Source organism: Thunnus albacares, chromosome 2, assembly GCF_914725855.1.
Source record: "Thunnus albacares chromosome 2, fThuAlb1.1, whole genome shotgun sequence".
Lineage (NCBI taxonomy): Eukaryota > Metazoa > Chordata > Actinopteri > Scombriformes > Scombridae > Thunnus > Thunnus albacares.
This window is the reverse complement of record NC_058107.1, coordinates 2536652-2597599: the sequence shown is the minus strand read 5'-3', so window position 1 is coordinate 2597599 and position 60948 is coordinate 2536652. Positions and strand designations below refer to the sequence as shown.

Genomic DNA, 60948 nt, shown 5'->3' with positions numbered 1-60948 from the left:
AAGATCCCAAGTTTGCTCACAGGTAAAGAACAGATAAATAATGGGTCCTTCACATTTTTCACAAAAAGCACAAGAGCTGAATAAATGTAAAGTTAGCTAGAAACGAGTTAGTGGGATAGAGTTTCTGTAAAGGTTTAAATTATGTTTCCTTTACTTTGTTGGAGATGCAATATTTGTAAGGTAAAAGCCAAAGTGTCCTCCAGATAATATTGTCAATGCATGGCCTCTAAAATAATTCACCATTAGGTGCAATTCTTTCTTTCTTTGAAAAGTCAAATGTGTGTTATTACACTTTTTATGTGTAAGGTAACATCATCCTGTTGTCCCCATATACCAAATGAATTTAATTAACTGTTTAACCCCGAGGAAGAGTTTGAATAACAGTGAAATTCTCTGAATAGCACAGAAAAATCATAACTAGCCATGAATAGTTCATATGACAAAATGCAACCAATATCATGAAAAAGCTCAAGAACATGGTTAATATTCCTACTGTGCCAATTACAGTGAAGAACAACAACAGTGTTGTTCTTGTGTGGAGAAAAGGACAAAGGCTAGTTTCCATGCAAGAAGGGCTGGTTGGTGAAAATTGGATTATTTAATTGGTAACTTTCACTGTGTATAGGTATTGTGTATAGGTACATTTTTACACTTGGTCATATTTATATTTAAGCCAGGCATTTGAAAATAATCCAGTTGCCAATTAGCTCATCTGACTCTAGCTGCTGGCACAGTGACTCCACCAACAAACAATTCAATTATTTTATATTGTTGAACAGCAGCTCCAGAGCCATCTCAACTCTGAATGGACAAACAATGCCTCAGTCAATTTAGTCAACACCATATAATTACCACTGAAATATTTAAGACTTAACAAAATGGGAGATTTTGCTCTAAGAGGTCATAAAGCAGCTGTATAGCGCCCCTTTTTACAAGAGCTGACTGACTGAAATGCAGTTATGCCTTTTATACCATAACTGCATGGGGGACATTTTCTGGTGCTGCACTTATATTCATTATGTTTTATGAACACTTCATTTAAACTAAATACCAAAAATTAACTCAACATCCATAAGTAGTAAGTAAACATGAATTACAGAGTGGTATCTGGTCAAAATTATAATATTTGTAGTCAAGTACAAGAGGCCTAACATTTGCAAAAATAACTGACTAATAACTAATAAATATTTTCTAATATACAGGAATATCAGTATTGGTGGAGGCTTCTAATTTTGTAAGAGGTTTCTAATTTTTGATTTCTTGTGGTCTTAACCCTTTAGAACCACTAGAGCATGCTATACTCTTATTTCTGAGCGGCTGTTTCACCAGGATACAGAATTGTCTGATTTTTCTATGCCTGTAGGCATTTAAATAATATATATAATATCGTTTGCTGGAAGCAATTTTAGTGGATTTTTACTGAGACATTGACAGTATACCCTTTCATAGATGAACAGTGTAAAACAACGAGAACTATAAAAAAAATGCAATGTTAGACATTCTGTATTATCGAATTGTATGTGTGCACTAATATAATGGTGCATAAAAGGCTTGATAAACTCTGACCTCTATTTCATGATCATTAAGGTTATTTTAAGTAAATAAAATGAATACATAACACGATTCAGTGCAATACAATATAAAATGAAAAAAGTCTCTGCTTCAAACAGCTAAAGATCAGCAGGCTGAAATCCAACTGAATCAAAGTTTGAATGTCTGTGTGACTCGTGTTTCTTTTTGACCAAGTGTGCATGTGTGTGTGTGTGTGTGTATGAGGAGAGAATGGAGTGTGTACCGAACTGTAGATGACACTGCAGCTTGTAGTGGGGGGTATTCTCTGTGGTTGGTATGGTTTGGGGGGTGGGGGTGATTGCCTGAACAGAACTTAAGGGGTGACACAAATGGTGGTGAGGTGAAGAGGTCAACAACATAATTCTGAAATGCACAGATAAATCAGAAGTGTCCAGGCCCAGCGGTCCAACCAGCCACCTGATGTTTCCTCTCCAAACACTCACTCCTCCACCCAAAGAGCTGCTACACTGTAAAAAAAAAAAAGTCCACCTCAAAACATAATTTATGCCTATATCCAGCTATCGTAGGTCACAAAATTAGAATTTATCAGAAATAAAGCACACTCTTGCTCATTTCAACACTGGGCTGTTGCTGCAACACTCTTACTTTGTCTGCTATGACCAGTAGCTTATTTGCTAATGTTAGCTAACATTAGATAGATGTGTAACTGATATTGCTGATTTGTCCAAAACATGTATACTACTTTAAGCTGACAACCCCATAAAGCACCACATTTTATAGATGTAAAAATGACTCTGCAGCTGTCTGTGATGATGCAAAATGATGATGACTCATTACAGGGAATAGTGAGTGATTTCGGCCTTTGAAACTAAGGGAAACCAGACCAAACCCTTAATACCTAGCCTTAGCCAAAATGTTGTGCAACAGAAATAAAGGAGTTGCCTTTAGGGCCTTTGCCTTTTGGGGGTTATACTTGAAAAAAGTAATTTTAGCCAACTAGCCAATTATGATAGCATCCAGCCAGTGGACTACAGTAGCAACATTTTCAAACCAAAATTAATTAGTTGTTTTTTGTAGCTGTAATCAACTTCACATTCGTTAGCTCATATTACTGTTGACATAAAAACCAAATCAGAAGGAAAACGCTGAAACTGACTTAACATCTGATGAAACAAAATGCTAATAGTACAACTTTCCTCAGAGGACGAGTATCGGCAGAGTTTCTCCAGTCGCTGTTCCCTGTGAAATAACAATAGACTTCAGGTCAATTGTTTATTGTGTCAATCAAGGTGTGAATTGATGATTAGATCTGATCAATTAACATCCATTTAGCATTTAATCTGATCAGTTAACATCCACTTAGCCAAGCTTTCACGACTTTCATCAGATTATACATCAGGTAGATCAAAAGCTTGGCTTAATAGTTGTAAATGTCCTGAATCCAAATGTGAATTAGACGCCCTCTCTGGCATCTCCGTCTCAGTCAGGTGAACACAACCTCTGTGCATTACTGATTTGTATTGTCAAAAGTAGTTCATCCTGACTGAAAATAAAGATATGTGCCTTGTCAGAATCAACATTTTTTGCAGTGTACCACCCTCCCTAAGATCTCCTGCATACTGGAGACCCAGGGCACACAGAGGGCATTCACACCTTGTTAAGTTTTACAACTGGTGCATTTGTCGGTCCCAGGCTTCTATTGCCCCTGTGACTGAGTCCCTGCTTTGAAGTGACCTTCTCCGTCAACTGAGGTGATGGAGAAATTTAGGGTTTTCTCTGATGAATGCGAATGCAGCACACCTTGGGGTGCATACGGCCTGCTGGAAAACACAGAGTGTAAACCTAGATGAGATTATCTTCAGAGACAATTGAGGCTTAATGCGACATTACTTTAATTACAAAGTGACATGATTAGTGTTTAGTGCTTGTAGTGGAACTGTAAGTTAAGGGATATTTCCAGTTTAGTACAACTTGTGTCATATTTTTGAAGATTTATCCATTATTTCAATAACGCTGTAGGTTACAGCCCACAACATACAGTATGATTCTTCCTAATTTACAGTATGTTTTTGCATGGTGTACCAGTACAGTATGTAATGATACATACATACATGTAGATTTATACAAGATATGAAGTTATGGAATAAGGGGGTTACAATCTGGGAATTTAAAAATAATTTACACTGTAGGTATTTTTTTTTTTTTACAGATACCTATTTTAATATTATGGATATAATATGACCTCCTGAGCAGCAACATGAGGTAATGAGTTCTGTAGCATAAGTACAGGATACATTTGTGTTTTTACTTTGGAGCAAACTGAGGTACAGGGTATTGTCAGGAACATGTTGTAGACCAATAGCCTATATGTTACTGTAGACCTACTTCATGGGTACAACATTGTACTTAAGGCTGTACTTGGCTGAGGCAGTTGTAGAAGATGATCAATTTTATGTCCTGTCACAGTCACCTTCATGAACAGTAAAGGACAAAAATACTATAATCATTGATTATTGAAAGCCGTTGCGCAACATCAAAATTAAAATACAATACAACAAGCTATCATTCATTTCATAACTCTCAATTTACAATAACTCAGATTTACCTGCCCTGCCCTCACAAAGATTATTTATAATCTCCTTCACTTTCTTGTTTCAGAATAAACAAATGAATGGGTACCTGGCAGTTAAAAATACTTACAGTATAGGTTCTCTTTAAGTTGCTCCTAAAGAGCATATTGTCACTTACTAGGTCATACCATGATACTAGAATAGATAGCCTATGCTAATACCTACCATATGAATGATTTTTAAGGTCCCAGATTGTTACCTTATTACTGTTGTCCTTATTCCCTAACTTCACATCTCGGTCCCTTGAACCTACATGTGTATTGGTGCATACTGCACTGGTATCACACAAATACACTGTAAAATGGGAAAAGAATTGTACCCACCAAACTAATTACTGAGATCTGGGAACACAGCAAGTGAAGTCTAATGGGGCAGGAAGCACGATCAGACAGTTGAACCTGATTATGTAAACCAGTGATTCCTTTCTGAAAGCTTGGCACACCTTCATAGTGACTTTTTTCCTGGCATGTTGACTTTTGGTAATTTTGTTTAATATTGTGTGGATGTGCAGAAAAGCATTGAACTTAAAATAAAAAACATAAAACAAAGTATGATAAATGGGTGCATTTTTCCATTTTATTTAAAAGTATAAATAGTTAACATTTTGGGTGTACAAGTATAAAACATTTAAATATTTTAAATCTCTTGATGCGGGAAGAGACTGAACAAAGTGCAACTCTTCTGACTCCACTGTCAGAAGAGTTGAAACATGCTTCTGTGTTATTAGAACATGCACAGGGGTTGTTGAATCAGGTGAATCAATCCATCACCTTGCTTAATGTGCAGGTCAAATCTGGGAAGAGTGTGTGTTGGCTCCTCCGTGACCTACTGTTGCCCATAACACCCGCCTCTGCATAGGTTCACAGAGACACATCTTCAGCATCTTTCAGTGTACAGTCTGATTTCAGTTCTTCTGGTCTGCTCAGGTTCAGCAGTGTGTAGCTGCAGTATCAGCTTATTTACATGATGCTCTGATGGTCACTATATCTGACTGCAATGCACCTGGAAAACCTACAAAACAGAAAGTGTGTTGAGTTACTATAACAACCATCAACCATGAGCTGTCATGTCATTTAGCTGTGATAGAACTGCATATCCAGCAAAGTTGTTATTATACACAGCATTTTGAACCACTTTATTTAGAAGTAAGACTGAAAGTGAGAGGACCTGAAATGTTGGTGATAATCCTCCATTGCACAAGAATGCTGTGTGTGCACAACTGTGGTAATAGTCACACTTGAAGCTGGAAGTGAGTCTGTAAACATGGTAAACTCTGATGGATGTTTACAGCAGATAATTAGTTTTTAATTATTTTCGTGTTTTCCCTTGTTTTTCTCTCTGAGAACAATGAGTTTGGCTAACCTGGAGGTTTGTTTACAACCTGTCTGATGGTCTGCTCATGTTCTCATCATCACAGCACATTACTTGATGAGTACAGTGTAAGTACTACTGAAATGAATGATGGCTAAAACTAGAACAACAACAAACAACAAAAAAAGAGACTTAAATTGTAGTAAACTGGAATTTCCCTTCAATCTGACAGATGAACAAAATGCAGAGGGTGGTGCAAATGCAGGTATTGTATTTATGTCAAACCCCCAGATCTGTGAATCATTTTATTTTCTATACTTCATGACTTTAGTCTGTTAATCCATCTATATCATGCATGTATTAAAGTAAAGCGTTCTTCTCGTCCTGTGTTCCTAAGACGTGGTTGAAGTTACAGCTTGCATGGATTGCTTCACCTTTGCTTTGAAAGAATTCTTTCCCTTTTACCTGTGCGCGACAGGCTGCTGTAAACTGCATGAAGGAATGCCTATTGAGGTGATTAAAGGAGCAGGTGATATTTAGGAGTGGGGGGTGGGGGGGGGATTTGGTATGTGAGGACGGACTTCTTGAAACAGAAAGAGGGGGGGAAGAGAGAGGGGTGAAATCCCAGCCGTGTTGGAAGGTGAAAGTATGAGGCTCAAACCACCATGGATGAGGCTCCTGTAATCCTGTAGCACAGTGCCATCCTTTTACATGCATGGCCTACTGTTATTTGTGTCAGCCACTCATCACTCACACATTCTGCAGTCAGGAATGGTATCCTGGTCAATTTGGCCTCTGTGAAAAAGCAAGCCCATTGAGAGGAGCGCCACTGAAGGATTCAGAGGTGATCCTGACAAGGATCAGGTTCCCCATCTACCTTGTTCGTCTGTAGAAGAAAAAACTACAATATACTGTAGTAGAGGTATTTTTTTTGTTTTTTTGGAGGAGGGTGGGGTAAGGGTAGGAGGTAGGTGGGAGGCACCTGAAACAGTGTTGTACCCACCTTTTCAATATGAATGACTTTTCTTGTCAGGTCTGAATGTGGGATTAAATCTTTTGAGCACACCCACTTTGTAGAAGCTGAATGTGAAATAAAGGCTGCTATTGTGTGACAGCAGCTCTCCCCCAGGGCCCTCACAGCTCCCCGGCCTTCCCAGCCACCTCACACACTCTCTCAACCCTGAACCGGCAATTAGGCGGTCAAATCAAAACCCTGGCACTCAGGACTAATTGTTTCTAACAGGCCTTTGTAAAGGGCCATGTTGTTTCCCATTCAGGGCAGCTTCCCTGGCTCCTTGTGTGTCAGATAGGGGAGGGCATCGTTCCAGTCGGGAGATAAGCCACAGGCTTTTTTTAATGCCCCAAAGTAGACTTAATTTTCACCTTCCTTTCACGGTTCAGGTGCACTTGTGTATTGAGGCGGTCAGAATTTGCAGTGGGTGGGTTGGCCTGACGGATACAGTACCTCACAGGATGTCATTCATCGGCGGCTTCCGGAATGTGTTAAAAGGGTGTGTATGTGTGGGGATTTCAGCACTGTCCTGCATTTTTCTCCCTTTTCTGCACTTTTTTCAGAGCTTAAAAAACTGTCAAGACATGAAATGCATGGCTTTTTCTGAAGACAGCATGGCTGTCAGATGTGTGTAATGATGGAGCGGCAACATTTCACTGAGTTTTTGTTGTTTCAGGTGTTATGGTCTTCTGGTCTGGAGCTAGATTGATACTGTGTGCTTGTATGGCGGGCAGCGTTAAATGTTTATTAAACACTGGATGTCAGCTTGTCAACGGCATCAACTGATAATATTATGAGGATGTATCCATGATATACAGTCAGATTTTATATAGTCATTTTAGATTGTTAGATCATTTTTTTAAGATTATTTTTGCGTATTTTTACCTTTATTGGAGAGTGAAGTGGCAGATGGGAAACAGGGGGAATGAGATGGGTATGACATGCATCAAAGGTCCCTGGCTGGAATCGAATCTGAAACCAAGGACGTTGCCGTTATGTGGCATGAGCAGTAACCATTTGGCTACCAAAGCGCTCCAATTGTTGGATCATTTTGTCAATATTTTTTTTAAAGCCCATGTAGAATCCAACTAAAAGTTATGTTTTTTTTGGTCAAATAACAAATTGCCCACATATCTTTGTTGTCAGGGTCTGTATATTAATGACCTCCCTCAACAGTGTCATGATGTAGAACTGCAAATGTATGCTGATGACATTGTTGTGTACACACATACAAAAACAGCTGAGTGAGCAGCTGCTAAGCTAACAACTGTAATGGAAAGGATCACACAGTGGCTTGATCAATTATGTCTCAGTCTGAATGAGACAAAAGGTATGTTTTTCACTACAAACATGGTGCAACCTCAGAATGCCTTTGTGGATTTTCATTCTGTGGACTCGATAAAATCCTCCAGAATATTGTCTATACGAGATTATACCAGACCATTTTGTCGCACTGCATTCGCACACTCAGCAACTAAAATCTACTCAGCTCTGTATACACTGATGTCACATTTTAGCCTGTTATGAACACAAATATTCTATATTTTAATTGGACAAGTATTCATTAGTCATTCTAATTGACATTGTGACTTTGTGTGATGTGCTATTGTGTGTAACCCTATGTTTTCTATCCTGTATTATTTTGTACCCTCTGTACTATGTTTATTCTGTATTATTCTTTATCCTTTGTATTATGTTTTTTGACTAGTACTGTGCTGTAATATGTTTGAATTGTGACAAGGGACTGCAGATGAAAACTAGATCTAAGCTCTGGTGCAGTGCATCAAATTGCAACATTTATGTTTGAAACTGTACATGGTCTCTTTCAAATTATTTTATTATTATTTAAACATCCAGCAGTTAAAGAGAAACATTATCCTTCATTTAGAGTAATGTTTGTGTCCACCTCATGAATGTAAGTCCAATATTCACTCTCCTTTTAGCTCTGTTTTGGTCTCCATCAATTCCTGAGAAAATATGTCTTTAGTTGCTAAATGCTCCACTATGTTCACCAGTTGGTCATTTGTTGTTTGGTGCTGGGCAAGTAGAGTACAGTGGGTTTATCACAGCTTTTTCACTGCTGCTGCTGGAAACCATGGTGAGGTTTGTAGAGCTGAGAGGAACTGCAGAGGTGGTGATAATTCTCTGTGGGTTTGTCACTACAGACAACTCCTTTCTCATTATACAAATTTGATATATTGTTGATGTAAAAATCATTATATTCAAATTAAATGTTTAACATATTTGTTTCGGGTTAGGTTGTGGTCATGGTCAGGGTTTGCATAGTCCCAGATTTTAATTTTATATAATGACAAAAAGATATGTTTTTGTACAAGGGCCAATAGTAGCAGGGTTAAAAATAGTAGCAGCATTGATGTGGGCTTATTGATAGTGTGTCCACATAAAGACACTAGATGGAAATCTTTATGTACCAATGCATAGAATGCTTATATGCACTCTATGCATTGCCTCTGTGCACTGTCTGTTGGCACCTACGTCCTATCGGACTCGAACTCGAGCTTTGTGGCACTTAGTCGCATTGTTCTCTCCTGACTAGATCCCTTGTGCTTGTGTTGTATAATCTCTCAGCTGTATGTCACTTTGGATAAAAGTGTCTGCTAAATGAAATTGTAAGATTGCAAGATTATCTGCTAACAGGTATTGGGAATGCAAATATTTGATACTGATGACTACTAGATGACATTACATTGCAATATACAGATTTGCTGTGTCACTCTATGTTTTTTGCTGGCATATCGGCACAAAACATGAGACCTCAGTTCAAGCCCTGCTCTGTGTCACTCAACCTATAACCTGAACTCCCAGCAGCGTCTGCTGCACTGCAGGCAAACAGATAAACACACTGACTTGTTGAGTTGTCTGAAGGTGACATGCTCACCACTCCTGTGTCGGAGTGGGAGGAACAATTGCTGCATTACGACCACATTACTCACTGTTCAGGATTGGCGTGTGTGTTTGTGTGTGTGTGTGTGTGTGTGTGTGTGTGTGTGTGCAACTCTCCTGAGATAAAGACCAACTCAGCTAACATCAGAAAAAATAATATTTTATGAAATAAAACATTATAGTCAAGGGGAAAAGAGCAGCAGTAAACTCTGTTTTCACAAACAAAAAGCAGGGAAAATATTTCATTTCTCTTAAAATGATCCGATTCTTTCCATAATAGAAGCTCTATTGTGAAACATCTCTTCCCCCAAACAGACATGATGGATTAGAGGTTCCCCACGTACATCTTTTTCTTCTTCTTTGGTGTAAAAGACAAACACTGTCAGGATGAGGTGCCCGACTCCTTCTATCTGTGACTGACCTGCTGTCCGCACCCAGCTAGCCCTGTGAGCAGGGAGCTGCTTCTGTTTTAATTGGAGTGTGACTAGGCTATACTGGGAGCTACAGGGAGGGGGGGGGGGGGGGTGCATGTCCATCACTGCCCCCACACATACACACACACACACACACACACACACACATAAACACACCCTGCTGTGGACCCCTGTGTCTGCTGCTCTGCCTGTCAACCTGAAGGAGAGAAGGAGGGAGAGGGGGCTGGAGTGCTGAAGTGAGGTATAGGCAGACATTTTCTCAGGAATGCTGGGAGCTATCACAAGTGACATGTAACTGTATCCGCTGTCAGATCTCAGGCTTTATCTTTGCTCTGCTGTTGACTGCTCCTTCAGTCTGCTGATGCCTCCCATCTGAACCTGAGCGCCTCACTGGGAGCTGATCCCCACGTCTGCAATCTTGCAGGAACATTTCGATCAGGACATTTGGATGAATAAACATTTGTAAGAACTCCTGTGGTTACATTACAATTGTACAATAGCACTGGTGGCTCTCAAGGGTCTGGAGATATTCAGGGGTACTTAGGAGGCTTCCAGGGGGTCTCGCCATAGACAGAAAAAATCTTTCTGAGTTATCAATTATTCGTTTGTTCTTTAAAATGTCAGAAATGATAAAAAAAGAAGCTGTTTCCCAGAGCCCACAGTCGTTTCTTCAGATTGATTGTTTTGTCCAACCAGAAGTTTAAAACACAAAAATACACAGTTTACAATGACATAAACAGAAAAAGGGAGAAAATCTGATGAATCGGGGAATGTTAAGTATTTTAACTTGAATGAATGAATTGAGTTTCAAAAATTCTTTCAATGGACTAATTGATTAATCGACTAGTTGTTTCAACACTAAAAATCTTCGTTCAGTGTTCATTAAACAAAGCTGCCCAACAAGGGACCAACCAGGGAAATGCTTTGTAACTGGTTCTTGGAAAATTTTCACCCAATTTTTCAGGTTTGTTGAGGTTTTGATCATGAAAACCAAACAATATTAGAACTGTAATTTCATGCCCTTAAACTACCTCTTTTCTCTTGCTAGAGACATGGTATGTATGTGGTACTTAACCACCCTAGATAGGTAAAAAAACGACAGTATAGGTTGAAAATTTTAGCCGGCAAAAACAAGTTACACTTATGTTTACACCATCTCATATCCAATTACGATCCGCAGAAGTTCACATGATGTCAATATAAGGTTGGGTGGATGGCTAGATTGATAGATGGCAAAAAGTGGACTTAGCTGCAGGAGACCTTAACCACAGCATTGTCACACCATAAAACATCATTATTTTTTACGTTTTCTACAGATAGAGGCAGCGTATTGGAAAACGCTCCTATGAGTGGTTCTAGAGTGCAGGTACAATCAACCTATGTGGTTGTTTCATTATGAAGATGTGTTGTGCATAATAGTATGGCGACGCCTTCTTGACGCTCCACTGCCATCACCCCATTAGTTCATGCACTTGTGACCCAACTGAGTGGGCTAATGGCATTACTGCAAACGTCTCCAGTGTTTGCCTTCCACTCAAGCAAACAAGATCAAATGCTGTTATCAGAGCACCCTCAGATAGAGGCCACTTGACCACCGTCAACTCAAGAAGTGAGATCCAACCTTCTGAGGGCTCTAATGCCGCCCTGTTAGGGCTTGATGGAGACAATTCAGGGATGATATGGGAGGGCAGCTCACACACTAAACATCAATGCTGGTGTGTTAAACTTCTGTGTAGCTCTTCTGGGCTTGCAGCCGCAGCCATGGGTCTTGTAGCGACTTGCTTTGGGGCTTGACGCCGGGGCTTCACAGGTGAGCAGAAACAAGAGATGCACTTGTGGTGTGTTTTTTAAGTGTTTAAGTGCTGTCATTGAAAGTGTCCTGTTACACTGCTCTTCTCCCTCCATGACCACCTGACCCCACTCCCTTCTTCTCCAAAGGACACCAATTCCCATTACTCCAGGAACAACTGTCTGCTTTGCTTTTCAATATTCCAGCAATAAAAGACATTTCATAGAGAAGATTTATTTTATGACTTTAACTTTAAATGATCAGAATTGAAGTTGGCTATCGTGTTTTAATTTGTTTCTCTGAATTCAGCTTTCTACATAGACAGTACACAGTACAGAATAATAATAGACATTTGCATGATCCCTGCATCACAACCACCAGCAAGTGATGGCAGTTTTCCCTCCTCTTAGTTGAAGTAACACCAGACCTTATTTGTTTCTGTCAGTATGTCATTTGAACATGTGACTGATGGCTTTCTGAGTGGCTATATGCATTTGTCCCCAGCACCAGAGTGAGAAGCAAGAGCGAGAGGCCGGTATGGGCGAGATGCGAGGACAGATTGACAGGGGTCGATGGCAGTCCTCCTGGAGGTCACAGCCAGGGCAGCACTGTGTTCATCCACAACACCTGCGAAACAACTGTCTGACCTTTTTACATTTGTAAACAAAACATGCCAAAAATGACACAGTATCTGTTTGTATTCCTCGTAGTTTTTGATCAGAAATTGCTTGCATGGCGTTAGACTTGTAGTCTTATTGAAAGTTATTTTGAGGGGTAGAACAAGATGTGGAGGATAAAATGATTGCCACTGTGATAACTTTCCAGAGTAGGGAAATCTATCCGTGTTGTATTATAAACAGCTGTGCTGTGTTTTGGAATCTGGTAATCAGATCAAATGATCGCTTCCCATTTCCACTGACAAAATTGGGTGTTTTTAGCAAGACGTCGCCACATTTGCAGCCATTTTTTTGAGGATAAAACAGGGTATTTTAACCCAAACCATGATCTTTTCCTAACCCTAACCAAGTGGTTTTGTGCCTAAACCTAACCAGACCTTAACCATAGCGCTGGCACAACATAAAACAGAATTACTGAACTGACAATGACCATTTCATGCGATTTTAAATGACATGAGAAAAGCAATTAAAACGTACAATGCCAACATTTTATTCTGGCGATTGGATTGGTTTTTCTGGTGAGGACAGTTTGAACAGTGTTTTATGGAAGGAATCATTATGGATTCAAAAAGCCTAATTCCTTTACGCTGAATTATGTTGCTCAGGGTTGATTTTAAAACCTTCACTTTGTTAAGGATGGTATGTGAACTGGTGTTTGTTTTGTAGAGTAAGCATGAGATACTGGACAAAGGCCAGAAGAGGATGAAAATCTTATCCATGGTGGACAAACTGTATTAGGGCAAATATTCTGTGTCATCTCTGTAGCTATTCTTCCTGCGCTCAACATAAAAAATTCTGTCACAGTGACAAAACAAATCTCACAATTGACAAATGACAATATCACACACAACAAGAAAAACTATAAAAATATACTTATGTCTCAAATTGAATATGTTCATTTATTGATGCTAAAAGACTAGTTAGTTAGTTAGATAGCACCTTTAATTTAGCTCCCCACTCTCCCCCCTCTCTGACGTTGCAGTTAGTATTTTCACTGTCTTTCATCACTCTTAACATGTGTGGCTCCAGTTAACAATAGAGGTCCAGTAACTCTCTGCTCCCTCCACAGCAACTGAATCATAGAAGCAGGCCTGAAATACCAGGCGTGCTGTTGTGTCACCGGCTGGTTTGGGTGTCGCTGTCGCCAGCCACCAAGTTGTAGGGCACCACTTGTCTTGCCGTTGGTCTGGGGGCCGGTGTGTGTGGTAGAGGCGGGGGTGGGCCAGTGGAGGGTGACAGAAAATAGAAAATGGAAAATTCCTGTGTGAAGTGCAGTCGTTGTTGATCAGGTGTGAACTGCAGAGCAGAGATCAGAGCAGGAAGGGGCGGAGGGAGCAGACAGCTGCTGCAGCCCCACATCAAGCCCCTCCAATACAGCACACCAGCTGGGACTGGGGCCCAGCGCTCGCTACCGGGGGCCCCGGCTCTCACTGAGGCAGCCATCCTGGTGGGGAGGGAGGGAGAGAGGGCTGTTGGGGGGGTGGGGGGGGGGATGTAAGACAGGGGAATCACAGAAATTCACCTCCACTTACACACATTTTAAACATTTCAATACTGTATTTCAATCAAAATACAGTACATAATGTAGTTAAAGTAGCCCAAATGTATGAATAAATGTGGACAAATGCACATTTCTATGTAGGCAAACACTAAGATACATGAACGGAACAGGGAGGAATATTCATAAAGACCATCACAAGAATCATAGAACATGTGAGATATCTTTGCTTCAAAACCAATGATGGGGTCAACACAATACTAATTTAAAAGAAGGCTGCCTTCCTCAGAAAAGATGACTGACAGTGTGTAAATCTGCACCCAGCGGTGGAATATTTGGAACTTCACCTCATGCCGGGCTGACTGGAATAAATCAGCAAGCTCACAAGCAGGGAGAAAAAAAACAAGAGGAATACATTTTCTTTTTGATCAGATGCTTACATAACAACTATTTTAAAAGTTGGCTGCAGGTTGCTGCTTTTATTTCTCACTTATAAATATTTTTTTTAAGCATTTGCTTTTGAAAGCAGCTCCAAATCTCTACATTTTCTTTTATCTGCACATTCATAATGTTGTTTGGTGCCCTTTTATGTTTCACTCTAAATAAGATTATCATAATCATTGTATTGTTGACTACTACTACGGGGAAAAGAAAGCTTTCCATAGACACTTTTTTGTTTTGAAAGGATTCCTCTGAAGAATTCCTCGGAGGTCTGAGACGTGTTTTGACTGCAAGGCCCAGTGACATCAGCGATATATGTCTGTAGTCTTGCCGTCAACTGATGATAGAATAAATCTTGAAAATGGCTATCAACGAGTCCTTGAAATCCCAAACCAGTCAAATATAATGGCCTGATGTGTCCTCTGGGAGCAGGAGGTCACATGTTTTTCCATCCATAACTAATTTCTAATAAATGGCCATTTTTCCAATGCCAGTGTCCAGAGGTCAAATTGTTTGCATGCTTTTTTCTCTTGCCACAGATTCTCAAGGGTGCTTCTTGGCTTCTGTGAGGACGTTGTTGGTTGCAACTAATATGTCATAATTAGCATAGTGAAAATTACTTTGTTGTTATATCTCACCTTCATACTGTCACATTGATTTAAAGCCTGCATGTGCTTTGCAGGAAATAATAAACATTACGTTAATGCCATTATGATTTTGGTCATCAATGTGATGACAGGAGAAGCATCACAAAGTAGCAAAGGACTTAAAGAATATTGCTCCTCAGTTATAACCTCATTTAATTTATTCAAAGCAAACTTTGAATTCATAAGCAAAGAAAAGGGTGTAAGTGCATACTAGAAATAGAGTGTTAAGGAATTTTAAGGATTGCACAGGCATTTTGGGAAATACTGTTCTGTTTCTTACCAGGAACTAGATATGAAGATTGATATGATGTGTATATTGTTAGCCTAGCCTAGCTTAGCACAAAGGCAAGAATAAGCTAGCCTCCAACAAAAGAGAGAAAAAAAATGTGTCGTGGCAGAAAAACTGGCTAAGAAAAACAATCATTTATATTTGTTACACTTACTTGATACCAAAAGGAACATATGAAAGTTAAATGATAGATCAGTCATTATTTTTATTATAAAAAGCTTTTATGTGGTTTTTGCTATATTTCCTTTGTCTCTGGGCCAGATTTTGGACATTCAGTCCTGCTTAATTTTTTATTTAATATTGATCCAATATTAACTTCAAATACAAATTACTTAATTTCATTAATTCCCATTATAATGAAATGTATTATGTGTTGCAAGGTATATTAGTATTTTATGTCTTCTTTCATAAAAAGAACACCTGTCCCTTGGGGTCACTGCCATTTCCACCACACTGTACAAAATGTAAATACAGGGAGTTTTTTTTAGGGTTTGTATACATGGTGACCACAGTAACAGTCATGTAACAGGAGCACATGGCTGGAGGAAAGAGTTCGATCCATGGAGGGAACTGAAATAAAAATAAATCAAGATAAATTTTAAATAGAAAATGTTTATTGACTTTCATTTCCAAACAGCTCATATTTTCTTTGAATGTACAAATAAGAAAAACAACATTTTATATTGTGTGTTTTGTGTATATTTAATGCTAACTCTAAAACGGGCATTAGTAAGTTAACATATGAGATTTATTTAAAAATTGTGACAAAATGTAATTTCCATAATAGTCATAATAGTCAACAAGCCATCACTTTGTTTATTGTGATGGAAAAGACATTTTGAAGTGGAAATGACAATGCCAGTGTTACAAATGCATTTCAGTTGGCTTATCTCACTGAAAATATTGTATATTAAATTAAACATACTTTATCAGCTAATTCATATTATACAGTAGCAAGGTTAAAAATGTCCAATAATGTTGGTCAACTAGAAGAGTAGAATAGATACTTAAATGTGACACCTCCTCTTGTGTCTGTTTGAACTATGAGCTCATCAATGCACCATGACTCATCAGCTATCTGGGCTCATCTCAACACAGAGAATTGAACCCAAGCAACCACAATGCATGTAATCAGTGATGGGCCAACCACACAGTACAGGTCCAAGAAAAACCCCCTTTCAGACGGGATTTCAGAGGATCTCATGGAATTTTCTGGAGGCAGGACATGGAAAAGGCCCAGCTGACGGAATTGGTGGCATTGATCATCCAAATGGAAAGGTGCTGTATGAGCAACTCTCAAAACACCTGTCTACAGTGGTGATGTATGTCACTGAGGAGAAGACTGAGGAAATGGACGTTCTCCTTACTGATGGCCTGCAGACTCTCTGAGGCACGATGCATATACATCAGGTAAATGCTGTTCACCACACCCACGTTAGCTTTGTTATGCAAAGGTGGTTTGATGAGTGAAAAACAGTGTTTTCATCTCTAGAGTGTATAATTTGAATACGTTATGCTCCTCTGGATTGTCTCTGTAAGACCAGGGGAGATTTCTTGGTGAATCCTAAGCTGCTAACCTGATCTTTGCAGATGTTTTGGTCTCCACACAGTAGACATGGAAAGAACAGGTGACAATGACACTCCTTGAAAAACTGCGTCCTCAGGTACACCTACCAACAGCTCCAGCTACCAACAGTCCATTGCAGAACTTCATGAAGGTCTGATTGGGAAATGGTGTGTGGTTAGATATGACTGGGATCCTTACCCAGACATCATACAGGTTGTTGACTCTGACAGCTGTGCTTTGGTTAAAACCATGAGTCATGTTGGATGATATGGTCTGATATCAGCTAGAAGATGTTATTAGACTGGTCCCAGAGCTTCAACCAGTTACAAAGAGGCACTGGATGTTGGATTCTGTAGTTTGGGTTGAAATATGCTCTAATCTTGACCATGAAGGATAAAGGCACACTTGGTCCATATGCAAGTTTGACAGATACATACTGTGAGAGTTAATTGGCTATGCTTAGATATACTAATATTAAAATGCAGGTAGTATCGCCACCAAGTTACCAAGCCACCAAATCCCTATTTGTAACATTTCAAAGTTAAACTGTAAAATTAGGTTGTTACATTTAAAAATTTAATTTAGCTTAGTTCAATATTCAGTAATTTAAAAAGCAAATTTCAAATTCATTTTACCATTAATTTGAACTCACTTTAATTTCAAACCTTAGAGGGCAGGAGTCTTTGTTTCATTTTGAACTTAAAAATTTCAAACTTTGCAAAAAAGTAGTTTCAATTTGATTTCATTTTGATGTTCAATTCACTAGTTTCAAATCTCATAAATGTTTCAATCTGCATTAATGGTTTAAGTTTAGTTAAAAAAGTTCTACTTCAAAATTGATGTTACCTGTGTCAGGGATAATAAAAGTGAACAATGCTGATGTCTCATGTTATTTCCAACATATACAGTCCTTTCTGCCACACAATGTCATTTCTATCTAGTTTTGTGAAACGTGGACTTGGGCAAGAACACTTTCACCTTTTGCCTCTTACAGCTTTCCAAAAACTTTAGGCTAATTAAACAGATATCCAATCAATCTACAGTTGATCTTCTATGCTATGTAGTTCACCACAACAGCTACAGGGATTTCTGGGGGACTACTTTCTCAGTTTGCAGTTGAATAATGTCTTCTGTGGCTCTGGAGGCACAGAGGCAGGGAGAATCTATCTAAAGACACTATTGCATTATGGGAAGTGTAGGATCCAGGGCTCTGGCTGTGTGCCTCATACTAAAGGTTAAAAGTCAGGATATCTCAGGCTCTGATGCTTCAATTTTGATCATTGTTTTTTAATCTGTCTCCTACAAGCCCCCAAACTTTATACAAGTGCCACAATAAATCACTGGAGTGACACTTTAAAATGAAGTTTTTTGAAAAGCGGCCTCTGTTCAGCTTTATTCTAGTTGGGTCTCCATGGGCATTGGCATAATACTAATGTGGTAAATAGTATGTTAATACCAACAGTCATAACAGACAAAAATATGAGAACAACACACCAGTTGACAAGGCATAGCTTTAGACACTGACTTTATGTGTGTAGTGTATACTTAGGAAGCATTCAGACTCCATAATTTTCTCTGCCTGTCTACACAGAAGTGGGGATGTGTTAAATTGTGTAAACTGACATCTGCTGCTTGTGATTATCTTGCACCTACACTTTAGGATATATCTAACTTACAGTATTCTTTTCTATAAAATAATATACAGTGACAAAGAATGACAGCGCTGAAAGAACACAAGAGAGCATTACATAGCACTGAGATCAGCTGGTCATGTTATTGTTACAGTAGTCATGGTGACTGCTCAGAATATGCTGGTATTTGTGTTTTATTGTGTGTTTATGATAACATATGGTAAGTTAATAAGTTAACTGAAACTGTAAGTTAACTGTGAATGTTAGTCATTTAAAATACATAGTGCAGAGTGGAGACTCATTAGATTAGTTACACTATTACACACAGTCCAGTTTCCCATTGGTTAAGACTTATTATTGTGTAACAAGCTATTCATTTAAAACTATTTTATCAATAAAATACGTTTTTATTACATTGTTTGGTGAAAAGATGTACTGTACGTAATTTATGTTGATAAATCAGATTCCATCTGGTTTAGTGATTGTTTGTAAAGAATGCAAATAATGGTAATAACTTGATTACCTGCATCATTGAACTTATCAGTTCAATGATGCAGGCTCTTGATCCAAGCTCTTGAAATTGCTGCTGCAGCAATACAAAGTAAGCTAATTGAGCTAGCCGTAAGCTAGTTTACTATGCACCGAAGATCATTTTTAAAATCTGATATCTGTGGTAGATGTGGTTGTGTCAGGCCATATGACCTCTTCAAATATGTGCACATGTGTTCTAAACTTTGAGAAATGTATCGCAGGCTGTGTGAAACAATCAGGACTGCAACGTTTTACTTGCGTTTACTATAACAAACAATAGCAACTCAATGTTAAGAGACAGGGCAGGAAAAGGAACAAATGGAAAAATTGCTGCTTTACATGTCTGTTGAGTATTCATGAATATATATGATTATAGAAATAGTTTATTGTTGTGGTGCATATACCAGTGCAATCAATGAAATGCTAACAATGAATTTCTCAGGAGCTTCAGTTTCGACTTCAAAGCGGTAGCATGTGTGTCACCACCATTTACAACAGTGTCTTCAGAAAGTGATCTGGCTTTGGCGTGACCTTGCATCTAACCCTGTTAGATATGCGCCTTGAGCATGTTCATTGCTCAGTGACATTTTGCTCCTTAAAAATAACACAGATGCTGGGCCTTGTCTGACTCTGAAGCCGTAGCGTAGCTGGACAGCGTCCGGCTATTTTCATTACCACCACCCCTAGCAACCCCAACCCCCCATTCCCCCAATTCTCTCTGTGCCGCAGTTGTGTGAGTCACTTTATTAGTTTTGAAGTCTGACATGTTCCCAGCTTCTTGGCCTGTAGATGAAGCAGTCAGAGCCTGTCTACAACTGGCGAGTGTTAACCACAGATCAGCAACTCGGGTTTCACCTGTTGGACATCCCAGCACTCAGGGACTCAGGGGGATTTACACAGTCTGGTCACCCTGACAATGTTGTCTGTTACCCCTACATATCCTCTTTAGTTATTCACACACACCAGTCTGACCTGCGATTCTACATTTTCAGACATCGTTACACATTCTCACACTTCTGCAGATTTATGATTTTGCAGATTGCTTGCATCTTTCATCATACAATACAACTTCATCCCATGATTATCACATTAGGATTGCTGGTATGTGTGCATGCGTGTTTGTGTGTGTGTGTGCTCCAAGGCTTTGCAGGGCAGCACTCATTATGGATAAAGGGGGTGGGGAAACTAGTTCAAATTTATTGCCTGCGTCAGCTGTGTCAAATTTGGCAAGCTCAAATGGTCAGCTTGCAAATGGCAGGGCGATACCTAAGGGTCAGCAGCCTTTGTAATAAGCACACAGTTGTACATTTTCACCACTCAGTGTATAACGCAAGTGTTCATTGACATCAAAAAGTGCCCAAAGTGCATTCACAGATGACTGTTATGTTCACATTTTCAGCGTAACATTCCCAGGGCGTGGAATCAGTCAAGTGAGAGCAGTGAAGACTGACCTGATTGTGGGTTCGGGTGGCGTGAAGGACAAGAAGAACCCCGCTGCTGCTGCTGATGAGGAGCAGGCTGCTCGTCCAAGTGAATCCTCCGGTCTTTTTTTTTTTTTTTCTTTCTATTTTACTTTTCTCTTCTTTTGATCATTCATAAAGGGGACCACCCACTTTCTGAACCCTTGCCTCTATTTTTGCAGGGTCAGAAAAGAGTGGCCAGTTGCTCTTTATGGCAGAGATTTTTACGATGTGGTCAGAGCTGTTTGGAGACCACCAGTTCCCCTTTCACTTGTCACTGAAGCTACAGTAGCCCCGAGGAGGGCCTGAGCTGTATGGGAAATGGACTTCACCGTTTTGAAGTCTTGGACAAATTGGCACCTGCTCAAAAGTCTGCAAAGCAGGGAGAAACGATTTTATTTTCCCCTGTAATAATAAGACACAATTTCTGTTATTCTGTGTGCTGTGTCATTTCATTTCATGAACTGACGTATGTATTGTTAACATTAGTTTGAAGTTATGGATAATTAACATCACAAGCCATGATACAGTGATAAATAATGTCAGTTCGTTTGTGATATTTAAATTAAACAAAATTTTGTAGAAAATCTATTATATGTAACCATAATATCAGCTTGAATGTTAAAGGGCCTGAAGATTGAGTACAAATGCAGGGGCCAGGGTATTTACTATTTCCACTTTATTGTGTTTTAAGGGGGCATATCAGCCAAAAAGCCTACTTTGGGCCTTTGGGTGCACTTTCCCACATTGCCCTCTTGGTAACTCAGCCTTTCATTTGTCCAAATCTTGTCATACAACATCTCAACATGAGCAATCATTTTATAGCCAGGGCGTTTTGTTTCTCACCTGCTCTGCTATGGCTGGAGTTATCTGCTTTTCTGTTATCATCCAGGTCTTCCTATCACAGCCTGCACAGTCTGCTGCAGAGACATATCAATAAGATGACGTTACATGGCCACAGATCTCATAGTCACTTTGTAAACTGAAGCGTTAGATGATTCTGTGTTGTGGCCTAAGCTGTCTCGGAGACATTTTACCGCAAGTCATGATCGGTTTCCTGAACTCAAGTACACTGTGATGCTGAACAGCGGGTACACTGGAAGATGAGTTAATATCATGGGATAGTCGACACATCCTCGTAATGAAACGACCACAGAAGTTGATTATACCTGCTCTCCAGAACGACCCATAGAAGCATAATACGTTGCTTTCCAAAAGTGTTACAAATCACTGTTAAAAAATAATATTATGTTTTATGATATGACAACACTGTGGTTAAGGTCTGGTTAGGTTTAGGGGAAAAAACCCACTTGGTTAAGGTTAGGGAAAGATCATGGCTTGGGTTAAAATGATCACTTTAAACATGGTTAGTACTTCCTTCCAAGTTAGGCAACCTTCGTCGTCATGGAAACATTAAACCCACCTCCTCCTAAGAAAGAAGTCATCTTATATTGACATCATCTGAACTGGGACATAATTACTACAGCTGCTAGATGTCTTCTGTCACTCAAACGTAACTGTAGCTCGTTTCTCGCCAGTCTGAATTTTAGACCTATACTGTTGTTTTTCTTATGAGGATTGGCTGGGGATAGTATATTGATGTGGTAAACGAAAAAATCATGTATGTTTTGTAATCTTCTTCACTGTATAAGGGCTGAGATTTATTTCTGGGTTGTCCTCACATTTTAGAATGTGTTTGTCTAAAATGTGTCCGCCTCAGTGGTGAAAGAAACAACTTTCATAGGTGTGGCCAAGCTGAGACTTCCAGGTCTCTTTGAAGCCAGTTCAGAGTTCAATAAAATTAACAGATTTTAGCTGCTTGGCAGCATGAATGTGGTCAGAAAATTTCACAGCAAATCACATCATGTTCAATACTGATATTTGTGTTTAAGTTGTGGGCCTGGTGTAATGGTGGTACCAGAAAAAAAAGGGGGATCAGGTCATCCCAAGAAGCATGAGGATTCATCTTCTCTGGATCATGAATATCTGCTGCTATAATTTTATGGAAATCTGAATGTTGTTATCACGATACTTGTGGTCAGTTGGTCAGAAATACATTTGACCTAATGTTGGCAGTTAAAGAGATATTACAAAAATGATGAGAGTCCTTGTCTGGGGACCGTTAATGTGTATACTGAATATCATGGCCAGTAGTTTGGGATGACTTGACTTGGATGAAAGTGCTGGATGTCCAGACAGACCGCCCTCCAGAAATCAACACATCTGGGAGTGAGTTGCTGCCCCAAATGGAGGAGTTATCTCTGGATCTCTTCCACGAGTGAGGATATGATGGAGCCTGGGAGTGAAAGGCAGATTGATTTGGGGTGTGCATTAATGTGGACATGATACCAGAATATCATGGTGAAGAGGATTTAGAGCTCTGGATAGTGACTATATGAGTGAGATCACAGATACAAGTGGCTGAAATGAGTTCTCTTCCATATGGAGATATTCCAGGCACGCCCGACTAGGAGGAGACTGTGGGGACTATGGGGATTATATATTTCATCTGGCCTGGCGAGGAACTTCTCGGGATTCTCCATAAGGAGCTGGAGGCCAGTGGAAAATGGATTGAAAGACGGATGGATGCAAAAGAGTTACAAAGGCGATTTAGAGTTTCTAATTCACCTGACCCTTTGGAGTGTTAGCTAAAAGCAGCCGCATTTTAACACTGGAAACAAGGAGAATTTTGCATGTTAGCATTTTGTATCTTTCATGTAATTACATATCAACAATCATGCAGTTGTTAAGTTATGAAAGGACTAGAGGAAAATATTCACACACAAAAAAATAAAGGATTTTGTTGGATGGCAGGATTTTGCTCTGCTACCTATGGGTGTCTGCTCATGTGTGTACTTAAAGTCAGGGGTAGGAGAGCTAGACGAGTGACATCTCATGAGGCCCTATCTCCTCTTTTTCTTCTTTCTATATCCCATTACCTAAACATCTTGCTGACAACACAGCATAGCCAGAGATCTGTGAATTCCACAGTGATGACAGCAGCTACTGCAAAAGTACTCTACACCCACAACCGGCCCTTCCACCACATAAAAATTATCCTAGTTAGCTCCTGCAACCAGAGGCAGAGGAGGTAATCTTGCATGTTTCTACATTTAACAGAATGTAACGTATTACCAGTGAGCCGCAGCTCGTCACTGGAGGAAACGCATTTAATATTGGTTAAACGACACCAATCAGATCATATTCACTTTGCATCAACTTATGTCAGGAGCTCGCCAACAGGTCCTCCAAAATAAACAACAATAGTATGTTGTTTGTTGATGCTCACCAGAACGACAGATAGAACAACAAGACTATCGACTGGACGTTTGGTTTTAGTGCTTTCAAACAAATCACTGTCGAAAAACAAAATGCATTTTATGACCTGACCATTCTATAGGTTTGGTTAGATTTAGACACAAAGGCTGCTTTAGGTTAGGGAAACATCATGGTTTTGGTTAAAAATTACTATTTAACATTAGTGGACCTTCACGGTTACCACAGTAACCTTGTGGTTAAGGTCAGAGAATGACCGCGTCATGGATTGTCAGTAGGAAACACTGAGCGAACAGCTCAAATGGTCTCCCATGTTAAAGTCTCGTGTTTTGTCATTCACTCCTGCCTCAGTGGACAATGTGGCTCTCTAATACAGTAATGTCCTGCCTTTACTTGAAGCGGACAAGAGACATTGGGCCTCATTCACAAACAGTGTTCACGCACAAATCTGTGCTTAAACTGTTTGTACAAATGTTTTAAGCACAAATCCGAGATTCATCGATATGTTCTTACCTGAATTTGTTCTTACTCTGCTTTAGATCATATGTACACACAAATCATAAACGCCCCACGGTCTTAAAAAATGATATAGTCAATATTCAATGTAAACAGTATATTAGAACCACAATTATTCTAAAAATAATTTAGCCTAAATATGCAACTTTTAAAAGTTTGAAATTGCTAATACAAATTTTATTTACTAATTATAAAATTAATAGCTAAGATGTTGTAATCCATAAATCATCGTCATAAATATAATGAAATTATCAATAAATTAAAATTGTCCTGTTCACACTTTTAGATGACAATAGCTGATATATCAGAGTTCCTTTCATATTGGAATGTGACAGCATCAGATGTGGTTGTGATATATGCAGCTGGTTCAGGGAGGGACGCTCTGCTTTCACTACATCACAGCCAGCAGTAGAGATTTATTTAGATCAATAACACGGATCTACACATTTACCAACTTTTTATATTGTTACAGACGTACTGCGTAGTGGTGCAACAGGTTTGCAGACTGTATACAGGATTCACAATCAGTTGTGACAACAGTTGTGCCAATGTTTACCAGCCAAATCTGCCTTTTCTGGCTTCTACTTCTGATCCAAAAAGTTTTTCTACATTTTTACCATCACGGCCCTCTTTACAGCTGAGTGACAGCTCTCTCCACTGCTGCAGCGCTCCAACAGAGCTTCCCTTATGTAGAGAAATGAGGGTGTGGTAGTACGCTAATTACTGATGCACCTGTCAATTTAGAATGATTCTGATACACTAACATACGCACAGTGGTAAGAACAAAATTGGTATCGATCCAGTAATTTTGCATGCGCAAAGAACATTTCTATGCACATAGTAGTGAATGATTCCCACGGACTTTGTCATTTGAATATAAACATACGTGGCTGTCGACTTGTCCTAATGACTAATGCTGTTGTTTTGCTTGGGAGTCACAGTCTCAAGCTTTATCGGTCAATGGCAAAGCCTACTTATGATTATATAATACACATATTCAATGTCAGTTTGTTTTGGACATTTGTAACAAAGACTTTTGCCATGAGAAATACTGGCTGGGAGCTAAATCAGCTGAGCATGCTTGGTCTGCTATGCCCAGTGGGCCCAAAGGAGACCGTGGCCTTGCCTGGAGTTGCACTGGAAAGGACAAGACGCGGAAGCAGGGCAAGCATGGAGGAGTGCGAGCTAGGCTTACTGTTAACCCATACAAATGTTCTCTGGACAGCAAAATGGATTATTTCACTCACCCATCAGTGCTGGTCACTCATCGACATAGAAGAGCTGTCTATATCCAACACGTACTTTCTTTATCCTTTCTGTTGTTGTTGCACTGCTGTGGGCTGGGAGGAACAGCATTTCGGTTATTTTGTGTATGCAAATACACAAGAAAATCACAATAAATGAATCTTGAATCTTGAATCTTGAATCTTGAATATGCATGCAACACTGGAAGTCAGCTGGAAGGTAGTAAACATTCCGTTAACATAACACCAAATCACTGCTTACCAGCTGAATAAGCATGAACAAGGTTGCTGAAATCAAGAATAAACTGACATTAAAATCCTTTGTTTCTAGAAGGAAGATTAAATTAGCTTTCCAACATGTATGAGCTGCAACGAAACCCAGTGACAGATGCGATAGAGTAGGCTGAGTAGATGATATTAAGAAGTCAAGTATTTCTAGAGCTAAATCAACAAAACTAACAGTCTACAGTTGCGTTCATTTGAGCTAAATGCTAATGTCATCATGCTAACATGCCCACAATAACAATGCTAACATGCTAGTATCAAGCAGGTATGATGTTTTTTTTAACCCATTCCACAGCAGACATTTTTGACACACCAAAGCAGGAAATAAATGTGAACTTTTTAGTTCTTGTTATTTTTATGGTCATAGAAAATTAAATCCATTGACCATTGTTCAAAAGTATTTGATTGAACAAACTGTAGCTACTAATAACAAATTTGTGATGATTTGTGATGGTGAAATGTATTAAACTCTGTTGACAAACCGTTGATTGTAGTATGATTGATTAAAATGTTATTTTAAAATCAAAATTGTCCTTTTTAATGGGGACAGTAAACATACTGTAGAAGGTGCTGTACATCGCTGTCCCACTTACATCTGTTATTATATTAGTGCCCCAGAGCTTTTGCAAAAAAGTGTCCCATTTTGGCTGAACCCATCCAGTGTAAGTGGGGCACATGTTATGTTTGTTTTGCCCAACCAGTGATCCCAAATCTACTTCAATATATTGTTTCCCAATATATTGAGACTTTTTACTGTAAAGAATTAGTATAATTGTACATGCAGGTTTCGACGGGATCAGATATGACATTCGTTGGGCAGCAGATAGGTTTTCCAGATGAAAGGCAGTCTCATGCTGAGATGAGGTGGTTGTGGGCCTGCGACATGCTCATCTCCCTTATAAGCACACACACATTCACACACACACTCACACTTGCTAGACCATGCATCATGCTGTTAATCATTTCTCGGCACAGATCACTCTTATTGTCTGTTTAGGTTTCTGACTAAAACAATATTGATTGTTGTGATACAAGAGGAGAACTGATTGATTGATGGCCCGGTGGTGCCTTACAGTAAGAAGTGACATCAACAAGTAGAATCAGTTGCTGCTGGCTCCTGTCAGCCAGTCACAAGCAGATTGACATGTCAGAGATGCCTAACTGCTGCATTTTACCACTTTATTGCCCTAAGCAGGGGTGATGGTGGCGGCGGGGTCAAGAGAACATGAGAAGGGTAAGATGTGAAGGCACTTGAAGCTTCATGTTACACTGTTGTGCATAGGCACAAACTATAAGCATCTACTGAAATATAGACAGATTTTTATATGAATATCAACAGTTTCTCTTCTCTTCTCTTCTCTTCTCTTCTCTTCTCTTCTCTTCTCTTCTCTTCTCTTCTCTTCTCTTCTCTTCTCTCTCAAACCTGAACATTAATTGATAACAAAAGAAGAGGAAAGACAGCATCCTGCTCATCTTGGGATGTTTATTCTGTTATTATGTCAAGATGAAACAGGCCTTTTGTCTACATGATTTGTTTTGGGCTCCTTTAACATGAGCTGGAAGTGTGACCAGTTAACATAAGATAAAAGGGAAGTGTGGTGTGGGGGAGTGGGGGTGGGGGGGTCAATGGTCTCTTTAACACTTCATTGCCACACCCTTAAGGTGCCATTAGACTACTCACTTTTAAATACAATGCTACAGTAATGATCTACATTAGGCAGACAGAGGGACTGTCTGATATCAGAGCAGTTTCGTTTTCCTCAGCAATTTAACTTCAGGATTTGTCTTTTTTCTTGTGTTTCTCATGTATCTTAAAGAATGTGAATGATTTTTTTTTTCCTGCACATCTGCGTCTGCCTATTAAATCATCGTTAGGGGTCCTGTTGCTGTGCCCACCCACAGCAGAAAGATTTCAGGGAGGGACTTTGCCTTTCAGCATATAACCAGTGAGCAGCCTGATCCCGGTGAGACAGAGGGCTTTTCAAAACCTGGAATTAACCCAAGCAGACCTGCACTGCCGCCGGGATCTCTCACATTTAACCCCGCTGATGTGATGAGAAATCAAACTATAATGGATGTAGGTGGATGTGCCTTTGATGACGGATCTTTTGAAGAGGGCTGCGACACTCAGTCAGCTGGATCAGGTTTTTGATAAATGTGAGGGGGAAATCACTCCGAGGTGTTTATATAGAGACTCTGCTGTTGTGGATGGACAGGTCAGGAGTGCATATGCAACAGTGTGGGAGCTCCGCTGGATTTATTTATCGCATCCTTCTGGATTTATCTGCCTCAAGAATCCGTTTCTTGGTCGGATGAAATAAAAAGGAGAATGTATGGAATAAACCAGCGCTGCATTTACATGTAAGAGCACTGATACGGCTGTAGACGAGTTTGCAAGACTGTGGTTAGGCCTGTATGATTGACAGAAATGACTTTGAATTCTTGATAATAACCGCTTTTCATTTATTGTCACATCTACAGATCGTTTCATTTTTTCGTGCTGTGGTGCCATGCTCAGGTAAGAACTAAACCTATCGTCATTGTTTCAGTTTTCCTGTATAGAAAGTGACACGTTTGAATAAGTTCTAAAAACTCACTTTAATATTTCAGACATACCACAAGTCTCTAAGGGGATAACTGGATATTAAAAAAAAAAAAAAGTTTATAGGACAAATTCGATTTGTACAACCTGTTTTTGGTGGTTATAAATTGGCTACACATTTCTTTATCCCAGATTAGAAAGAAAAAAATTATGTATTTTATTTTTCCCTTTGCATAAAAAAGGGGGAGAATCACCCGTCTCCTAATTTTAACCAGTATGTGAGGACGCAGGGCGCAGTGACGGACCAGCTCAGCCGCAGACAGGTCAGGGTTTACCAGCTCTACAGCCGCACCAGCGGGAAACACGTCCAGATTCAGGGCAAAAGGGTCACCGCCACAGCTGAGGATGGAAATATGTACGGTAAGAGATGACCGAGGCCTGTTGTTAACCTTGTAGGTCATTTCACTTTGGTTGAAGCTTTTTTTTTTCTATAGGGTTGTATTTCCCACCGTGAAGCTCCACGGGGATCCTTCAGCAATTTGTTATTATGTAGGAATCGCTTTATTCCATCATTGCAGGACTTTAATCAGTGTCCTCGTGCATCATTTAAAACCAAAGACAGACCAAAAGTTTAAGATTTAAAATAAATACCACTGACCTTTGGTTCTGAAAGACTCTTCTAACCATATGGATGAAAAATATTCTGTTCCTGGAAAAATGAAAAAAAAATATTTTAACCTGTAACCAAAAGTTACAAATTATATTTTTAAGCCAGGTGGCTGGAAACAAACAAACAAACAAACAAACAAACAAGCAAAAATATTTACATGTTACCAATATAACAGATAACAATATTTGAATTTTGCTTCATGTTGTACAGATTGAGTAAGGAAAAACATTTCTGACTACCATCTTTGTTTGGATTAGGAAAAAAAAAAGTACAACTTGGGGAATTTTATTTTATTCTATTGTGCAGCAGATTCTGGAAATACCCCGAGAACAGTAACGACTGAAAGCTCTGGGTTTTTCAAAGATCTCTAGATATTTATTTTTTTTGATATAATCAGATGCTTCGCTCTATGACTCATATGTAATGAGAGACACAGACTGGGGCCAGTTTGGACCCATATTTACATTATTTTATTTTAAAAGTGGTCTTTGGGGTTAGGGTAAAGGTGATTTTTGCACAAATGTTCGCTTTTGGGAAACAAAAGATAAAGTGCAAGTGGCTTTGGCACGTAAACAAGTTCTTTAGAAGAATAGGGAGAGAACTTTCTATCAAATTCAACTTTGGGTCCCTCACAGATAGTTTAGACCTCTGCTGGAGACCCTGTCCTCAGGCACAACCTGCAGTTTCACCTCCATCCAGCTCGTCCCTCCCTCTGTGAGCTGTTTTCAGGCAGTTATATGTTAATTCAGCCTCCCTGCTGTATCCATGATGCCATCGTCTGGCAAATTAGTGGCTGATTAGGCCAAGTGCTTTGTCTCTATGGCCCCAATACACAAGGCTGTTGTAATGCCTAGTGACCATAATTAACAGCAGGACAAATTCAATTGAGAATGTATATTCTGCTGCCAATAGAGCTCTTTAATGTGCAGTGATAACATTTATTTAATCAGCTGATGTTAAAGGTAACTTCAGGAGCCTAATGAGGCCAGTGTGAGTGCAATTATCACATACAGAATTATAACTTGTAGAAAAACAAAACAAGTTCTTATATCAACAGGTAACACAATGCCTCAACTGACAAAAATATAACATCTTTACACACTTCATTGTCTATATTTGAAATATATCAAATGCAGACCTTAAGTTAGTAACCCTTTCTGTGAAGTGTGTCTTTTGTCTCTTGTCTCATAAGCCTTAATGAATGAAAATCAGACTTTAAATGCTGTTTATGTCTTGTGCACTAAAGTAGAAAATGTAGTTCTTCATATTTGAGCCAGTGGAAAAATATAAGACATTTAAGGCAGGTCTGAAGAATATGTGCTATTCATTTAGGGAACTGCATGTGATGAAGATGAGTCTGTGTTTGGTCCTTACGTTACTTAACTTTCTTCTCTCTTCCTCTTGCAGCTCGTCTGTTTGTCGAGACAGATACCTTCGGCAGTCGAGTAAGGATAAGAGGTGCAGAAAGTGGACGCTACCTCTGCATGAACCGGAAGGGGAAACTTGTTGGAAAGGTATGATGCAACATTTATGTATCAAGAAGACTATTGGCAGCAGATATTAAAACCTCACACTGATTTTAGTTTGTATAGAGACGTTTTGAGTCGGTGCTGTGACAAACAAATTCAAATTTGTTGTATGGCAATATTACGAGCAGCTAAATTAGCAGCGGCTATTGTTGCAAGCAGAATTGTAACATATAATCTTTGTACATTAAGGCAAAATTTCAGGTTTTATTTTACACTCTTTGCCGATCATATAGATAAAATGTCATATCAGCTGTATGAGTGGACAAAAAGTCTCCAGTCACCGAAAACAACCTGCAGAATGGAAAAAAGTTCTAAATCCACACAATCTGTGCCTGGCTTCACCTTATCAGATCTCACATTCACTACAACATACACTGAGCTCATACAGTGAAGCTTCAGTCTAACTCTGTTATCATTGTAGTCTCATAACTTGTCAGTCATCCCAGGACATGATGTGCTGGAAAAAAGCAATCCTCAGAGGACTGAGTGATAGTTGCTCAGCCTTATTGGCCATGGCTGACAGTGATGGGGGGAAAGTACCCTCCCATCATGCACTGCCTGTCTGTTTGGTCACAAGTCAACTCTCCACTTCCTTTGTGGAAATGGAAAAGATGGATTCACATATCTGGCAGACATCATGACGGGTCATAAATCTATTTCTCATCATGTTTTAGAAGTGTTGAAACAGTGGCCATGATCATGTCTGCTGATAGATATAAAAGTAAATCCAGAAAGGACAGCTCATCAAGGACTGATCAGGCATTTAAGTTCACTTTAAAGTTCACAACTTCAAACTGGTGAAAGGTTTAGCTGTCATGATCTTTCAAGTTATTTTGTTTAGATTTACATGTTAATTACATACCAGAAAGCTAACAGGCTAATAATGATGACATAGTTATTTAACTTCTAAAATAATCCAGGCACAGGCAGGGAATGTCTACATGATATATGTGAAGCCATCGGATTGATATTTTCGTTGTTTAAAGGCAGGGCTGGTCCTAGCACATTTGGTGCCCTAGGTGAACTTCAGTCCAGCCCCCACAAACCAACCCCCCTTCCCCCAGAAAAAAAGAAAAATTACAATATATGATATCACATAGATGTGAAGGCCAGTCAGCAGGATCAGCTGAAAGTGGTTCATCTGTCTCAGCAGCAGCAGGTGCTTCTGCAGGGCAGATCATACATTTATTACACTTGTTCTTACCTCATGTCCACACAAGCTTCACACATGAACACAGGTCATAATGCGATCTTTTATAAGGAGACAATTATGGTTGTAGAAATGAGGTGGCTGTTAAACAAGATGTGTCATCATGAGAAGAAGAGGTAGCGAACTGTTGAGATGTTTCTTCAAGTTATTCTATGGATATACAGGGAAAACAGAAACAAGTTTATTGATTAGATTGTATATAGCAGCTAGCTATCCTAGCGGTCTAATGTTAGCTAGCACTTACTGATGTAGTTAAACTAGCGATAGCAGCCAATGTTAGATAGCCAGCTAACTACATTAGGAGTAAGCTAGCTACATAACAAAACTTAAGAAAATACACACCTTTATGATTGGCACACTTCTCCTCTTCTTTTTTGTTTTTCTGTCCTGCGCTCCTGATGGCTTTTTGCTTTTCATCTTGAAATGCGCACCTCTGGCTTTTCCAGTCCCCACACACTCCATTAGCTCAGCCCCGACCCTTTGTTTGAAGTGAGGAATTGTAAACAAGGCAACCCTGATATTATGTAATTATAGCCACAGGGGTATTTTTTGCCTTTATATCGCGAATGACTTCTGGAAAAAAATTGGCTGCACTGCTGAGTGGCAGAGACCTATCCACCTCTTAACAACACATCCATGATGGCGCCCTGAGTGCGGTTGCCTAGGTCGCCTGTGCCTAGCACCAGGCCTGCTTAGCCAGAAACAGGTTAACTTAGCTTAGCATGTTAATTAGTGAGCTTTAGAGATGCCGGAAGGCACATTTTGTTACCTTTGTTACCAGGCTAGCCATTTCTCACTGTTTCCAGTCTTTGTGCTAAGCTAAGCTAACCAACAGTCCCCAGGAACAGTGCCGGGATTTGAAGCTAATTTGACATGGCCAAACTGTGTAATTACAACTTCTGGGTCTGTGATGTGATGCACACCGGCCCAAAAAGCATTTTTCCCACACACAATCATGGGATCCATTTTTTTAGTATCACATCCCCCTCAAAATGACTCATTTCACTATCAGAATTTGGTACATTTGGTTTTATAACATTTAGGAAGTCTAGAAGAGCTGCATGATTTAATTATTTCATCCCATTCAAGTTAGCGGAAGGCTAAACCAGAAGTTAGCCGGCTGGGCTGGTGGAAGTCTCTGGTGTGCATGCGGCTGGCAGGCGGGGTTAAAGGAAATGCTAGTGCAATAATAATAATAATAATTATTATTATTATTATTATTATTATTGAACTATTAATTTAACCAATACAAGGAAGTTAACTGAAGGAACGCACATTTTTACAGTTGTTGAAAAAATGTGTGGCATTAAAAACATCCAGACTCACAAACTAGTTCAAAACCTAAAAAAGACCTTAAGAGTAGACTGTAACATTTGCTTAACAGCAGCTACTGTGGCTCAAGTGACAATTGTGGTTGATGCTAACTGACTCAGCAGTATCTATGTAACGTTTGCTAACATTAGCCGTTATAAGCTACTGGTCATACCAGCCCAAGTAAGACTGGAACAGCAAATTACTTGAGTGTACTGAATTGAGCAAGAGTGTATTTTATTACTAATGAATTCAACCTTTTATTCGTAAGAGGAATAATGTCTTATGTCTTCACTGAAAAGTTACATGTAAAATCTTGTGTGAATTGGCCATTGGCGTCTTAGCCTTCATATTCCTAGTATACAACTAGTTCATGATCCATGTATAAAACACCATCATGCTAGAAAAATTCCTATCAGAAATGTGATTGATGCAGCAGTTTGTCATTGAAACTCACTGATCATTGTGTTAGATATGTATGCGAATCTGAGTGCCAGCTGTAACATAGGAAACCTTTTCTGTGTCTTCACGCAGCCCAACGGCCGGAGCAGGGATTGTATCTTCACAGAGATAGTACTGGAGAACAATTACACGGCCTTCCAGAATGCCAAGTATGAGGGCTGGTATGTGGCTTTCACCAGGAAAGGGAGGCCCATCAAAGCCTCCAGGACAAGGGAGAACCAGAGAGAAGTCCATTTCATCAAGAGGCTACACACGGGCCCGCCACCCTTTCCCAACACTGACCAAAGCAAACACTTTGAGTTCATCCGATTTCCGGCCACACATCGAGCGAAACGGAACAGGAAATCACGTACCTCTTCCTAACACGCAGCAGGAAAAAATGGACTGATGACAGCCGTGATATAGGGAGAAACAGATTGTGATTTTATTTTTGTATATTTTTGATAGGTAAAAGATGGTTAAAATGCCATAAATCTAAAGTAATATTGCTGTAAAATGATCATGTGTAAATACTGAAAGAGAGTAAAGCAGATGGATTATATTTAATCTTCCTGTGTGTCTGTGTTGACTGGCGGAGAGCTGCGAGGGATGAAGTGACATCATAAATGCGGTCAGGTGGTTATCACAAAACTGCAGGATTACAAAGGCAACATTTATATTTATTCACCTTTAAACTAGATGGCTGCCTCCATATTACAGGCCAAAATACAAAAGGTTAAAAATTCACAAGATATAAGATGCTGCATGAAACCAAGATACATCGATAGAAAGATTAACATACAGATTCCTACTGAATATGTAAACATTTGAAAACTCACAAATATATAGTTTCATTTTCAGAAAGACTCAGTAATTTTCAAAAACAGCTGGTCACTGCAGTTTTTAGCAAATGTTAATCACACAGGAGGAAAAAGTACATTTGTTGGGGACTATTTTCAGTGGCGCATTAATCCACATTTAGTGCTCTAGAGAACATTTCTGGCAGCAGGATGGTGTGTGTGGGATTGAGTCAAAATAAACTACCGTGTGTGTGTTCATAGTAATGAAAGAACACGTCACTCAGTGCAACAGTGTGGCTCATTGATGTGTTTTTAATAGTTTTTGGACAACCATAGAGTTCTAAGGAAGTAGGAATGATACATTTTTGGTTTTGTCTTTAATTGGTTTTGTCAACAAGAGGAAAAAAGTAGAATTTCACCAGATTTATTTTTAACACGGGGCAGACAACATAATGTTAAAACCTCATGGAAAATCTGAGGTCTGAAATCGGACTCTTTGATGTCTGAGTTTTCAAAATCACTTGACAGAAAACCAGCAGAGCTCCAAAGAGGTCAAATCATCTGAGCTCAAATTGCGGGAATATTACTGAAAAGATGGATATTATTGAAAATGTCAAAGGTTTGAGATGTCATATTAACATATGCACACATTAACAGCTGTCATGAGATGAAACTAAGCAACAAGGATATTACATATACAACACACATATGGACATATATGATGGATAACTAGTGATCTGGATCTGAATCTTTCTCATTTACTATTTATGTTTTTTTCTCTATAGTGTCTACAGTATATAATGCACTGCTTACAACCACTTTAATGATCACTAATATGCTAATGATACCTTGTGGTCTCCATATATTTTATGACCGAAACTGAAAACAGAAAACAATATAATAAAAGCAAACATGTTAAAAGTGGGCCTTAAGGCAAAGGCAAGAATATATTTCAATCTGATGTGAAAGTTACTTTTTACTGCCTACATTTTTTCCCCAACTCATACTCTGTCGCCCCAAAGATGTACTCTTTGATATTGTTATAGGGATCAATAACAATAATACAATTTTTTAGCTTAGTATTTATGTTTTAAAACTCAGCACAGTTCACAGTTGGGTTTTTAAAATAACAACAGCTGCAATGATGCTGAATGTGCCACCACGCCAACTGATGCTCCGATCCAAGGATGAGAAAATATTAGAATAAAATGGATAACGGTGGAACACCAACCCATAATTTTACCTTCAGGTTGGGGCTGAGAAAAAGTGCAGGAACGGTGGATTGAAAAGCGTGAGGGGAGGGTTGAGATGGGTCCACCCAGTCATATATTAACATCTTGCACAGCCATTGTGGACTTCATCCAAATGCTCCTTTCACACATCTGATTATAGTTTTATTAGTTATGTGTGTTGCCAAGACTGATGCAATGTTATGACAGATCAAAATCCTATTTGGAGTTCAGCCAACCAATGTAGCTCTTTTAATGAACTTGGCAACGAAGGAAGGCATGAGATTAAAATGAATTAACATTAATTGTAGGAAATGTGGCTGTGTTTATGTAAATGTAATGAGATCTATTTTTGTTGTGATGATAGGAAAACATTTGATAACAGGTCTGTGTGATCACACCAACCCATTTTGTCCCAGATACAAAGTATTAAATGTCATCAACCCTCTGGAAACATTTACATTTGTGAAATGTGTTTCTTACATTTTGATATTCTAGAGACTTGTTACTCATTTGTCATAGTAACAAATAATGTAAGTGTAAAGTAGTGAGTAACATTAGTGGCATCAAAAACATGATCATTATTTTACACTGTAAGAATAAATGATGTTTTATCAGCATTTACACAAATTTAGCAGAAGTCTACCTTCACATATCTAGAGATCATACTGTAGATTTCACTGAGTTAATTATACAGTATGTGAGATTTTAAATTGAATGTCCTTGATGTGGATCTGCATCAGTTCCAATATAATTTACCTCTAGGACAACTTTGTTTTTTTTTGTTTTCACCCTACCCACTTACGCCTGCATAACCAGCCATTCATTATTGATTCTATATTAAGAATATAGTCTCTAAGTCCTCCTGCGAGGTCAAAGGTCAGGGTTGACTTAAGGGCAGCATCCCATGACAGCCAGTGTGCATACTTGATGACTGAGCAGCACTTTCAACTCATGATGACCTTGTTCTGCCTTCATCCTCAGGACACAGTCCTGTTATATGCTGAGAAAATTTCATATCCATAAATCCAAGTTCTCAAGGTCTCGCCCATCCTTTGAACTTTTCATGATTGAATTTAGAAAGTATTTTGAGTCTATCCAACTTACAAACAATAAGACATGTGCACATACAGTTAGTATACTCCAAGGATTCTTTTTAAGACATCTGATTGTATTGCCTACCTTTTCTGTTAAGTTTTTATATGATTCATTATTTTATTTATTTTTATTATTATTACTTTTACTCTTTGTCCTGTTACCATCTTGAATGTATCAACCAATTGAAAGGGAAGTCATGTCTGATCCTGTTAAAAGCAACTGTGTTTGGAGGGTCTTGAACATGGATGTGTTATATATATATATTAAATATGATATATACTGTATGTATCTTGAATACATGGCTCCATGCTTGAATATGAAACATTTTTGTAACAGTCTTTGGCGCCCTCTAGTGGTAGCAAGGACTAACTGATTTCCGATCAGGTGGAGAGTCAGCTGACTCCACCACAAACAGGAAGAGGAAGTCACAGTTCATCAAAGTAGTCATGTAAAAATAGCTAACTCATTTCAGTATATGTCTTATATTATAAAAAGAGGCTTCTAACTCAAAAGATGTTCGGCGGAGACGATGAAGACGGAGACTTCTTGTCTCCCACAGGAGGGTGAGTTTATTTCCCCTCACTAAGCTAATGCTGTTAGCCTGCGAGCTAACTAGCCTTTGGGCTATTCTTATCATGGATGAAATTACAACAAGACATGTATGATTCTGCAGTATGGACCAGATTTCATTGAAAATCTGTCTGTTTATTTCTGCCTTGTTTGTGGGAAATACCTTTTAGAAAACAACGTAAAGTCGAGGCGATTCTTTCTAAGCTGTTCTCTAATATTCACCAGCAAGCAGATATTTTCATTAAATATTTTTAAAATATTAGTGTTATTTCCATAATCCTTCTACCAATAAGACATGGGCAGCAAAGCTAACTAATAATACTCCATATAAATTCAATAAGCATGTTTATGTTGAATTAGAAAGTGACAGAGTGAACTAACATTACCTTACACTGCCAGATATCTGGAGACAGAGCGGAACGCTTTTAATTTAATTTATTTTTTATTTAATTTTTTACTTTAACTTTTAATTAATTGAATTTATTCGGTCCTTACTCTGTAACAGCGTTACAAAAGAACGCACATAGATAAATCCAAACAAATGATATCAATCAATCAAACAAAGAATCCTGTTTTCACAATGCGAGTTACCAACTATAAAGTTTCAAATTAAAATTGACATCCACAGATTTCATATCTCTGCTCTTATCACATGCCTTCATGTCTCCAGCGACCTCTGCTGTGTCTTTATGAAATCTGATCTCACATCCATATTCTGTCCACTGAACTGGCTGGTTCCTGTTTAGCAGACAGTAACTTAATGTTGTGAAATGACATTTTATAAACTCTGGTGTGCTATTTATCACCTATAATGAAATTGCATTGTTTTAGAGCAAGCGAGATGTGCTCAAAGATGGTCAGAAAGCATATCAAACAGTTCTAGTTATACAGTTTCTAGCTTTATTTGCATTTTGCTAGTGAGGGCCACTTAAAATGGAGATTGTTGTGATGTTGCAGGAATCCAAACTCAGACTCACTCACTATTAATAAACCCTGCCTCTCAATTATAAGGCATTCAGTCCCAGCTTTGCCACATTATCAGAGTGACAGTTGTGTTGTGCTCTCTGGCACTGTGAGAGCATTGTGTGATAGCAGCACTGTGTGTATGAGCTGGAGGGAATAGGCGGCCTGTGGAGCGCCTGTTCTAGAGGGAGGGAGTGTTCATGGTGGCTAATTCCTCTCACATGCTGCTTGTTAGAAGAGTAAGGTGAAAGGCTTCTGCCACAGCCCATCTCTGCTCAGTGGAGCCTCAGCACTGAACCGGAGCTCCGCAGTTTCTGCTGCTTTTTCTGCTATGCTGTTGAATCTACCACGGCGGTGTGACCGCACCCGGGGGACGAGAGATCGGGGTAGCCGAGGACAGAAAAGTTGGAACGTACACCGCTAGAAGGATTTTTAGCTCACACATGCAAACAGGCTGCCCCTCCTCATCCCAGTTCCTTACCATCGGAGATGAGGGCCTCAAGGCTTTCAACATGTCTGTTCTAGGAGATACCAATGACTACCTGTGGAAGGAGTTCCAGGGGTCAGTAAGGGTCTGCTGTGCCTTCTTCTGGGGCGTCAACTGGATGGAAATTGTCATGAAACTGTCTGTTTTTGTTGCTTTCAGCTGCATCTCATGATCCTCCTCCTCAGCAGTTCAAGTTTGAGAGCTTGTCATGGTGTGTGGCATGTAGCCTAACTCCGTTGTTGTCGTGGATGTTGTCATGTAGCTGCATGACAACAGAGCAAACTTTATTCAGTGAGGAAGATCATGAGATGTGGAATCGTATATAAAAAAAAGTTAGTAAGTGGACCTTGAGTTAAGTTTGTTAAACTGCTGATTCCAGGTGTCATAGAAGTTGTTATATAGCTCCGTGACGACAAATGAGCAAATGTAATCCTTTCAGGAAGACCATGAGATATGGTTGAAAGTTCAAGAACAAGCTAGAAAGTGAACTGTAAGTTATTTTTTTTGTCTAATGATGATCTTTCACTCTTTGGGTTTTGGACTTTTGGTTGGACAAAAAAACACTTTTAAGACGTTGCTTTGGGAAATCATGATGTGTTTTTATTTTTTAAGCACTTTCTGACATTTTAAGACTAAATCGTTCAGCGATTAATAAGAAAAATTGCCAGATTAATCGATAATGACGACAATTGTCAGATGCTGCTCTAGAATTGTTGCTTTTGACTTTTTTAGCAAGTTTTTGGAGCTAGAACACACATAATGTAGCCCATTGTGCAGCTACTTGACTTGTAAACCTTCATGTGGGTTAAGCTGCAGCTACAGTAACTCCTGAAATCCCCCAAATGAAGATGAAAGACTGGTATGAGCAGCTTTGCCCTTGTGAGTAGGAACGGGCTTGACTGCACAGTCAGACGCCGACATATTTCATCCTATGAGTGTAACCGCAGAGTGGAACAAACCTCAGTAGATTATACAGTTGACTGTACATTTCATGGCAAACATGAGTCTATCTCCATGATCTTTACACTTGCTCTCTTTGCAGGGCCAAGTTGGCTTCCCTGTTCGGACTAGACCAAGAAGCCAGTCAGGGGAACGAGTCGTTCCAGTACACGGCGCCCAAACAGCCCAGAAAGAGCTCAAATCCAGGTAAGAGCATCAGAACAGGATCAGGAAGTTAAAGTTGTGCCACGACGTGGATGCTGAATTGTCTCTCGTCTGTTTACAGCACCAGCTACCCAGAAACCCGCTGCACCACCTGGAGCTCCTGCAGTGTTAATGGCCACAGCGGTCCAAGCCTTCAGATAGTGAATACTCTGCTTTTAATGTTTGAAAAGCATTTCAGTGTTGCTTTGAATTGCATCTGAGAATTTACAGCTTTTGATTTGCAGCCTATAAACTTTGATTGCAAGTTTCAATTCATTTCTAAGCAAAGTCTGTCAGCTGCAACTATTTACTAGCAAGAAACATTTTTAGAAATCTTCAGAACAAAAGTGCATGACCATTCAAACCTAATGATCAAGTCAATGAAACACTTTCCTGCCGTTGTGTCTCACAGTATTAACGGACAGTATGTGAAGCAGGGAAAGCTGGGAGCAGCCGTTCTGGGCAACCACACAACAAAAGAGGTTGGAGCTTTAGTAATTGGTCACTCATTTGAGATTATTGGTCTGACTTTAGATTTTTATGAATAATGCACCTCTTTTTTTTTCCTGCAGTACAAGCTGCTTCTATACTTGAGCCAGCAGAAACAAGTGACCGCTGCCAAGATTCACATCGGCTTCATTTTCACGGTGAGCAGAGACATAAAGGATGTAACATGCATACATACTGAGAGACAGATATTCTGATGCATTAAAGGAACATCTCACTTCATACTGACATATGTTTGAGAAATCAGTCAGTGTGTGGAAACACAGTTAGATTTTTAGGGCTTAAAAAGTTTCTTTTGTTACAAATAATCACCACAATAATGCTGCTTGTTAATAGACGGTACATACTTCTGTAAAAACAAATGACAAAAGTCAATAAATGTTTTTTTTGTAAATATGTAGGAACCTTTCACAAGCACATTTTAAAAATTTCAAATTTCAAATTCTGTTTTCAAGTTTTTAGGTGCGTTACTCTTTGTTTTTCTGTATATTTATGTCTCTCCACCATCATACATTGTCTGTGGCACCAGAATAATTATGGACTGTGTTAATTCTTATCATTTATTAAGCTGATGTGTGTTAGAAAGCTGTTATAAATTGGTTGAACTCTGATTGGACAACTATGACATCACCCCACAAATACACTACAGTTGGCGAATCAGAACTCCTGTTTCCATGGTGAGGGTTGGACCTCATTTAAACACACATCTTTAAAATAAAGCAAAAATATGAAATATGAAACTCTATGGCAAGACACAAATGAATACTGCAGCTCTTCATATCATCAGACACATTAGTAAATAGCCTTTACAAAAATAATTGTGAGGATTCATTTTTATCTTATCAACTAATCATTCATTCTCAAAATAAGGAACTTTGATTATTGGCAAATCTAATCTGTTGAATTAGTTTTTTATATTGAGTTTTTTAAAGCAGTATTCATTGTTTTTTAGCCACTTTGAGGCAGCTGAACAAGCTGAAAAGACCTCATCAATTAGCAAACAGTTGTGTCTTAACACATCCAGCAGACACAGAGCAAAGCTAGCTTTCATTTAGAGTCATGTCTGTGTATACCTGCTTAATGTAAGTCCAATATTCACTCGATAAATGATAAGATACATGAGTAAATGTAAAGAGAAAAACCCTTTTTAACTTAGTTTTGTGAATTCATTTTAAAATGTGATTATTAGTTCATTAAAAACAGTATGAGGAACTTGAAATACAGGCAGATTAGACAATCTTATCTTTATTTTTTGATTGCATTATCTAAATTTAAATTGAATGAATCAATTTCTAATAGTGTTATGGATTTTTTTAAAAAACTGATTACATTAAAAAGTCTGTGCATATCAGTCTATGCAAACACAAAAACAAGAGCAGTGTATCAAAGTTCACAACTTGCTGCTGACGTTTTGTAGATTCTGTGTTCCTGACGGGTTCTTTCTTTCCTGCAGGTACAACCAAACAATTACTGCACTTTTTATGATGACCAGAGGCAGAACTGGTCCCTGATGTTTGAATCAGAGAAAGCTTCATCAGACTTCTGCAAAGAGGTAAATGACACAGGAGGAGAGCCACGACTAAAGATGTCGGTGATTGTTTGAGCAACAGTGTGAGCGACTGAGCAAACAGACTGTTTGTACTGACAACACAAAGGTCCACAAGTATCAGGATTGATCTGCAGGAACTCTTTATCAGTCTGGACTGCACTGCTTTTAAGCTTTCACCAGATTGATTATGTTTATTAGATAATGACCTCTTTCCCTTTATTTGCATCAGGTATGTTTGGGGAAAGTGAACAGCGCCACCTCCTTGGATACGGTGGTGGTTCAGGAGCTGAGTCTCGGGGAGGGCCAGGCTGTGGAGAACGGAGACTCTCTGGAGGTGGTGTACACAGGCTGGCTCCTGCAGAACCACACCATCGGACAGGTGACGAACCTCCACCGTCTCCAGTTCTTGTGGGTCTTCTAGATGAAGACGGTGCTCGACTCATTCAATCTTAAATTTCTTTTCAGATCTTTGACTCCAACCAGAACAAAGACAAGCTGCTACGACTGAAAATTGGAGCTGGAAAAGTGATTAAGGTAACACAGACTGTACAAAAAACTCCTTTTAACACAATCACTATATTTTTTATGTTTATTCCTTTTTATAGCTAATTGATTTTTTTTTTAAAATTTGTTTGGTGTTTGTATGTTCTGTATCCAGACATGCTGCTACATGTTTTATTAGGGTGGTGCTGAAATCAAATATCTCAATATTTCTTTAAAAAATACTGTGATATCAATAACGTCAAGACATTTTGGCGATAACATTTTGGTGCATTCAGCTGATATTTAACAGCAAAAGAACCCCAAATGTGAGTTATCATTCATTTGTAAATATGATGATCAAACAGGTTGAGGCATTTAAAAAGTCTGTGTTACCTGCAGATCAACAGTGAACACATTTCACTACATTCTCTGTGTGAGTAGGGATGGGAGGAAGGGATGCTGGGGATGAAGAAGGCTGGCCGTCGTCTCGTTATTATCCCACCCAACCTTGCCTATGGATCCAAGGGAATCCCCGACCGCGTCCCGGCTAACAGCACTCTTATTTTTGAAGCAGAGCTTCGACGGGTAAAATCCTCTGGACGTTTTCTACCTCCTTCCCTCATTTATACTTGTATCTTTACATTTTCTGACATGCATGATCATCCTAAAGTCACAGGATTACAAGAGCGTATTCTCTTGGATATGAAGGGTTTTTGCAGATCGGGTTCCCTCCTCTCATCTGTTTGTTTTGTGCTTTTAGGTGAAGTTTTCCAAGGACAGTGGGTCTGATCGGGCCAGTGCCAGCTCCAGAGACTCAGCTGCTCCCTCCCCAGCTCCGTCCCCAGCCCCCAGCATGGAGAATCTGGCTCCAGAGCCCCCAGTACAGATGACTGTCTCGGGCCCAGGCAGACCAGGGTGAGACCTCAACCTCAGGAAAAGGGTTAACAGCATTATAACTCTTTGTCACCTAAGCTGATTTGTCTTCTTCTTTCTCTTCTGTTTTTTTTTCCCCCAGGGACCCACCGCTTCGTGCAAAGTCGAACTCTCTCAGTGAACAGCTGGCAGTAAGTTCCCGCGCTCCTGATCAATGAAGCGCTTCTTAATATAAACATATCTGTTGTATTCTGTTGTTGGGAAGCTGTATTGATGGAAAGTGTTCAAACCTTTTTTAAACTTCAGAATCCAGACGCCACAAAGGCCAAGCTCATCTCTCGCATGGCGAAGATGGGTCAGCCCATGTTGCCCTTCCTGACGGGAGTGGCGAGCCAGCCGGAATCCAGTGACTCTGAGCTGGAGGTGGGTCCACACAATCCTACGATGAAGCTTTTTTTAACCCATAGATGTTAAAGAATAGGACTAACAATATCCTACATTTTTCTTAATGTCAGTAAATCTAATGTGCAGACCCAAACCAACGATGAATTGAACCTTTTTAATAGGAAGCTTGCGTTACAAAGCGTTTATTAGAAGTTAGAGAGATGTGGGCATTTACCAGACAGGGGCGGTCCAATGAAAGATGCTGCTGAGTTGCATCATGGGAAGTGTAGGATCTACTGTTTTTGGAGCTTGACCCATATTTTACTGGCTTAAAGTTAGGATATCTCAGCCTCTGCTGCACTGATCTGACCATCATTTGTCTCTTGACAATCCCTGAACTTTATGGAAGTGCAGTACCGAGCTGCTGCTGAGTTTCTGCCACTGTGTGATTTCTCTGCAGGACACCAGTGGTGGCAGAGCGAAGGATCAGCCTGCTGCTCCGTCTCCAGTGCAGATCTCTGCTGCTGCTCCAGGTTCAGCACATGGTAATGTAATGTTTGTCCACTTGTATGCATTGTCCCTGCAGCTAAGGATGACAAAGAACACAAATTCTTATCATGATATACTGATCTGTTACATTCTGTAGTTTCTCCTGCAGTACATCCCCATCCTCAAGCTGCTCCACCTTCTGCCTTACTTCCTGTCATGACCGCTGTTGCCCCACAGCCTGGGTTGCCAGGCAACACCCACGCCTTTCAGGTTAGATCTCACTGCATGTTGTACCAATTTACCATTAATAGGTCATTATAAGAAAAGAGGAAAAATGTGGTATTATATCAGTGTATTATGTTGTTTCATAGCCTTACTCCTACACACAGACCTCTGTGGCTCCAACTCAGCTGCAGCCTGTTGGCCAGGTGTACCCTGCACAAACTGTCCCCTACATGGGTAAGACTGCTCAGTTCAATAATAACAAAGCCATTATGATCAAATCAGAAGAGAGTGAGGTTTATGTAATGTTTTAAAGAATGGGAAGTAGTTTGTTTTGCAATTAAGTGGTAAAACTGTTGGCTTTCTTCAGGCTCCAGCGATGTGACTTCCTTCTTGATGACCGAGGCCCGGCAGCACAATACAGAGATCCGGTTATCTGTGGGAAAAGTAGCAGATAAAGTGGATCAGCTGGCCTCAAAGGTATAAACTCAGCATCCAAGACGGTTCATGAAGTGGCTTAAATTGAAAGGAGATACAGTCATGTTTGTTTTCTGCTCTAACAGATAGACGACCTTCAAAGGCAGGGAAGTCTCTCCATGAGTGTTCCTAGTATGTCGATGGAAACCTCCATGATCATGCACAACATCCAAAGAATCATCCAGGTACATTGTTGCCTTGTGTTTTGTCCTCAACTCTTTTAGGTTTTCTAATCACGTCTTTGGATGTGCTGCTGTTTCATCACGTTGAATCAAACTGTTCTGACTGCTGTGTGTGTTTTCAGGAGAATGAATGTTTAAAGAAGGAAGTCTTTGAGAAAAGCTCTCGTATTGAGGAGCAAAACCGCAAGATCGGCGAACTCATTAACCAGAACCAGAGGTGAGCCAACAAATGTCACATTATCTATCAATCAGTCCATTTTATTTAAAGTGCAGAATCACCATGTAGCATGGTCCCTATACACTTTACAATTAAAGATAATACACAGGAAAAACCATACAGCAAGCAAAATAAAACAACTACATTAAAAACATCAGTGTTAAAAAGGTGAACTAAGTTCTAATGAAGTGAATAAAGGTATCTTTTCAGTCTTGATTTAATGGTTTCAACTGAATTTGTTTTTTTAACATGTAATGAAAGGCCCTTCCAGAGATAAACCAGCTGTTTGTTTGTTAACTGAAGGAATGACCAGGAGACCAGAGTATTTCCATCCTTCACATGTTGGTTAAAGTCAAGACTAGAAACAAGATCCATAAATTCCACTGCTCTACAATCTGAACAGTCATTTATATGCAAGTTCAAATCATCATATCTGACAAGAGCAACTGACAATAATTCAGAAAACCTAGATAGAAAATTAGAATTGTATATAAATGGTTAATGCAATAATAACCATAGCTAAATATTCAAAGGTTGAGAAATGTTTATTTAATCTTTATTTAATCAGGAAGTCTTATTGAGATTAAGATCTATATTCCAGGAGAGACCTGAGAACAAGAACACAATCAGCAGACAGAAGCGAGACAACTACACAATAAACAAGGAATTCATAAAAACAGTTACAAGAATCATAAAAACGTCAGATAATAAAGCTTTAAAATGTCCGAGGGGAGTGTAAGTTTGAGGGCAGTTTGCAGTTCATTCCATTTAAAAGGTGAAACTAGTTCTGCCAACATTAGTGAAAACACGAGGGATATCTAAGGTTAAGTAGTTACTGGATCGTGTGCTGTAATCACTAGATTTAAATGAGAGAAGAGATGTGAGGTAGTTTGGAAGCTTCAACAGTAAAACTTTTATAGATGACAATAACATGAGATGGTTATTTCTTCTTGACTGTAAGGAAAAGTCCAAAAGTGCATTCAGTGCAGGTGAATGAGTTAGAAAAGATGGTCGCTATTCTGAAAATAAGAAGCTCTAGTCTGGGGGAGAAGTGTCACCGAGGCAGTGGATAAGAGCCGACATTCAGTAAGAAACAGAAGATGATCGTATTGAGAAATAAAATCACTAATATAAAATCTCTTACTAGAGAGCTATTTAATATACAATAATGCAAATCATCTGAGGAGAACATGGAAGGTGCAGAATCAAGCTTCTTCAAGCTGATTTGGACTTCTTTGATGTACAGTGTAGGAACCAGCTTGAGTTCTGTTACAGAGGACAGGTGTGCTGTGATGGAGATCACTGTGTGTAAACTGGGAGGAGCCATGTGGAGCTGATATGACACAATTAACCAGAGATGCGGTTAACTGAGTAGAACACTTCCCTACCACAGTGGAGCATCAGGGGCCAAAACCAGTGGAGATACTATCTAGCAGGAAGTGAGAACCTGTTTTACTGGTGTCGACACTGTCATGTGCAAAAAGGAATCAAGTTATACACTAGTAGTATACTACATTATCAATTATACTATATGATCTGGAGGGGCTAACAGTGACAACATTTCAAAATGTACTCGAGTAGCTAAAAGAAAGTCTGAGGAAAGTTTTAAAGTGAAATGTGTTTGAGGTGGACCTAACGTGGTGGTGTTGTGGTGGTCCAGGTACATGGAGCAGAGCAACCTGCTTCTGGAGCAGAGGAACGACTCCCTCAAATCCTCCAGTGAACAGAATCAGGCCAGACTGCTGCAGGCCGAGCAGGACAAGGTGAGTGTTTCTCCCTGCTGATAAAACGGCGGGCAGCCGGTACTGTGGATCGATCTCTGTTCCCTTTGTGTCTTTTTCTCAGATCCTCACTATGACACTATAACAGGCATGTTATTACTCTTTGGTAAAACTTACAGAACGCACTGCAAAAGATAGTCGTTTGTGATCATTTTTGCATTGTTTTGCTTTTCTACTTGTCATAAAGTGCCAAAGTTGTGATTACTTTGCTTTCTGTGGCGACCATAGAGACAACCTCACTGCCTTTTAATTAAATGCCTTGTAATAAGTTGGTGACATCCTGCCTTCCATGGAAGATGCATAGACAGCATATCCTCCCATCACCATCTGCGGGAAACTCCTGTACTGAACTCAAATGATGTAACAGTTAGTCAGAAGCTGTTTTCTCAGTGAGGAATGTTCAAGGAGTTCCAGCTCAGGGATGAAAGCAGGACCAGGATTTGCATCTGTGTGCAGTTAGGACGACTTTCCTCTGTTCCAGACGCTCCATGAGATATGGAGACTGTTCATAGTTGGGTGTCGGTGTGTGAGGATGGTCAGCTGGCTGACAAACTCATGGAGCATCCCTTGTTACCCAGCTCTGTAAGGAATGAAAAGAGATCGACAGCTTTCTTTCTCTGCTGATGTGATGTGTTTTATGAACAGTATCTTATTTGAATTTTATCATAATGAACCCATTCTTCAAAATTTACTATATACGAATTACTCACAGTTGAAAAGTTGAGTATCCATTTTTCAATTAAAGCAAACACATTCTGTATTCTTTCAGCCTCTTTATTCAAGCTAATCTTTGAAAACAGTGCACTCAAGTCACTTCCATTATCTGACATTTATGAATAACTAATTTCATAATAATCCATCTGCAGTTGATTTTTCTTTTTATTTGAGAACAAATATAATCCAGTAAACATGGCTTCGAGTCTAATTCCCAATTTAGAGATCCTGAACACCTCCCCCTCATCCTCCCCCTCCCCTCCCTCTCTCTGTGACAAACATAGCTTCTCATGTCTGTATATTTAAAGGAAGATGTGATTTGTGATGATTTATTTCCATGAAATGTGCCGCAACTGCTTGGATGCATTTATTTCCATGTGGTCCTTTTTTATGTTTCGCTATTCTTTGTTTAAGTTTTTCTCTTGACATTTTCCCCACCGCCTATCCATCCTTCTCCACAAGGTTAATAAATACAAAAAAATGTGCAAAATGTAGCTGCAGGCTGCTACTAACACAACACAGCTGGCTTGAGTTTCAATTCAAAATACTTAATTTGACCCTCAAGGGGGCAATTTGAGGGAAGCAAGTTTGCAAACAGTAGAAGAGAAGTCATTTACATGCATAAAAAGCAAAAGTTCTAAAAGAACAAATAGAAAGAATTGAAATACACAAAGAAGAACGGCCCACAAAGTCCAACACCACAGAGGCACTTATTATGTCAAAAAAAGTGCAGATTCATTTATCAGTCTATACATAACTTACATGTCTTGTACTGTGGTTGTTCACAAGTCTGCTGAGTCTTTGTCACACTGACAGACTTCTCTCCCCGACAGTATTTGTAGGTTTGGATGATTCCAACATTTCCATCATGAGTGACTGGAGGGAAATGTGTTTTAGTGAAATGATCATTTCTTTAATGTTGGATACATTTCAGTCAAAATCAAATTCTTGCATTACGGCTCCATATGATTGACCTCCAGACAGTGCATTTGGTTTTGACTAAAGATGGGAGACTGATACATTCCAGCTTTCAAATTTGAATAGTTATAACATTAACATAACCGTTGTACCGGTCTGTCTGAGAGATAAGTGGTAAATTTGATTAAAAAAACTAAAGAGCATCATTATCTCCTGTTTGAATCCATCTTTCACAGTGAGATTTTCACTTCAGTATTACACTTGAAAACACATACATCCTCTACTTGGTTTGGTATTTATTTCTAATCATTTACTGTTTTCTGTGACATTTCCAATGCTGATGATAACTGCTCCACTCTTTGCCAACTGCTCTCTGTGGAAAATCTAGCATTTACTGCTCTCTCTTCTCAGCATGCACTGCCTCAGGACCTGAGCTCCGGCCAGGTGAGCCTGTTTTTTCTGTGTACTGCTATCAGTCTGTGGTCAAAGAGTATCTGCAAAAAAAAGAAAGGAATGACAAAATGAAAGCGTCTGAGCACTCTCAAAGTCAGCAGTTTTTTTTTTTGTTTTTTTTTTTTTCCAAATCAGCAGCTTCACTGCATCACAAATCTTGTTTTAGTCTTGAGCAAACATTTGTTGTTCTCACTTTCAACTCACGAGGGATAAACCTGCTTTCTCTGCTTTAAAGCATTATGTAATTATTTCCTAGGAGCACAACAGATAAGTCAGAGCCAGTAAATGATCATTTCCACCCCTAAAGTCACAGAACACTCTAAATCTATATATTTAATAATTAATATTCCTCTGACTTACATGTTGAGCTACTGTTTGACCCCAGATCTGAATCATCCTGTTTATATCATACTTCACTAACATTTTAACTAACTTTTCTTTCTTCTTTTTTCCCTTCTGTCTCTTTTCCATCAGTCATCATTCACCCACCAGTTCTCTCCCACAGGTTACTCCACTAGCACCAGTAAACCACTCATCCAGGCTGTCACCGCCTTGTTCCACTGTCTCTATGTGGCCTGGGTTTTTACTTTAAACAGCCACCAGTACATCTCCCCCCTCTCACCCATCCCCTCTGTCCCCCCCCCCCCCCTGCGTCTCCATCAGGTCCGTCTGACGGAGGATCTGGCTTCGTCCACTGCCCGGTTGTCTCAGCTACAGCTTGAAGCTTCTGCACATCAGCAGAAGGCTGTGGAGCTGCAGACTAAACTGAACTCGGCGCTGCAGGACAGTGAGAGCCACTGCCAACGTATCGCCGCCCTGCAAACACAGCTGGAAGGTTTGTGTTGATGAAGTTTGCATTTGTTTGGAAAACTGCAGAAAATGGAGTATTTTAGCTAACTAATGCAGTTTAATAGGACAGTCCTGCAGTGAATCCTACCTTCATGAAGGCTCTAATGTTCAGCTGTTTTAGAGAAGCGTTCAAGCTTTGTGATCATTTTGGAGGATGTACAGTAGATTTTGATGTATTCTAATATTAAATCTAAAAGATTGTATCATATCTCAGTATATTGCAAGGCAGTTCGACAGTAGCACAAACTACAGCTTCCAAATTGAACGAACGCCTCTCTAAAACTTCTCTTCAACAAGCAAACCAACTGACACTGACAGTTGGTTTGCTTGGTTCCACCAGGGTATCTGCAGGGATTAAACAGTCTTAAATTCAATTTTCAGACAGATGGTAGACAGTAACATTAGTTATTAGTTGTTGGTAGATGTCATACACTGTAAACTACAGGTGAGACAGTAGATTGTACTGCAGGAAGCTGTTTGTGGACCTGTAGCAAACACTGTCACTACTGCTCACCACAGAAGCAAAGAAGCTCGTCGACTCATAATAGTCCAGTGTCAGCTTAAAAAAAAAAAACATAAATTGATTATTTTGTATTTGGTTAAATTATCCATCCATCAATTTTCCGTATTTGTACCCTTTATAACCATACGTCAAGCAGTTTCCACGGACACTTTCGTGTTCCTTCTAGCTGCCCCACGTTCCTTCGTTTTATTCTTAATATGTTCATTTCCATCCATGGTAGAGATCCTAAATATTGGCACAAAATTAATAAAAGATTGTATTTGAAGAAGAAAATAACAATTGATACCATATATGTGCAAAAAAAAAAAAGGGTTTATAATGCCCTCAATATGACTCTCCAGTCATACTGAGAGCATGTTTGTCTTCCATCCTACAAAGTTTGGTGAGGCTATGAATAATATTTTTCAAGATATTAATGACCAAAAATGGCCTCCTAGATAAGGCGTTTTTGAGAGTGTAAAAGCTAAAAGATATCAAGGGGCAAAAAAATAGAAAAAACCTTGGAATTGAAAAATATTTGAAGGCCTTAGTTTTGGGGCCCAAACATTACAAAGACAAACTTTGAACAAAATGTGAGACGGTGCTGAAACCACTCTCATGGTTTCTGTCTGATGTGACAGGGAATGACCTGAATATGATTAAGAGAAGTGAATAAACTTCCCATTTAACAAGAGCTTAAGTACATGTTGGTCTGACAACAGCTCCTGATTACCTTTAAACCAGCTCTGAAGAACTGAAAGATGCAGACTTGTGTCAATTTATAAGTAATCAAATCAAGCTCTGAGATGCATGTACCAGTCCTGGAACAGAAAAGAAAAAGTAAATCCAAGTGAAATCTAAGAATGTTATACACTGACTGAGACTGCTGTGTGTGTGTGTGTATGTATTTCAGAGCTGAAGGAGGCAGCAGAGAGAGCTCAGACTCAGTACCGCTCAGAGAAGCAACAACGCAAAGAGATGGAGCTGAGAGTCAACAACACGGAGGAGGAAGTGCAGGACCTGAAGACTGATAAAGAGAGCCTGGAACGAGTGAGTACCCTTCATATGTATGTCCTTGCGCTCTCTTTTTTCACAAATGGCACCCTGCATAGATGTCACCATGGATACGATAAAAAAAAAAAAAAAATGTTGGAAACACTGATAATGTGTTAAAGAGCAGTTCAGACTCAATTAGGTTTTTCTGTGGTTCCCCTCCCTTTCAGACGCTTTCGGAGAGGAAGAGGAAGTGGCAGGCTGAGCGTCAGCGTCGGGACGAGGAGGTGGAAGAGCTCCGTAGGAGCAACCAGCAGGAGCTGGACAACCTCAGAGTTCAGCTTCGCAAAGCCAGAACCAGCACTGACAACGCCGCGTCTGAACAGGTGGGATCCAATGAAGAGCCTGTGAAGAAATGAATATACTGAAGGGATATTATTGATCATATGATGCTTTAATAACTTGTCATCAGTCTCACAAGATCGTGTATGGAAGTGTTAAGCTGTTACATTTCTAACATTGCTTTGTAATGTGTCGCAGTTGTGTCAGCTGCAGGCGGAGCTGGAGGAGGAGTGGAAGGGGAAGTGTGAGCAGGTGTTGGCCTCGGCTAAAGAGCAACATGGCAGAGAGGTGGCTGAGCTGACGGAGCAGAGAGACGCTCTGCAGGAGAAGATCACCCAGCTACAGGAAAAGGCAAGCTAGACACAAACTCACTGTCTGAGCTCAACTGCCCAATCGGTTGTTGACTTAAAGAGGAACTCTGATTTTATGCAAGACCTTTCTGTGTAAAATCAGAGATCCTCTTTACTAGTGTTGAGGTTGTGAAAACAGCTGTATGATGTCTTCTCTGGCTCTGGAGGAGCTTTGTTAAGCCTAAGACAATAACCCTGATGATGTCATCATTCAAAATGTGGATGTACAGACCTGAGTGTTTACGAGGCGTGAAGAGTATAACAAAAATATCGGTTGCATTATGGGACATGTAGGATCCAGTGTTTTTGGACTTGGACTAATACTAAGGACTAAAAGTCAGGATATCAGGATATCATTTGTTATATAGTGTGATGTAACGTGTGAACACATGATGTTTGAATGCCTTCATTCTGGTCTCTCTCAACAGTTTACGGTTCTCAAGCAGTCAAGAGATTCAGAAGAACAGAGTTTGCTGCAACACCAGGGACAGACTGAGGAGCTGCGGGCGCTTCAGGAAAAAGTAAGATGGATGACTAGTTGTCAGTCAGCATGTGATTTAATTAGATTAAATAGTCATCATTGGCGAGGAATGCATTTGTCAGGGATGTCACTTTAAAGGAATTCTTTACGACATCATGTTTACATACACAAGTGCCATTCATAAGTCAGGAGAGATTTACTGAATGACTTATATTTGCTGCTATTTGTGTATATATATATACACACACACACACACACACACACACACACACACACACACACACACACACACACACGCACACACACTCAAGCTGTTGTTCTCTTTAAGTACACAGCCCTGGAGCAGCAAGCAGCAGCTGTAAGGGAGAAACTGGAGAGAAGAGTGGCTGAACTGGAGAACAAACTGACAGAGCAAGAGAACTCAGGAGATACTGCAGCAGAGGTGAAAAATCACACATGCACAAATGAAATAATGAGGTGAGGGTGCATCATTTTGTGAAAGTCAAAGAGTCTAAATATCACCTCCAGATGTCAGTAAAGGACCGCTGAGTGCTTGAATTTCACCACCAACAAACAGGATGTTACAACGTACAAGCCACATGCAAATCAGTGCAACTGTGGTGCAGTAAATTTTCCTTTTGAGTGTATAATTTTCAATCAAAAAAACATAATTAGAGAAAGAGTACTGGATGCCTGCTGCACGAGGAGGAGACACAATGGAACATCACATTGGTGGCTTTTACCTGAATTCTTTGGTTTTGCCTTCTTGCGACAGGTGTTAGGAAACAGGAAGATAACAGTCAGCTGTCCTCGTTAACAGTTTATTGTTGTGTACCTGCAGGTGAAGCGTGTGATGAACGGTGTGTTTCATTCTCTGCGAGGGGAGTTTGACCTCGGTGAATCTTACAGTGGCCAGGCTGTGCTGGGGGTGATTGTTAGCACCATTAAGGTAAGTGCTTTCGCATAGCGCACAAAGTCATGGAGATGAAAATGCATATCCTCTGCTTATACACTGCATCTCTGAAAGTATGCCAAACATAGCAGCCAGATGATTGTTTTGAACATGATTGATTGTCGAACATGTCATTAAAAACCACGGGCATTAATCTTGCTGCAGGGTTTTCTCCCATTGAGCCACAAGAGCATTATACAGTAGATGGCCTTTCCTAAAGTGCTGAGATATCATTGTACGCTGCAGCGTTAAGATTTCCTTTAGTTGAAACTGAATTGAAATTGAAAGGCAGCCAGAGAGTGTACACCTGGGACCCCAGCAGATCCTGTCACTGTGGACAATGGCAGTAAATACAATAAATAACATCTGTGTGGCCACTTCCTAAGTGTTGCTGAGAACAGTCACAATGAAAACCACACCCAGTGAAGTTGTTTTGGGTTCTGTTCGGTTCCGCCCCTCGCTCTCTCTCCCTTACTATTTTCTCTCGTTTCTTTCCTAATGAGGTAGTGAGGCTTTTAATCGTGTTTTGGAAGAATAAATAGAAACAGAGGTCACACCTGAACAGAAACATTTGTCAGTTTGTGCACAGAGAAGCACACTGCATCTCGTAGAGTCATGGGAGACCCATTGTCTAACTACTTTCCCAGAGTACGCACGCAGAGTACTCACCTGTTCGGTATGCTAGAGATCCTGAGGAGTCTTTCCCAAATTCTTGACCGACAAATAAGTCAAATTCATGCAGAACAGCCCTTAAACATCATAACTCGTTTGATACTCTGCATTCAGACAGGCAGTGTTCTCCTGGCATTCACCAAAACCTTGATATTTTTTTTTTTTCCCATCAGACTGCCAGATAGTGAAGTGTGAGTCATCGTCACTCCAGATGAGGACAACATGTAGCTTATGTTTCCTGCTGCTTCTTTACTGAGCTGTTCTCGCTCCTAGCAAGATCGTCAAGTTTGACCTTCACAATAAAAGCTCTTACACTTGATTGTGGCAAATGTCACCTGGCAGAAATTTGATGAAGTGACATCCTGAGTGTCACACTGGAAGTCACAGAGTCCTCACACCTTCTACTGCACGTTTGTCAGTGGAGATAACACGGCTTTATGCTCGATCTATGCCTTCAAAAATGTTGGTTATCTAGTGTCTAACTGTCAGCTGTAGAGCCAGTCTTACAGGCAGTTGACAGTTGTATATTACCTCTGCTATCAGTATCTGTCATAATTTGATTTGAAGACTTTGAAGCACGTGTTTTGCTGACCTCTCTGTAATCATATGGATATTTTTTTTTTTTTCTAGAATGTAACTCTGCAGCTGCTCAGCGGCACAGAAAGATCCTCACCGAGACCAAGTAAGAAGGTCGAGTCAGCAGAGGAAGAGGAGGAAGCAGAAAGTGACGATGCGAAACAAAAAGAGGAGAAATCTCCACAGAATGTACATGTGAATGGAGAGAGAGGAGTGAGAGAGGAAGAAAAGGAGGAAGAGCACGAGGCCGAATCAAAGTCTCACCAGCTCAGCGAGGCCCGTGCGCATCAGGAAGTAGCAGTGGTGAAGGAGACGGAAACGGTTACTGATTTAGAGACACAAAAGCAGTCTGAAGCTGTAGAGGCGACAGATCCAGTTTCATCCACAGAGTCAGAAGTACAGCAGGAGCAGGGAGAACGCTCTGTTCCTCAAACATCTACAGAGAAAAAAGACAGCAGTCAGTCTGCAGCTCCAGAGGATGGACCTCATGTGAGTTCACCAGCTGAGGTCAGACAGGAAACTCAAAAGGAGTCAGAAGGAAATGAAGTGGATAAGGAGAGTGTGAATAATGGAGAGCATCAAGAAGAAACAAATTCTGCTCCTCAGAAACCCTTCGGACCCCCTGCTCACCCACCTCCACCACCAAATGCACTTCAGAGCAGTGCAGGAGAGGACACGAGGTGAGCGCTAGCGTGAACACTTTCTAATATAACAGATTATTGTTTGACCAGCACTGTGGCAGTAAAACCTTCTCAGTGGTCAGTCTGAACAAAGTTTGGCTTCTGATTCCAGTAAAGTAACTGGTTGAATGGATGTGATGCAACATCACTGGTATTGTTCCAGTGTTCAGGTGGAACAGGAAGTCAACACTACAACTACTTTAGGCTTCCAAACAAAGCTATAAAACATTTTCCACATTTTGTCATTTTCCACATTGTGTGACTCAGTCAGGTAGAGAGAACATGCCTCGTCAGCAGTAATTCTACATCAACAACCTCACCAAGCTTTGTTTTTTTCCAAATATGTACTTCTGAAAGCTTCTGGATGGATTTATTGCCAGTTTGTAGTACGCAGTTTGAAATCACATAACCTCTTGTATGCATTGGAAACAAAAAAATAATATAAAGTATGTGCTGGTTGTAGCTATTTGTTGAATTGAACCATATTTCTATGTACTTCTGGGAATCAATAAGAATCTCCCTTCACATGTTGGAAGGTGAAGCATGAACTAATCTTGCAAAACACAGTTTTGTTGACCAAACTTCCTTTAACTCGACCAAATATCTAACATGTTTGTCCCCCGTTCTGTAATATGCATGTATTCCTGCTAACTAACCACCTGTCTGACCTGTTGTTTCTTGCTTGCTTGATCCCCGTTTTCCCTCCTTTCTCTCTCTGCCTCACTGTCTCGCTGTCCCCCCCCCCCTTCTGCTATTCTCTCAGTCTGACTGGGGGAATGGGTGAGGAAAATGGAGAGGAGCCATTTTTCCAGAGCACAACTCCTGCCAAACCCCCCGCACCGCCCAGCGAGGAGGAAGAGGAGGATGAGCTGGTAAGGAAGGATCTGTAGAGTTTAGTCTAAACTCTCAGATTTGATTCACCCCCCTGACCCCGACCCTTCCCTTGTGTTTTGTCTCAATGCTAAGTCAGTTTAGCACCACATTATACTGCACAAAAATGATAAATAGTTGTGTACTAGTTAAATCCATCAACACAACATTGTTTTCATCTCTTGTTTGTTTGTCCAGAGCTTGAAGGGGCGTCCACCACCAGCTCCACTGTTTGGTGATGATGAGGAAGAGGAGGATCTAGACTGGCTGAACTGAGATGCAACCGGAATATTTCATTTCTGTGTCTAAATGATCGACACTAAAAACAGGCGTGTGGTGCTTTACCAGCTGTTGCTGTCCAGTGCAGCAGTGAAGATGATGAGAGAAGCCTCTGCTGATGAACTTGATTTGACAGAGCAGTCAGACAGCCCGGCTCTTCACCTCTGCACTGCCCTGCTGGCTCACAGCTGCTACCACAGCATCCCGGAGAGCAAAACTACAATCCCAAACTCTGATTCTGGTTGATTAATACAAGCCTGTAATTCACGGAGGAATCTAAAGAAACGCTTATCATTAATTATTTGATATCTGTTGGCGACACGATTTAATCCCAAATTTTTTACATGGCACTGTAGCAGATTAGTTTGTTGAATCAGCAGTTATCCTGTTGTCAGTGGTTTCAGACTATGCCATTACATGGTTTTTAATTATTAGCTTGCTGCTTTAAGAGTATAACTTTTAAACAATTTTGCTAACTTGAAATTCATCCCAGGAAATAAATGACATGAAAAATGTGGCCTTTTATCTCTCTCTCTTATGTTTTGTTGTGTATGTTGAATCTGCTGTGTCTGCTGTAGTTCACAACTTTGTTAAGGCGAGCATTTATTATGAGGTTAGTCCCATAGTAGATATTTCATGAACAAATCAGCCTGGTGCTTGTGCATAAAATTGTCCTTAAATTCTGTGTTTTGAATTTAATGTCAGTCTTTAGATGATCAAATTAAGTATGTTGGTTTGTCAGTTGATATTATGTTGAAATGAATTAATACTGATTAAACAGTTTGTAAAATATGTTTTTAATGTCGTGGATGCCTCAGACCAGCAGGGGGTGCTGGAGCCCTTGTAAGGGATCACTGTTGCTAAGCAACAGAAGCGCCAACCATGAACAGCACCAGACTGCAGGAAACTGGCGTTAAACTGGAGTTAAACATTTAATTTCATTCAACAGTCACATGAAAGGTAGGCTATCATTGAACTATAGCAGTTAGAGGTTTTAGTTTACATGAGACGAAAGCTAAATTCACATTTAAACGGATTAAATGTAAGATTCAACGAACTGCATTTTATAAATTTTGTTTTTTCCTGAAAAGAATGCAGTGTTGTTGTGAAACATTGTTGTAGCTCACAAGTCGAATAGAAAACCTACAGAATAGGTCATCAATAAAAGTTAGCTAGCTTCGCAGGTAGACGTCTGTGTTATAATCAGGTGTGCTTCCGGCGAAAGAAAGTTCTGTCAGGTGAGGACAGTCAGGGTAAGCTAGCTCATTATCAGTGTTACCAGAGGCATGGTAGGTATATGTAGACGTTACGTTGCCGTCATTTTAGCTAGGTTAGTGTTATAATCCGCTGTTTCCCTTTTTCTATGTCCTAGGTAAGGCAGGTTTGAAAACGGGCCTGTAGTACATGTATTCACATAAGAGCCGTTGAAATATAACCTAGTTACAAGACTAGAAAACTCACTTTTCCAGCATATCCTGGTGTTCTGACAGTTACAGCTACTCTGTCAGGATGAGCGATGGAATAAAACTGTGTTTTAAAGTGAAACACATTCAAGTGGGATATATTCCTACTAACATGGACTGAATATTAATGGCTCAGTCTTCCAGGTGGAAGAAAGATATTAAAAACTTAATGCCTTTCATTTTAAGCACATTTATGGTAATAGTTGTCTGTTCTGTCCACATACATAACCAGAAGACCTTTGAACTGCAACATCATAATGGAGATGACCTGCCTTATATCTACCTACCTATCTTTACAGACATTATTGATACCTAACTTAAATGGACCTCTAGTCCACTGGTAGCTTATTCTGAGAGAGCACCTCAGTGATGATCAGTTGATTGATTTATGATTCTGAATTTAGCAATTCAGAAAAGACCATAACATCATGTGTCATCAAACTGAAGGCATGAAGTGCTGTACATATAAAAGAGCAACAGGTATGGGGCTAAACAAAGCTGTTAACGTTCTTTAGTGTTTGGCTGACATCTTGATAGAAATGCTGATCTTCTTTTGAATTACTTTTTGTGTGTAAAATGCTTTTGGTAGAAAATAAATGATAAATGTTACTTGATTTATTATACAACATTACTTTCAGGGTTTGTGTCTCTCTGTCAGCTGAGGCATGGGCAGCCTCTCCACTACCACTCTGGATGAAGTTCATTGTCTCTGGCCTTTGTGCTCCCACACCTGCTGCTGGGAGGCTGAGCAGCGGATCCATGCAGGCAAACCTCGCATGTTAAAGGCCCTCACCTCTTGCAGGGCCTCAGCAACAGCTGCTGATGGTAGGCACACCTGTAACCCTCCTTTAACCCTACTTTTAACGGAGGTGCTGGCATGTCTTATCGTCACACTGTTCACACTCTTCAGGGCTTTCCAGTTTGTCCGTATATTTTAATGTTCACATATATTCTGTAAATAAAGGCAGTGAAATGCCTCCTGTTGTAGTTTTAATAAAATATACATATTGTAATTGTAGTCATATCATTTCCTGTCTTTATGACCAGATGATAGGTTTCCAGCTGTCACTGTGGTTAACGCAGCAGACTGGACTAACGCTGGCTCGTCCACTGAGGTCTTTTCTCTTAAAAGTGAAGATAATGTCTCAAAAGCTGCTACCGATGCTCTCATTAGCCGGGTGGCTTCACCGAAGGGAGCAAGAAGACAGTATGTTGGTTTTTTGTTTTAATTTAAAAATATTTGAAGCTGATTCTGTGTGCAGCACAGATGGAAACTAATGAAATAAAATATCTTTCAAGATAACAGAAGGACTACATGACATGACAAGAATTTGACGGGCAACGATGTAACATAACATATAGTGAAACAGCATAAAATAAATCTGTTTGTGCAAACCTTTGTTTGGTACTACATCTTCTTTTAGATGCCATCTCTCGTTAGGGTTTTTTGGTCAGTAAAATCTGTTTAGTCATCTACTACGCTGACCTCCCATTTGCCTTTTTAATTACAGTGTTAAGCCTCCTCAGCTTCATGTCAAGAATCTGATTTTCCTTCCCTCTTCTGAGATGAACAAATCCATTGAAATCAAGGTGAAAAACAAAACATCTAACGAGACAACATGTCTAACTTGTGAACGTGCGCAGTTGAATTGAGCCATATAATTTCTTGTTTGGTTTAGAAGAAACTCAAACAGGACAAGGCAAGGAAAAGGGTTCTGTTGAAGCAAACCTCTTTGAAGTCCCAGTTGAATCAGGAAGGGAAGGGTTGGCTGAAGGTGGATACTGACCCATCAGATCCTGGTAGATCCTGGCCAGGCCCACATAGTGACCTCCAGGTAAAGAAGGTCCCTGCCGCTCCCCAGTGTCACAATCTTGTTCTTGTGGGTCAAACTCTGGTCACTGCCCCTGAGGCTAAAGGCAACCAGCAGCCGCCCAGGTCAGCCCAGAACCTCCGCCCCAGGAAAAAACAGGTGGTTCTACAGCCTGTCTGTGAGGGGATGCAGAAGAGGCACGCCCGAGATGAGCACCGCACCTCCAAACATAAACTGGACATGAAGGTTAGACACCCGTTTTTCCTCTTATGGTTATCTTTTTCTGTACGGCGCAGACCGCAAGTCTTCAACTCTCTAACGGAAATACTCAAAAACACTCAACTCTGACATTTCAGAAAAGTACAAATGTTGTTTATTTTTTAGAGTTTTTGTAGAGACTGAAATGAAAGATAATTACAAAGGATAAAAAAGAGAAGTGAGTGTTGTTGTATAGGTTTGTTCTGGTGTAGTTTCATTAGCATCACTTCAGTGTCACTCTGGCCGTTCAGCTTCTCTTTCAGAGAGTTGGAACACTTGTTATTGAAAGTGCTGACGTTTGAAGATTGTCTCACTCACTCAGTCGCTCATGATAACACAAGTCTACGAGTACATGTGTGTGTTTCACCATCAATAACACCGCCTGCAAATGCGTAAGAGAAACTGTAAAGTGAGAGTCTTCATCAGCTTCCAAAGATGCCAACTCTGATAGCTTTCTAGTTTTCTACTGGGCTTGTAGCTCTGTGTTTATTTAGTGTTTTCAACATCTCATGTAGAGACTGGTTGTTGGTCACGTACTTCCCTGATTACGCAGGCCTCAGTGCAGGAAGGCTGAAATGAATTCTTTCTCAGCAGCTCATAAACAAATGAATTACTCATATGAAATCATGCAAGATGTATGCCAAGTATGTGCACAGCTTGATACTGTTGGTGCAGTTGTCAGTTTGACCATTTTTTTGAGACAAAACTGCTGATTCAAATTTAGCTATAGATATATTAAATATTCCAGCCCACAGTTGAGATTGCTTAATGCCAACGTGTGATGAGGTATCGTTGGATTTAATATAAATCTTTTTTCTGTCTACGTTGTGAGCCCAGGCTGGAATCGATGGGATTGATTGGGAGAGTCTGAAGAGACAAACTTACCAGTGGAGGAGGCACACCCTGGCCGCTGAGTCTTCATCTTTAGAGGACAAGGCGGACCATGTACCGGA

The 60948-nt window shown here is 39.9% G+C and overlaps 3 protein-coding genes and 1 long non-coding RNA gene across 15 annotated transcripts in view; 3 read left to right on the top strand and 1 right to left on the bottom strand.

The window, feature by feature from the left end:
• Positions 1-21010: 21010 nt before the first annotated feature.
• On the bottom strand, positions 21011-25865 carry LOC122971402. The gene is made up of 3 exons (XR_006399465.1): positions 25653-25865; positions 25394-25486; positions 21011-21274 (listed from the first exon to the last, which is right to left on the bottom strand). It is a non-coding gene; the product is annotated as an uncharacterized LOC122971402 (long non-coding RNA).
• Positions 25866-27388: 1523 nt separating this feature from the next.
• fgf17 (fibroblast growth factor 17) lies at positions 27389-33983 on the top strand. Of its 2 annotated transcripts, none has more exons than XM_044336241.1 (5): positions 27389-28036; positions 28157-28193; positions 28493-28637; positions 30295-30401; positions 33472-33983. In XM_044336241.1, the coding sequence occupies exons 1-5, from the start codon at positions 28005-28007 to the stop codon at positions 33760-33762; spliced, it is 612 nt and encodes a 203-aa protein (XP_044192176.1). In that variant the 5' UTR covers positions 27389-28004; the 3' UTR covers positions 33763-33983. The 2 variants fall into 2 exon arrangements, with proteins under 2 accessions (XP_044192176.1, XP_044192169.1); XM_044336234.1 differs by having other exon boundaries at positions 28460-28637.
• A 2919-nt stretch (positions 33984-36902) lies between these two features.
• fkbp15b (FKBP prolyl isomerase family member 15b) lies at positions 36903-57255 on the top strand. 4 transcript variants are annotated; one of them, XM_044362879.1, is made up of 29 exons: positions 36903-37068; positions 39568-39671; positions 39751-39829; positions 40081-40150; positions 40241-40315; positions 41629-41727; positions 41954-42103; positions 42190-42258; positions 42649-42792; positions 42968-43122; positions 43223-43271; positions 43387-43503; positions 43925-44009; positions 44111-44223; positions 44325-44412; positions 44546-44655; positions 44739-44837; positions 44957-45051; positions 46712-46814; positions 49581-49752; positions 51182-51318; positions 51492-51647; positions 51802-51954; positions 52382-52474; positions 52763-52876; positions 53276-53383; positions 54689-55314; positions 56078-56186; positions 56383-57255. In XM_044362879.1, exons 1-29 carry the CDS (start codon positions 37019-37021, stop codon positions 56458-56460), a joined length of 3600 nt encoding a protein of 1199 aa, XP_044218814.1. In that variant the 5' UTR covers positions 36903-37018; the 3' UTR covers positions 56461-57255. The 4 variants fall into 4 exon arrangements, with proteins under 4 accessions (XP_044218814.1, XP_044218800.1, XP_044218805.1 ...); XM_044362865.1 differs by lacking the exon at positions 36903-37068 and adding an exon at positions 38154-38600 and having other exon boundaries at positions 44123-44223; XM_044362870.1 differs by lacking the exon at positions 36903-37068 and adding an exon at positions 38154-38600 and having other exon boundaries at positions 44343-44412.
• A 64-nt stretch (positions 57256-57319) lies between these two features.
• Positions 57320-60948, top strand: part of LOC122989789 — a 5746-nt gene continuing 2117 nt past the window's right edge. For 2 of the 8 annotated variants that reach the window (XM_044362797.1, XM_044362845.1), the window contains exons 1-6: positions 57320-57423; positions 58565-58751; positions 58974-59133; positions 59438-59516; positions 59606-59983; positions 60833-60948. The exon at positions 60833-60948 is cut by the window's right edge. In XM_044362797.1, the coding sequence (XP_044218732.1) occupies positions 58592-58751; positions 58974-59133; positions 59438-59516; positions 59606-59983; positions 60833-60948 (893 nt within the window). In that variant the 5' untranslated portion in view covers positions 57320-57423; positions 58565-58591. Of the gene's footprint in view, positions 57424-57499; positions 57717-57769; positions 57836-58564; positions 58752-58973; positions 59134-59437; positions 59517-59605; positions 59984-60832 lie in introns of those variants that run through there. The other 6 variants (XM_044362837.1, XM_044362819.1, XM_044362810.1 and 3 more) reach the window with 6 other exon arrangements.

Bases quoted from the DNA above. Each gene is read 5' to 3' on its own strand.
- fgf17 (XM_044336234.1), top strand. From the start codon at position 28,005: ATGTATGGAATAAACCAGCGCTGCATTTACAT. The intron at 28,194-28,459 runs GTAAGAACTAAA...TGCATAAAAAAG, and splicing joins TGCTGTGGTGCCATGCTCAG to GGGGAGAATCACCCGTCTCC. The intron at 30,402-33,471 runs GTATGATGCAAC...GTCTTCACGCAG, and splicing joins AGGGGAAACTTGTTGGAAAG to CCCAACGGCCGGAGCAGGGA.
- fkbp15b (XM_044362856.1), top strand. From the start codon at position 38,482: ATGCAAACAGGCTGCCCCTCCTCATCCCAGTTCCTTACCATCGGAGAT. The intron at 44,010-44,110 runs GTAATGTAATGT...TACATTCTGTAG, and splicing joins TGCTCCAGGTTCAGCACATG to TTTCTCCTGCAGTACATCCC. The intron at 51,648-51,801 runs GTGGGATCCAAT...AATGTGTCGCAG, and splicing joins ACAACGCCGCGTCTGAACAG to TTGTGTCAGCTGCAGGCGGA.